Below are 71,030 nucleotides of genomic sequence, written 5' to 3'. Positions count from 1 at the left end.
CAGGTGGAAATCCTTCGCTTCGTCCACGAGGTCCCTGTGAAAGAGGTCGACTGGACTGTTTATGTTTCCTCTATGAAATTCATTCTAACCCCTTAACTCCCGCCTGAACCCAGCACATTTTCTCCAGTTTGGCTTTACCCCAATCCAAAAGCTTCTGGAAAAAAGCTGAGATGAAAACAATGATGGAAATGGGGCAAAAAAGTGACGAAAAATGGATGAAAAAGTGGCAAAAATGTGACAAAAAAGTGACAAAAAACTGACAAAAATGACAAAAAAAGACAAAAAAAACTGACAAAAAAAGACAAAAAAATTTGACCAAAAAGTGACAAAAAAGTGACAAAAATGACAAAAAAAGACAAAAAAAATTGACCAAAAAAGTGACAAAAATGTGACAAAAAATGTGACAAAAACCAACAAAAACATGAGAAAAAAAACCAACAACAAAAAAGAGACAGAAACAAAGCATCAAAGCAATGAAAGGAGCAACAAAAAAGTGATAAAACACAATGACAAAGCCACAAAAGTAATGAAAAAACAACAAAATCATCACAAAAAGTTGCAATCACTCTTGTAGGTCTTAGCTTTCAAATGAGCAACGAGGAAACGGAACTCTGTAAAGCATGAGAAAATGTTCTTTCATTGAAGTGTCGTATCTGCTGCCTGGACCACATGGTTAAAGTCAGATTCCTGGTGAACGTTTTGAAGACCTCGCCTCACGTTCTGACACACTCGTCCTAAAGACTCGTCCTGAACCTTTTGTCTCCGAGGCCCAAATGAAAAAGTGCCTGTGAGTCTCAGGCCAAACACGGCGATGTCAAGCATGAAAAACACATATAACTGCAAATAATACTAGTTACTTTATTTTATTTACTTTTAATGTTTTCGATAGCCTGCATTTCCATTTGTTTCTATCTATGCAAATAACCTGCTGTATTAAGTCGAGACACTTCAGGTGAAAGTATTGTTGGTGGTGGAAGTGGAGATTTGTATCTGTTTTCCTCCCTTTACATCTTAGTTTTCATGTCAGATATAAAAATGATGATGTTTATTTGATGATGTTTTGTCTGCGAGGTGGGGGCGACCCGGAAGTAGCTGCTGCGCTGTCATTTTTTGTCAATTTTTTGTCAATTTTTTGTCATTTTTTGTCATTTTTTTTGTCATTTTTTGTCATTTTTTTGTCTTTTTTTTTTTACATTTTTGTCTTTTTTTTTTTTTTACATTTTTGTCACATTTTTGTCACTTTTTTGTCATTTTTTTGTCTTTTTTTTGTCACATTTTTGTCACATTTTTGTCTTTTTTTTTTTTTTACTTTTTTGTCACTTTTTTGTCTTTTTTTTTGTCATTTTTTGTCAATTTTTTGTCAATTTTTTGTCACATTTTTGTCTTTTTTTTGTTTTACTTTTTTGTCACATTTTTGTCATTTTTTTGTCGGCGTAGAAAGGCCGTCTTTCCCGCGGGTTTTCATTCATAAATATTGACAGATTTGACATCCACGTGTCCTGCTAAGGGGCCCCGTGATGACGCTTTCACCCAAATATGGTGTTTTTCCTCCTACGAGACGCTGGAGCGGAAAAGTGGAAGAACGGGCCGAGCATGCGCACTCGCTACAAAACTTCAGGGCTGGTTTTCTCTGAATGAGAGAAGCCGCACTCGGGCAGAGCCTGAGCCCTTATAGAAGCTCCCACAGACTCCACACTTTACAGGCTGAGACACAACAACATTCTGAAGGTTTTTTGTCATTTTTTTGTCACATTTTTGTAATTTTTTTGTAATTTTTTATAATTTTTTTTGTCACATTTTTGTCATTTTTTCGTCGAATTTGTCATTTTTTTTGTCATGTTTTGTCATTTTTTGTCATTTTTTTGTCATTTTTTGTCATTTTTTTGTCAATTTTTTTGTAATTTTTTTGTCAAATTTTTTGTCATTTTTTTAGTCAAATTTTTTGTCATTTTTTTAGTCAAATTTTTGTCATTTTTTGGGTCATTTTTTGTCTTTTTTTTGTCATTTTTTGTCATTTTTTTGTCATTTTTTTGTCATTTTTTTTGTCACATTTTTATAATTTTTTCGTCGAATTTTTGTCGTTTTTTTGTCAAATTTTGTCATTTTTTTGTCAAATTTTTTGTCATTTTTTGTTATTTTTTGACATTTTTTTGTCATTTTTTTAGTCAATTTTTTGTCAAATTTTTGTCATTTTTTGGTTCGTTTTTTGGTCATTTTTTGTCATTTTTTTGTCATTTTTTGTCAATTTTTTTGGTAATTTTTTTGTAATTTTTTTTGTCACATTTTTGTAATTTTTTCGTCGAATTTTTGTCATTTTTTTGTCATTTTTCTGTCCATTTTTTTTGTCATTTTTTGTTATTTTTTGTCATTTTTTGTCATTTTTTGTCATTTTTTTGTCAAATTTTTTGTCATTTTTTTAGTCAAATTTTTGTCACATTTTTGTCATTTTTTGTCATTTTTTTGTCATTTTTTGGGTCATTTTTTGTCATTTTTTAGTCATTTTTTTGTCTTTTTTTTTTTACATTTTTGTCTTTTTTTTTTTTTTACATTTTTGTCACATTTTTGTCACTTTTTTGTCATTTTTTTGTCTTTTTTTTGTCACATTTTTGTCACATTTTTGTCTTTTTTTTTTTTTTACTTTTTTGTCACTTTTTTGTCTTTTTTTTTGTCATTTTTTGTCAATTTTTTGTCAATTTTTTGTCACATTTTTGTCTTTTTTTTGTTTTACTTTTTTGTCACATTTTTGTCATTTTTTTGTCGGCGTAGAAAGGCCGTCTTTCCCGCGGGTTTTCATTCATAAATATTGACAGATTTGACATCCACGTGTCCTGCTAAGGGGCCCCGTGATGACGCTTTCACCCAAATATGGTGTTTTTCCTCCTACGAGACGCTGGAGCGGAAAAGTGGAAGAACGGGCCGAGCATGCGCACTCGCTACAAAACTTCAGGGCTGGTTTTCTCTGAATGAGAGAAGCCGCACTCGGGCAGAGCCTGAGCCCTTATAGAAGCTCCCACAGACTCCAAACTTTACAGGCTGAGACACAACAACATTCTGAAGCTTTTTTGTCATTTTTTTGTCACATTTTTTGTCATATTTTTTGTAATTTTTTTTGTCACATTTTTGTCATTTTTTCGTCGAATTTTGTCATTTTTTGTCATTATTTTGTCATTTTTTGTCATTTTTTTGTCGTTTTTTTGTCATTTTTTGTCATTTTTTTGTCGTTTTTTTGTATTTTTTTGTCATTTTTTGTCATTTTTTGTCATTTTTTACAGGCTGAGACACAACAACATTCTGAAGGTTTTTTGTCATTTTTTTGTCATATTTTTTGTCATATTTTGTCACATTTTTGTCATTTTTTTGTCACATTTTTTGTCGTTTTTTTGTCATTTTTTGTCATTTTTTGTCATTTTTTTGTCATTTTTTTGTCCTTTTTTGTCAATTTTTTGTCGTTTTTTTGTCATTTTTTGTCATTTTTTGTCATTTTTTGTCATTTTTTTGTCATTTTTTTGTCATTTTTTTGTCATTTTTTACACTCTGAGACCTAACAAGGTTTTGAAGGTTTTTTCAGAGGGATTTTTTAATATCTAATTCCTAGCCTGATTTATTCAGCTTTGAAACCAAAAAAACAGGCGGAATTTGAGTTTTTACAGATTTTTTCACTGATGATTAGTTTATTGAAAAACTAAACAAAATATCCAAAATCCCCTCTGAGAAAATCTTAGTCACTAATATGTCAATAAAATAAAACCATAACATTTAATCTGGATCAATTCATTATGTTGATTTTGGCCATTTTAATGCTCAAAATGCCTTATTTTTTTGTGAAAACATAAAATGACAGAAAAAGTGCGACACATTTGTTCCTCATATTTATATCTGTGATGTTCAGCAAAAGCTTCACATTGACGTCTCTACATTTATGTTTTCCCCCTGTTCACCTGCAGAGTCTCGCCTTAAAGTCAGATTCCTGGTGAACGTTTTGAAGACCTCGCCTCACGTTCTTACACACAAGAAAACAGCCGCCCTGAAGGCTCGACAACTGTGTTTTTGAGGAGCAGAGAACAGCGAACAGAACTGCCCTTTGGGATGAATAAAGCGTTACCTCTGATACCCCCTCTGATACCCCCTCTGATACCCCCTCTCGTACCCCCTGTACCCCCCCTGTACCCCCCCGTACCCCCCCTGTCCCCCCCCGTACCTGCACTTGTGGCAGCAGCGCAGCAGCTGGTCCTGCTGCACTCGGTCTGAGAGGAACTGTGGTCGACAGAGCGGGAGGCGGATCTGCTCCAGCAGCTCCGGGAGGACGTCCTGACGAGACGGGTCGTGGTGAACCCAGGACAGGACGGCCTCGAACACCTAAAACATGTACAATATATAACACACAGTCACGAGAGGCTGTGGTCTCAGTGGTTTAGAGTCTGTGGTCTCAGTGGTTTAGGGTCTGTGGTTCTCAACCTTTCGGAGCTGCGACCCCCACCCGGGTCAGACCATGGGAAAAACAGGGACTTTAACCCCTTAACTCCCGCCTGAACTGAGCACAGTTTCTCCAGTTTGGCTTTACCCCAATCCAAAAGCTTCTGGGAAAAAGCTGAGACGAAAACAATGATGGAAATGTGACAAAAAATGACAAAAAAAATGACAAAAAAATTGACAAAAAAATGACCAAAAAAATGACAAAAAATTGACAAAAAAATGACAAAAAATTGACAAAAAAATGACAAAAAAATGACCAAAAAAATGACAAAAAATTGACAAAAAAATGACAAAAAAATGACCAAAAAAATGACAAAAAAATGACAAAAAATGACAAAAAATGGACAAAAAAATGACAAAAAAGTGACAAAAAATGGACAAAAAAATGACAAAAAATGACAAAAAATGGACAAAAAAATGACAAAAAAATGACTAAAAATGACAAAAAAATGACACAAAAAATGACAAAAAATGGACAAAAAAATGACAAAAAATGACAAAAAATGGACAAAAAAATGACAAAAAATGACAAAAAATGGACAAAAAAATGACAAAAAATGACAAAAAATGACACAAAAAATGGACAAAAAAATGACAAAAAATGACAAAAAATGACAAAAAAATGACAAAAAAAATGACAAAAAAAATGACAAAAAATGACAAAAAATGACAAAAAAATGACCAAAAAAAATGACAAAAAAATGACAAAAAATGACAAAAAAATGACAAAAAATGACAAAAAAATGACTAAAAAATGACTAAAAATGACAAAGAAATGACACAAAAATTACAAACAATTGACAAAAAATGATGAAAAAGTTACAAAAATGAGTTGAATACATGACAAAAAAATGATGGAAAAAAAATCTGTTGACGTGAGGAAAAAGATCGTCTCGGTTCAGGCGGGAGTTCAGAGGTTTTAACCTTTACAACTCTTAAAAAACAAAGAAAAAACAACGGCTGAAACAAAAATGAATTAAATTTAGAACAAATAACGGCCCCCTGGTAAAACAGCATGTGCTACGACACCATGATAATAATGTTAAAATATATATTTTATCTACATGCTCTGGCGACGCCCCTAGTGGGTCCCGACCCCCAGGTTTAGAGTCTCAGTGGTTTAGAACCTCAGTGGTTTAAGGTCTCAGTGGTTTAGAGCCTCAGTGGTCGGTGGTCGCGGTGGTTTAAGGTCTCAGTGGTTCAGGGCCTCAGTGGTCAGTGGTCCCGGAGCACTGTGGTCCCGGTGGTACCTGCTCCTCCGCCCGCACGTTGAGCTCGTCGCAGCCCGTCAGCTCCAGCAGCTCCTCCAGGCTCAGGCCCAGGAACTCCTCGGACTCCGACGCCTCCACGAAGTTCTGGTGGAGGAAGCTGTTGGCGGCCTCGTACAGCGCGGTGCACATCATGGTCTCTGCGAAGGAGCGCACGCCCAGCACGTTCTTCGGGTGGAGGCTGAGGAGCAACGAGAAGGTCAGGCCGAGGAGGCGCTGGCGGAGGAGGAGGAGGAGGAGGAGGACTCACCGCTGCTGGAGGAAGGAGCAGCAGGCCTCCTTCACGTTCTGCAGCTGGAGGAAACTGGCCCCGATCAGGAGGCTCTGGACGCTCTGCTGGTCGATGGAGATGTGGCCGCTGTACGCAAAGTTTATCAGGGACTCCAGAGCACTGCGGAGAGCCAGGAGGAGAACGTGAGGAGAACATGGAGGAGAACATGAGGAGGAGAGGAGAACCAGGAGGAGAACGTGAGGAGAGGAGGAGAACGTGAGGAGAAGAGGAGGAGAACATGAGGAGGAGAACGTGAGGAGAAGAGGAGAGCAAGAGGAGGAAGATCAGGTGGAAAGACGGACAAACAAACAAAACGTGGAATGAATCTGAGAAGATTTTGAAAAAATGGGGGGAAAAAAGAGAAATTAATGAATAAAAAAATTAACAAAAAAAACTAAATGTGGAAACTTTGAGAAAAAATGTCCATAAAAAAAAATTAAATAAAAATGGAAAAACATAAAATTGTCAAAGGAACAGGCCGGCGTTTTTCCATACTGAGATATGTTCTTACCTGAGCTGTGACGAGTTCTTTAGGACCTGTCTGATCTTCAGTCACGTAAACACAGCGCAGACGGCGTTAGCATTTAGCCTCTCCCTCTCTCCTCTATAGCTCCAAAACAGGTCAAGATAGAAGCTACCAAGCTCTTCCACGTTTTCCCTATTTAAATATGGTTACGTGAAGTGTTCCACTACAAAGTATAATTACACACAATTAAACTATGTGGATTTTCTAAGCGGATAAAAGGGGGAACTATAATGTAAGGCGTAATAATACCAGGAGTAGTTTGAAATTTCGGTGAAGATCAGACAGGTCCTAAAGAACTCGTCACAGCTCAGGTAAGAACATATCTCAGTGTGGAAAAACACTGCCCTGTAACTTTAATTAAAAAAAACACTTAGTTCCTTAGTGTGGGCGGGGCAGCAGATGTAGGTGGGGCAGATGTGGGCGGGGCAGATGTGGGCGGGGCAGCAGATGTGGGCGGGGCAGCAGATGTGGGCGGGGCAGCAGGTACCTGGGGTCCATGCCCTGCAGGAGGATCTGGTCCTGTTTACTCTCCGCCATGTCCGACGTGAACATGGCGTGGAAATACGGGATGGAGGCGGCGAGGACGATCCGGTGAGCGCTGAACTTATGCTCCCCGACCTGAGGGGGAGACAACGGGGGGGGGGGAGAGGGGGGAGAGCAGGGGGGAGGAGGATAAACATTAAATAACAAAGTAAAAAAGGTCCAGGGGCCTCATTTATAAAGCTCTCGTACAGACGAAAGAGGCCGAACCCTCCGTACGAACTGTTCTGTGTTTATAGAAATCAAAGTGAGCCTGAAACACGACCACACGAGGTCTGGACCCGTCGTACACAGACACGAGCAGCGAGGGGGGGTCAGGCTGAGGAGCACATTTTCACAGCTCAATCCTTTATTTTCTATAGAAATGATTAAGATCAACTGTGGCTCTAAACTGGAAACTGCCGAACAGAGGCTCCAGGCCTGGACCAGCGCCTGGCAGCACAAATGAAGCAGCTGCTGAGGGATGGGAATCACCCTGAATGTTTAACCGAAGGGCGCACAATCCTGATCCTGAAGGATCCCTCAAAGGGTACAGTCCCATCCAACTATCGGCCAATAACCTGCCTCTCTCATGTCCGGCACCAGAGCGGCTCAGATAAGTAAGCACATGGATCAATACATGAGCACAGCTCAGAAGGGAATCGGTAAAGATACCAGAGGTGCCAAACACCAGCTCCTGGTCGACAGAACAGTCGCTCGAGACTGCAGAACCCGACACACTAACCTGAGCACTGCCTGGATTGATTACAAGAAAGCCTACGACTCAATGCCACAGACTTGGATCATTGAATGCCTGGAGCTACAACATCAACAGGACTCTAAGAGCCTTCATTGCAAACTCCATGAGGTTGTGGAAAACCACCCTTGAAGCCAACGGCCACAAGGAGACGCCCCGTCCCCACTGCTGTTCTGCATAGGTCTGAACCCCCTCAGCCAAATAATCAACAAGACTGGCTATGGATACGACTCAGGAACGGGGCCACCATCAGTCACCTCCTCTACATGGATGACATCAAGCTGTAGCTAAGCATGAGCGAGACATCGACTCACTGATCCATACCACCCGGATATACAGTGCAGACATTGGGATGTCATTCGGACTAGAGAAGTGTGGTCGGATGGTGACTCAGAGAGGGAAGGTCGTCCACACAGAAGGTCTCACTCCCAGAAGGAACAATAGCAGACATTGAGGACAGTTACAAGTACCTCGGAATCCCACAAGCAAATGGCAACCTCGAACCTCGGCCAAATACCTCCAACGAGTAAGGCAGGTCCTAAGAAGCAGCTCAATGGCAAGAACAAGTCCCTCCGCCCTGCCAGTAATCAGATGCCCTGCAGGAATAATAATCTGCCAAAGGATGAGATACAGACCACAGATGTTAAGACGCGAAAGCTCCTAACCATGCACGGAGGGTTCACCCCAAATCCAGCACCCTGAGACTGTACGCTCGCCGTAAGGAAGGAGGGTCCACCCCAAATCCAGCACCCTGAGACTGTACGCTCGCCGTAAGGAAGGAGGGTCCACCCCAAATCCAGCACTCTGAGACTGTACGCTCGCCGTAAGGAAGGAGGGTCCACCCCAAATCCAGCACCCTGAGACTGTACGCTCGCCCTAAGGAAGGAGGGTTCACCCCAAATCCAGCACTCTGAGACTGTACGCTCGCCGTAAGGAAGGAGGGTCCACCCCAAATCCAGCACTCTGAGACTGTACGCTCGCCGTAAGGAAGGAGGGTTCACCCCAAATCCAGCACTGAGACTGTACGCTCGCCGTAAGGAAGGAGGGTTCACCCCAAATCCAGCACTCTGAGACTGTACGCTCGCCGTAAGGAAGGAGGGTTCACCCCAAATCCAGCACCCTGAGACTGTACGCTCGCCGTAAGGAAGGAGGGTTCACCCCAAATCCAGCACCCTGAGACTGTACGCTCGCCGTAAGGAAGGAGGGTTCACCCCAAATCCAGCACCCTGAGACTGTACGCTCGCCGTAAGGAAGGAGGGTCCACCCCAAATCCAGCACTCTGAGACTGTACGCTCGCCGTAAGGAAGGAGGGTCCACCCCAAATCCAGCACCCTGAGACTGTACGCTCGCCGTAAGGAAGGAGGGTCCACCCCAAATCCAGCACCCTGAGACTGTACGCTCGCCGTAAGGAAGGAGGGTCCACCCCAAATCCAGCACCCTGAGGCTGTAAACTCGCCGTAAGGAAGGAGGGTCCACCCCAAATCCAGCACCCTGAGGCTGTACGCTCGCCGTAAGGAAGGAGGGTCCACCCCAAATCCAGCACCCTGAGACTGTACGCTCGCCGTAAGGAAGGAGGGTTCACCCCAAATCCAGCACCCTGAGACTGTACGCTCGCCGTAAGGAAGGAGGGTCCACCCCAAATCCAGCACCCTGAGACTGTACGCTCGCCGTAAGGAAGGAGGGTTCACCCCAAATCCAGCACCCTGAGACTGTACGCTCGCCGTAAGGAAGGAGGGTCCACCCCAAATCCAGCACCCTGAGACTGTACGCTCGCCGTAAGGAAGGAGGCCGAGGACTAGTGAGTGTGAGAGCCACTATCCAGGATGAAACATCCAAGATCCATAAGTACATCAAGGACAAGGCTCCGACAGATGACGTGCTCAGTGAATGTCTCAGACAATGGGGAACAGAAGATGAGGTGCTGGAGGTCCCGTCATGGGAGGTGTAAGAACATAACTGCAGGTGTAAGAACATAACTGCAGGTGTAAGAACATAACTGCAGGTGTAAGAACATAACTGCAGGTGTGAGAACATAACTGCAGGTGTAAGAACATAACTGCAGGTGTAAGAACATAACTGCAGGTGTAAGAACATAACTGCAGGTGTAAGAACATAACTGCAGGTGTAAGAACATAACTGCAGGTGTAAGAACATAACTGCAGGTGTAAGAACATAACTGCAGGTGTAAGAACATAACTGCAGGTGTAAGATGCTGCAGGTAAAGCTTACATGGAGCTCCATAACCAAGTGGCTGGTATAGTGTACAGGAACATCTGTGCAGAGTCTGGGCTGGAAACCCCAAGGTCAAAGTGGGAAACACCTCCAAAGGTGGTGGAGAACGACCGAGCCAAGATCCTGTGGGACGTCCAGATCCAGACGGACAGAAGGTGATGAACCAACCGGACATGGTGGTGGTGACAAAGAGCAGAGGAAACATCACCACGACTTCAACATCAGGACAAAGGAACAGGAGAAACTAGAGAAACACCAGGGGCTCAGAGAAGAGCTGGAGAAAACCTGGAGGTGAAGCATCAGTGGAGCCACTCGGGGCAGTGACCCCCAAACTGGAGGAGCAGCTCCAGCAGATCCCAGGAAACACATCAGACATCTCAGTCCAGAAAAGCGGAGATATATGTATATATTTATATATATATATATATATACATATATATACATATATGTATATATATGTATATATATGTATATATATTCCTGTTCAGAGTCAGAGGCTGTGGGTTTGTGAAAGAAAAGGAGCTGTTCCTGATGGATGAACGAGAGTCAGCTGATCATGATAATCCATTTAATCTGATCAGGACCTGCTCCGTCTGCACTTTACCCAGACCAGGACTAAACCAGGTCTAAACCAGGACTAAACCAGGTCTAAACCAGGACTAAACCAGGTCTAAACCAGGACTAAACCAGGTCTAAACCAGGACTAAACCAGGACTAAACCAGGACTAAACCAGGACTAAACCAGGACTAAACCAGGTCTAAACCAGGTCTAAACCAGGACTAAACCAGGACTAAACCAGGACTAAACCAGGACTAAACCAGGACTAAACCAGGACTAAACCAGGACTAAACCAGGACTAAACCAGGACTAAACCAGGTCTAAACCAGGACTAAACCAGGTCTAAACCAGGACTAAACCAGGACTAAACCAGGACTAAACCAGGACTAAACCAGGACTAAACCAGGACTAAACCAGGACTAAACCAGGTCTGATCCTGATGGGTGTATTGATCCAGGTCTATTTCTTGCGATGCCGGTTCTTTAACACTTCGACACCGAGACATGTTTGTGGTTTAGAACCAGGAAGCAGAACCAGGAAACAGAACCAGGAAACAGAACCAGGAAACAGAACCAGGAAACAGAACCAGGAAACAGAACCAGGAAGCAGAACCAGGAAGCAGAACCAGGAAACAGAACCAGGAAACAGAACCAGGAAGCAGAACAATAACAGACTCTGCGTCTGCGCGAGGGGGTCCTCAAACTACGGCCCGGATGATTTAACTGCCCCCCCCACTCATTCCAGCCACTAGGGGGCATCTGAATAAATAAACATAATCCCACAGGTGTCCAGCAGAGGGCGCTGACATAAGAGATCAGAATATAAACACATTACAGCCACGTGGTAAATGAAGCTTCACCACAGAGTGAGGAGAGAATCATGACCACAGTTTGAGAAGCTTGTGAACAGGTTTGTAAAGCACAAGTGTAAGAAGTTATTACTTTGGTCACATGACAGAATGATGTTTTATTAGAAAATATAAACTATAATGTGGCCCCCGACCCGGCCCCCCCTCACAGTCAGGAACCATAATGTGGCCCCCAGAGAGAGAAGTCTGAGGACCCTGATCTACAACAAGGAGCTCACTGGAGTTCGGCTCAGTCCATGTGGGGATTTTGATTTTATTTAGATTTTTTCCCACATTTACCGTAAAGTAGCATAAAACTAAACCACCGCCTAAACTGATCGATATTATTATTATTATTATATTTATTATTATTATTATGATGATTATTGCCCCAGACTCGCGGGCAGGGTCTGAGGGCTCAGCAGGTGCCCGCGAGGTCACAGGTCAGCCGCGTTAGCATTAGCTCCGGGGTTAGCCGTTAGCTTTAGCATTAGCCGCGGCTCGGTACCGGCGCCGGTGCTCGCGCGCGGGCTCGTGTCTCACCTTGAGCGTGACGTCACAGAGTTTGCCCTGACGTCGGATCTCCTCCATGACGCCGTAGCCGCGCGAGGGCAGCTCGTGCGCAGAGAAATGCACCAGGTCCTCGAGCTCCGACTCCGAACCGTCTCCCATCACTTCCGCTCTACTTCCGCATGCACTTCCGCCTCTGAGACGACACTTCCGGTGCGTCACAGCGGCAAGAGGAGGTTTCAGAATAAGAGTCTGATCAATATGTTAAAATATGTTAAAATACTGACCCCAAACTGAACCTTTTGTACAAGTTAATGTTTTATAAAACTTAATATTGACTGTGATTCTTGTTCAAATATGAACATGCTAGGTTTGGTTTTCATGAAAATAAATAAATAAATAAATAAATAATGTCAATTCTCATCTCTGTGTCTTAAAAGCCATGAGCTCATGTTTTCTCTGATTATGTTTAAAATAAGTGCAGCTTATTTAGACTTTAGTCTAACTTCTTCCCACTCCCTTTGAGCAGCACTAATACCTCCTGTAGTGTGGAAAAGTCTGTACGTTATATGTTATATGTATATGTTATATGTTTACTATAGAGTTCGGGAATGTCCACAGTTACCATGGAGATCCGCCATCTTTGCAGCTGTTAGCGTACATTTCCATAGACTAACATTAGCTAAAAACAGTATAAAAAGTGGAGAAAAAAAGCTGTGGAACGACTCGTTAGCTGCTGAGTTACTGCTGGTAAAAACACCTAACTCACTGTGGTCTCCAAGTGTTTTAATGTGAACAATAACTCCAGTATTTTAACTTTTAAAATCTCCATTAGTTTACAATTGCTGCTAATCCCATAATGCTTAGTGATATGACGTCACATTCCTGAACTCTATACCTGTGTGCATCTGTTGCTTAAAAAAACTAAACTAAACTAAACTAAGTAAGGCTTTAGTTAGACCTAAATCTGACAGATAAACTGCGTGTGCATTTAGACACTTCTTTTCTCATGTGAGGTGGTCTGTGAGGTGGTCCGTGAGGTGGTCTGTGAGGAGGTCTGTGATGGTCTGTGAGGTGGTCTGTGAGGTGGTCTGTGAGGTGGTCTGTGAGGTGGTCTGTGATGTGGTCTGTGAGGTGGTCTGTGAGGTGGTCTGTGAGGTGGTCTGTGAGGTGGTCTGTGAGGTGGTCTGTGAGGAGGTCTGTGAGGTGGTCTGTGAGGTGGTCTGTGAGGTGGTGGTCTGTGAGGTGGTCTGTGGTCTGTGAGGTGGTCTGTGAGGTGGTCTGTGAGGTGGTCTGTGAGGAGCAGCTCCTTCTGTTTCTTGTTTGTCTTAAATGTTTTTCTTGCTGATGTTTAAAGATCAAACATCTGTGATTAAACTCATGTTCCTCGTCCTGCAGACCTGACGTAAAGGAGGAAACATCTGAAGACTTTGTTTAAAACTCTTTTATTCACTTTCATTCAAACTCAGTCACATGACTCTGAAGAACCAATCACAGCACAGGCCTGGTCTCCACGGCGACGACAGCAGAGCCTGACCCGGGTTCAGGAGGCGTCGGGGGCCGAGGCGTCAGGGGCGGCTCCTCCGGGCTCCGCGTGGACTCTGAACAAACACAAGAACATCATCACAGAGATCGGCCACAAGATCGACAACAAGATCGGCAAAAAGATCGGCTTCGAAACAGAATCGAAAACCAAGTATGGTCAAAATATCACCGAATCATTTAGAGGATAACGTCTGACTGTCGTACAGACTTACTGCTGCTGCGGCGCCTCTCTGGTCTCCGCCTCCTGGCTCCGCCCCTCGCCAGGCCCCTCCCCCTGCAGGCGGTCGCCGTAGCGAGCCTCCTCCCCCTGCAGCAGGGCGTGGTACAGCGCCACCTCGTGCTCCAGTCTCTGTTTGTTACTGACGAGCGTGTCCAGGTCGCGGCGCTGAGTCTCCGCCTCCCCGCGCACCTGGTTTAGCTCCGCCTCCAGCCGCGACACGACCGAGCCCAGGTTCTGCAGCTCCACGTCCTGCCAGTGCCGAGCGTCGGAGAGCGAGGCCTCCAGACCACGCTTCTGTGGGAGGAGGACAGGTAGGAAAAGGTTTGGAAAGTTTGGAAATAAAATGTTGGAAAGTTTGGATAAAATGTGAAAAAGTTTTGGAAAAATGTTGGAAAGTTGTGAAAACATTTTTGGGAAAGTTTAGAAAGTTTGGAGAAAAATGTGAAAAAGTTTGGAAAATTTAAAAAAAAAATGTTGGAAAGTTTTCACAACATTTTTGGAAAAGTTCGGATTGTTTGGAAAAAATTTTGGAAAGTTTGAAAAAAAGTTTTGGGAAAGGTTTGGGATGTTTTGTAACTAATATGTCCCACAATAAAAGCACACATTTAAACCCGTCTCATTATTTAGATTTTCGTGACTAAAACGCCTTATTTTGAAATGACAGAAAAGTTTTATTTCATGTTTTCTCATATTTTCATCAATAATCTCTGATTCTGGATGAATCTCCGGCTCAAAGCGACAAAACGTCATAAATAAACCTTGTGTTTTTTCCTGAGTTAAACTAGACACAAACCTGTGTTATCCTTTTCTATCAGGCTCACTCGGATCTAAAGTCACGTCTCCAAAGGTCTGGACTCTCATGGAGGATTTAGACCCTGAATGTGTAAACATGTGTAAACATCTGTAAACATCTGTAAACATCTGTAAACATGTGTAAACATGTGTAAACATGTGTAAACATGTGTAAACATCTGTAAACATGTGTAAACATGTGTAAACATGTGTAAACATGTGTAAACATGTGTAAACATGTGTAAACATCTGTAAACATCTGTAAACATGTGTAAACATGTGTAAACATCTGTAAACATCTGTAAACATGTGTAAACATGTGTAAACATGTGTAAACATGTGTAAACATGTGTAAACATCTGTAAACATCTGTAAACATGTGTAAACATGTGTAAACATCTGTAAACATCTGTAAACATCTGTAAACATCTGTAAACATGTGTAAACATGTGTAAACATGTGTAAACATCTGTAAACATCTGTAAACATGTGTAAACATGTGTAAACATCTGTAAACATCTGTAAACATGTGTAAACATGTGTAAACATGTGTAAACATCTGTAAACATCTGTAAACATCTGTAAACATCTGTAAACATGTGTAACCGTGTCTCAGAGTGTGTGGTCCTCACCAGGGCGCGCAGAGACTCCGTCTGCGCCTGCAGACTCTGGAGTTTGTTGGAGGCGTCTTGGACTTCAGTCTTTAGGCCCTCGATCTTCTCCTGGTCAGGACTCAGGGACACCGGCTCCTGGAACAGCAGAACCAGCAGAGATACAGATCAGAACCTGCAGAGAACCGGGTCACCTGTTTCTCCCTCTGGCTCTCACCTGTTTCTCCCTCTGGTTCTCACCTGTTTCTCCCTCTGTTTCTCCCTCTGTTTCTCACCTGTTTCTCCCTCTGGGCCTCACCTGTTTCTCCCTCTGCCTCTCTCTTCTTACTCCTCACCTGTTTCTCCTCTGGTTCTCCCTCTGGTTCTCCCTCAGGCTCTCACCTCCTCCTCACCTGTTTCTCCCTCAGGCTCTCCCTCTGGTTCTCACCTGTTTCTCCCTCTGCCTCTCTCTTCTTACTCCTCACCTGTTTCTCCTCTGGTTCTCCCTCTGGTTCTCCCTCTGGTTCTCCCTCTGGTTCTCCCTCTGGTTCTCCCTCTGGTTCTCCCTCTGGTTCTCCCTCTGGTTCTCACCTGTTTCTCCCTCTGGTTCTCCCTCTGGTTCTCACCTGTTTCTCCCTCTGGTTCTCCCTCTGGTTCTCCCTCTGGTTCTCCCTCTGGTTCTCCCTCTGGTTCTCCCTCAGGCTCTCACCTCCTCCTCACCTGTTTCTCCCTCAGGCTCTCCCTCTGGTTCTCCCTCAGGTTCTCCCTCTGGTTCTCCCTCTGGTTCTCCCTCTGGTTCTCACCTGTTTCTCCCTCTGGTTCTCCCTCTGGTTCTCCCTCTGGTTCTCTCCTCCTCCTCCTCACCTGTTTCTCCCTCTGGCTCTCACTTGTTTCTCCCTCTGGTTCTCCCTCAGGCTCTCTCCTCCTCCTCACCTGGTTCTCCCTCTGTCTCTCCCTCAGGCTCTCTCCTCCTCACCTGTTTCTCCTCTGGTTCTCCCTCAGGCTCTCTCCTCCTCCTCCTCCTCACCTGTCTCTCCTCCTCCTCCTCACCTGTCTCTCCTCGTTGCTCCGCAGACGGTTCTCCTCACAGACTCTCTCCCAGTGAGTCCGGATGTGGTCCAGGACCTGGTCCAGGCCGGTCTGGGTGAGGTCAGGCTCGTCCAGGTCCTGAGCGCTCATCTGAGTGTAGAGTCCACGCACGTCCTGCAGGGGGCGCTCACAGTCAGACTCAGGAGAACCACAGACAAAGACGTGAAGTTCCAACAAACGGAACCTCCGTCCACAAACTCAGAAAAAGAAGGAAACACTTTTCTGGAGCGAAGAACAAAAGGAAAAACCTGAGTCTGGTTTATCTGCGGCGACGCCAGAACTCTGAACTCGTGTCGCTTTAACCCCTTAACTCCCGCCTGAACCGAGCACTTTTCCTCCAGTTTGGCTTTACCCCAATCCAAAAGCTTCTGGAAAAAAGGTGAGAAAAAAGCAACAAAACTGGGACGAAAACAATGATGGAAATGTGACAAAAATGTGACAAAAAATGACAAAAAATGACAAAAATGTGACAAAAAATGACAAAAATGTGACAAAAAAATGACAAAAATGTGACAAAAAATGACAAAAATGTGACAAAAAATGAAAAAAATGTGACAAAAAAATGACAAAAATGTGACAAAAAAATGACAAAAATGTGACAAAAAATGACAAAAATGTGACAAAAAAATGACAAAAATGTGACAAAAATGTGACAAAAATGTGACAAAAATGTGACAAAAAATGACAAAAAATGACAAAAATGTGACAAAAATGTGACAAAAATGTGACAAAAAATGACAAAAAATGTGACAAAAAATGACAAAAATGTGACAAAAAAATGACAAAAATGTGACAAAAATGTGACAAAAATGTGACAAAAAATGACAAAAAATGTGACAAAAAATGACAAAAATGTGACAAAAAAATGACAAAAATGTGACAAAAAATGAAAAAAATGTGACAAAAAATGACAAAAATGTGACAAAAAAATGACAAAAAAATGACAAAAATGTGACAAAAAAGTGACAAAAAAATGACAAAAATGTGACAAAAAAATGACAAAAATGTGACAAAAATGTGACAAAAATGTGACAAAAAATGACAAAAAATGTGACAAAAAATGACAAAAATGTGACAAAAAAATGACAAAAATGTGACAAAAAATGAAAAAAATGTGACAAAAAAAATGACAAAAATGTGACAAAAAAATGACAAAAATGTGACAAAAAAATGACAAAAAAATGACGAAAATGTGACAAAAAAAATGAAAAAAAATGACAAAAATGTGACAAAAAATGACAAAAATGTGACAAAAAAATGACAAAAATGTGACAAAAAAATGACAAAAATGTGACAAAAAATGACAAAAATGTGACAAAAAATGAAAAAAATGTGACAAAAAAATGACAAAAATGTGACAAAAAAATGACAAAAATGTGACAAAAAATGACAAAAATGTGACAAAAAAATGACAAAAATGTGACAAAAATGTGACAAAAATGTGACAAAAATGTGACAAAAAATGACAAAAAATGACAAAAATGTGACAAAAATGTGACAAAAATGTGACAAAAAATGACAAAAAATGTGACAAAAAATGACAAAAATGTGACAAAAAAATGACAAAAATGTGACAAAAATGTGACAAAAATGTGACAAAAAATGACAAAAAATGTGACAAAAAATGACAAAAATGTGACAAAAAAATGACAAAAATGTGACAAAAAATGAAAAAAATGTGACAAAAAAAATGACAAAAATGTGACAAAAAATGACAAAAATGTGACAAAAAAATGACAAAAAAATGACAAAAATGTGACAAAAAAGTGACAAAAAAATGACAAAAATGTGACAAAAAAATGACAAAAATGTGACAAAAATGTGACAAAAATGTGACAAAAAATGACAAAAAATGTGACAAAAAATGACAAAAATGTGACAAAAAAATGACAAAAATGTGACAAAAAATGAAAAAAATGTGACAAAAAAAATGACAAAAATGTGACAAAAAAATGACAAAAATGTGACAAAAAAATGACAAAAAAATGACGAAAATGTGACAAAAAATGACAAAAATGTGACAAAAAATGACAAAAATGTGACAAAAAATGACAAAAAAATGTGACAAAAAATGACAAAAATGTGACAAAAAAATGACAAAAATGTGACAAAAAATGACAAAAAAATGTGACAAAAAATGACAAAAATGTGACAAAAAATGACAAAAAAATGTGACAAAAAATGACAAAAATGTGACAAAAAAATGACAAAAAAATGACAAAAAATGACAAAAAAATGTGACAAAAAATGACAAAAATGTGACAAAAAATGACAAAAAAATTTGACAAAAAATGACAAAAATGTGACAAAAAATGACAAAAAAAAATGACAAAAAATGACAAAAATTTGACGAAAATGTGATAAAAAATAGAAGAAAAAAAATTACAAAAAATGACAAAAAATTTAGAACACATGGCAAAAAAATGACAAAAAAGTAAAAAAAAAACGAGTTGAATACCAACAAAACAATGATGGAAAAACGATCTGCTGACGTGAGGAGAAACACCCTCTCGGTTCAGGCGGGGGTTAAGAGGTTAAACACTTTGACGTCACGGATAAATCTCAGTTTTAACACAAAGCCCTGGAGAATCTTTTAACCACACGCTGTTAATCACAGAAACTGGTCTTTTTACACTGGTTCTGTGGCCCCGCCCCTCACCTGTGGCCCCGCCCCTCACCTGTGGCCCCGCCCCTCACCTGTGGCCCCGCCCCTCACCTGTGGCCCCGCCCCTCACCTGCTGGTGCTCGAGCTGCAGCTGCTGTAGCTCCGCCCACAGGTCGTCGCTGCGCTGATGCAGGTCGACTCGAGTCTGAGACGCTTCGTCCACGACTTTGTGCAGCGCCTCGATCTCCTCCTCCAGATCCTGCCGCCAGGGCCTCTGGGAGTCCACCCTGTGACATCACAAAGGGAAACATGGGAGTCCACCCTGTGACATCACAAAGGGAAACAGTTCACCCTGTGACATCACAAAGGGAAACATGGGAGGCCTGCGGGGGCGCTGTGTGTGCTGTGTGTAGTGTCAGACTGAGGCCTGAGGGGGCGCTGTGTGTGCTGTGTGTAATGTCAGACTGAGGCCTGAGGGGGCGCTGTGTGTGCTGTGTGTAATGTCAGACTGAGGCCTGAGGGGGCGCTGTGTGTGCTGTGTGTAATGTCAGACTGAGGCCTGAGGGGGCGCTGTGTGTGCTGTGTGTAATGTCAGACTGAGGCCTGAGGGGGCGCTGTGTGTGCTGTGTGTAATGTCAGACTGAGGTCTGCGGGGGCGCTGTGTGTAATGTGTGTAATGTCAGACTGAGGCCTGAGGGGGCGCTGTGTGTGCTGTGTGTAATGTCAGACTGAGGCCTGAGGGGGCGCTGTGTGTGCTGTGTGTAATGTCAGACTGAGGCCTGCGGGGGCGCTGTGTGTGCTGTGTGTAATGTCAGACTGAGGCCTGCGGGGGCGCTGTGTGTAATGTGTGTACTGTCAGACTGAGGCCTGAGGGGGCGCTGTGTGTAATGTGTGTAATGTCAGACTGAGGCCTGAGGGGGCGCTGTGTGTAATGTGTGTAATGTCAGACTGAGGCCTGAGGGGGCGCTGTGTGTAATGTGTGTAATGTCAGACTGAGGCCTGAGGGGGCGCTGTGTGTACTGTGTGTAATGTCAGACTGAGGCCTGAGGGGGCGCTGTGTGTAATGTGTGTAATGTCAGACTGAGGCCTGAGGGGGCGCTGTGTGTAATGTGTGTAATGTCAGACTGAGGCCTGCGGGGGCGCTGTGTGTGCTGTGTGTAGTGTCAGACTGAGGCCTGGGGGGGCGCTGTGTGTGCTGTGTGTAATGTCAGACTGAGGCCTGAGGGGGCGCTGTGTGTGCTGTGTGTAATGTCAGACTGAGGCCTGAGGGGGCGCTGTGTGTGCTGTGTGTACTGTCAGACTGAGGCCTGAGGGGGCGCTGTGTGTACTGTGTGTAATGTCAGACTGAGGCCTGCGGGGGCGCTGTGTGTGCTGTGTGTAATGTCAGACTGAGGCCTGAGGGGGCGCTGTGTGTGCTGTGTGTACTGTCAGACTGAGGCCTAAGGGGGCGCTGTGTGTAATGTGTGTAGTGTCAGACTGAGGCCTGGGGGGGCGCTGTGTGTACTGTGTGTAATGTCAGACTGAGGCCTGCGGGGGCGCTGTGTGTGCTGTGTGTAATGTCAGACTGAGGCCTGCGGGGGCGCTGTGTGTGCTGTGTGTAATGTCAGACTGAGGCCTGAGGGGGCGCTGTGTGTACTGTGTGTAATGTGTGTAATGTCAGACTGAGGCCTGAGGGGGCGCTGTGTGTACTGTGTGTAATGTCAGACTGAGGCCTGAGGGGGCGCTGTGTGTACTGTGTGTAATGTGTGTAATGTCAGACTGAGGCCTGAGGGGGCGCTGTGTGTGCTGTGTGTAATGTGTGTAGTGTCAGACTGAGGCCTGCGGGGGCGCTGTGTGTACTGTGTGTAATGTGTGTAATGTCAGACTGAGGCCTGAGGGGGCGCTGTGTGTGCTGTGTGTAATGTGTGTAGTGTCAGACTGAGGCCTGAGGGGGCGCTGTGTGTACTGTGTGTAATGTGTGTAGTGTCAGACTGAGGCCTGCGGGGGCGCTGTGTGTACTGTGTGTAATGTGTGTAATGTCAGACTGAGGCCTGAGGGGGCGCTGTGTGTGCTGTGTGTAATGTGTGTAGTGTCAGACTGAGGCCTGCGGGGGCGCTGTGTGTACTGTGTGTAATGTGTGTAATGTCAGACTGAGGCCTGAGGGGGCGCTGTGTGTGCTGTGTGTAATGTGTGTAGTGTCAGACTGAGGCCTGAGGGGGCGCTGTATGTGCTGTGTGTAATGTCAGACTGAGGCCTGCGGGGGCGCTGTGTGTGCTGTGTGTACTGTCAGACTGAGGCCTGAGGGGGCGCTGTGTGTACTGTGTGTAGTGTCAGACTGAGGCCTGAGGGGGCGCTGTATGTGCTGTGTGTAATGTCAGACTGAGGCCTGAGGGGGCGCTGTGTGTACTGTGTGTAATGTGTGTAGTGTCAGACTGAGGCCTGAGGGGGCGCTGTGTGTACTGTGTGTAATGTGTGTAGTGTCAGACTGAGGCCTGCGGGGGCGCTGTGTGTACTGTGTGTACTGTGTGTAGTGTCAGACTGAGGCCTGCGGGGGCGCTGTGTGTACTGTGTGTAATGTGTGTAATGTCAGACTGAGGCCTGAGGGGGCGCTGTGTGTAATGTGTGTAGTGTCAGACTGAGGCCTGAGGGGGCGCTGTGTGTACTGTGTGTAGTGTCAGACTGAGGCCTGAGGGGGCGCTGTGTGTGCTGTGTGTAATGTCAGACTGAGGCCTGAGGGGGCGCTGTGTGTACTGTGTGTAATGTCAGACTGAGGCCTGAGGGGGCGCTGTGTGTGCTGTGTGTAATGTCAGACTGAGGCCTGAGGGGGCGCTGTGTGTAATGTGTGTAATGTCAGACTGAGGCCTGAGGGGGCGCTGTGTGTACTGTGTGTAGTGTCAGACTGAGGCCTGAGGGGGCGCTGTGTGTACTGTGTGTACTGTGTGTAATGTCAGACTGAGGCCTGAGGGGGCGCTGTGTGTAATGTGTGTAATGTCAGACTGAGGCCTGCGGGGGCGCTGTGTGTAATGTGTGTAATGTCAGACTGAGGCCTGAGGGGGCGCTGTGTGTGATGTGTGTAATGTCAGACTGAGGCCTGAGGGGGCGCTGTGTGTACTGTGTGTAGTGTCAGACTGAGGCCTGAGGGGCGCTGTGTGTAATGTGTGTAATGTGTGTAATGTCAGACTGAAGCCTGAGGGGGCGCTGTGTGTGCTGTGTGTAATGTCAGACTGAGGCCTGAGGGGGCGCTGTGTGTGCTGTGTGTAATGTGTGTAATGTGTGTAATGTCAGACTGAGGCCTGCGGGGGCGCTGTGTGTGCTGTGTGTAGTGTCAGAGTGAGGCCTGAGGGGGCGCTGTGTGTGCTGTGTGTAGTGTCAGACTGAGGCCTGAGGGGGCGCTGTTGCTCACCGGTCTTTGAAGTCGTCCGCGTTGTTCTGGATGTTCTCCGACTCCAACATGAGCCTCGCGTTGGACAGAATCCACTCACTCACCTGAAACACAGTCAGATGCCCTTCCTCAGATTCAAACATGTTCCTCAGGTCTGGGCTCAGACAAACACAAGAAAATCCTCCCAGACGATTCTCCCGTCACGTTTCACAGGCTTTTCTCTGACCGTCAAACATTTTTTACGCAGATTTCAGAAAGAAATTGGAAACTGTCATATTTTGTCATTTCCCAGTGAGCTGCTCCTCGTTCCTGTTCCTGACACAGAGCTGCACACAGGCCTCAAGTATACACTTTAAAATAATATAACATCATAAACCTGTGGAGCGAGTCTCTTCTGTTTAAAGGGACTATACAGAGTTTAAAAATGTTAAAATTAAGTATTTTCCTCCCCCTACATGTTCCAGCCATGTCCTAATGTGTAGAATGAGCTCAGACCTGTTCACCACAACTGCCTCTAAAATCCTGTACGGTCACTCAAAAATGTGTCACTTCGGCCCGAATTGCCGTCATGCACGAGCTTAATATAGAAGGTGCAGTTACACATGTGGCCTGAGGTGGCAGTAGTGAGTATAAAATGGCAAACTTGCTTCCAGCCCCTTTAAATCACTGTCCTCTTATCCCTCGTGTGGCCTTCGTGGGTCATTTTGAACCGCTGTTATGTTCCAGGCATTTGGATGCAGGTGACACCAGGGGGCGCTCTTCAACCCTCTCAGTGTAAATGTGACTTTCTTCAGAGAGACTTTAGGTCAGACATGAGTGACAGTAACATGAGGCTAAACACACTGAGCTCTTTGTTTCCAGTAAAAAGGCTGAGGCCTCATTGCTCTTCAGGCACAGACTGAGAAGTGAAGAAGGAAGTCATGGAGCTTCTGCTTTAGACAGAACTTCAGACTCTGCTGCAGGTAAGAGTCATATCATATTCTGGAACTCAAATATGTAGAAAAAACATAATGTTTGAGTTTCATAACATGACATAGTGTAACTCTTATATCCAGCAGAAGTCTGAAGTTCTGTCTGAAGCAGAAGCTCCATGACTTCCTTCTTCACTTCTCACTCTGTGACTGAAGAGCAATGAGGCCTCAGCCTTTTTACTGGAAACAAAGAGCTCACTGTGTTTAGCCTCATGTTACTGTCACTCATGTCTGACCTAAAGTCTCACTGAAGAAAGTCACATTTACACTGAGGAGGTTGGAGGGCGCCCCCTGGTGTCACCTGGTGTCACCTGCATCCAAATGCCTGGAACGTAACAGTGGGTCTAAATGACACGAAGGCCACAGACTAAAGTGTGTCATTATCAAACCAGATGTTTCTGCTCCACTTTATATCTGTCTGTGAAGAAGCTCCTTCAGGTGAAGGTTCTTGAGTCCTCGTCTGTACTCTGTAGTTGCAGACACTTCAACTACAGAGTACAGACGAGGACTTAAGAACCTGCATTGAAGATGGAAAACTCCTGAAAGACTGAGAGCCTACACAGACGCTGAGCAGCTGCAGTAACTGATGAGGATGAAGAGTTTGGTCTCATCTAAGTCACAGAAACATGACGTCAGAGTGCGTCAGATGCCCCACCTGCCGGTACAGCTGCTCCCACTGCGCCCTGAGCGGCTCCCAGGAGGTGGCGCTGTCGGCTCGCTGCTGCAGGACGTTTCGGATCTGAGACTCCAGCTCCAGGTTCAGCTGCTCCAAGGCCTGGACTTTATCTCTGTAGTCCACCAGAGACCAGCCCAGTCCAGACGCCGCAGGGCCTGGAGACAAAAACCTTTAACACCAGAGACCAGCCCAGTCCAGACGCCGCAGGGCCTGGAGACAAAAACCTTTAACACCAGAGACCAGAGACCAGCCCAGTCCAGACGCCGCAGGGCCTGAGACAAAAACCTTTAACACCAGAGACCAGCCCAGTCCAGACGCCGCAGGGCCTGGAGACAAAAACCTTTAACACCAGAGACCAGCCCAGTCCAGACGCCGCAGGGCCTGGAGACAAAAACCTTTAACACCAGAGACCAGCCCAGTCCAGACGCCGCAGGGCCTGGAGACAAAAACCTTTAACACCAGAGACCAGCCCAGTCCAGACGCCGCAGGGCCTGAGACAAAAACCTTTAACACCAGAGACCAGCCCAGTCCAGACGCCGCAGGGCCTGAGACAAAAACCTTTAACACCAGAGACCAGCCCAGTCCAGACCAGACCACCTCATGTCTCACCTCATGTCTCACCTCATGTCTCACCTGTCTTGGGGACCACCTCATACCTCACCTGTCTTGGGGACCACCTCATGTCTCACCTGTCTTGGGGACCACCTCATGTCTCACCTCATGTCTCACCTCATGTCTCACCTGTCTTGGGGACCACCTCATACCTCACCTGTCTTGGGGACCACCTCATGTCTCACCTGTCTTAGGGACCACCTCATGTCTCACCTCATGTCTCACCTGTCTTGGGGACCACCTCATGCCTCACCTGTCTTGGGGACCACCTCATGTCTCACCTGTCTTGGGGACCACCTCATGTCTCACATGTCTCACCTCATGCCTCACCTGTCTTGGGGACCACCTCATGCCTCACCTGTCTTGGGGACCACCTCATGCCTCACCTGTCTTGGGGACTACCTCATGTCTCACCTCATGTCTCACCTCATGTCTCACCTCATGTCTCACCTGTCTTGGGGACCACCTCATGTCTCACCTCATGTCTCACCTCATGTCTCACCTCATGCCTCACCTGTCTTGGGGACCACCTCATGTCTCACCTGTCTTGGGGACCACCTCATACCTCACCTGTCTTGGGGACCACCTCATGTCTCACCTCATACCTCACCTGTCTTGGGGACCACCTCATGTCTCACCTCATGCCTCACCTGTCTTGGGGACCACCTCATACCTCACCTGTCTTGGGGACCACCTCATGTCTCACCTCATGCCTCACCTGTCTTGGGGACCACCTCATGTCTCACCTCATGTCTCACCTGTCTTGGGGACCACCTCATGCCTCACCTGTCTCACCTCATGTCTCACCTCATGCCTCACCTCATGTCTCACCTCATGTCTCACCTCATGTCTCACCTCATGTCTCACCTCATGTCTCACCTGTCTTGGGGACCACCTCATGTCTCACCTGTCTTAGGGACCACCTCATGTCTCACCTGTCTTGGGGACCACCTCATGCCTCACCTGTCTTGGGGACCACCTCATGCCTCACCTGTCTTGGGGACCACCTCATGCCTCACCTGTCTTGGGGACCACCTCATGCCTCACCTGTCTTGGGGACCACCTCATGTCTCACCTGTCTTGGGGACCACCTCATGCCTCACCTGTCTTGGGGACCACCTCATGTCTCACCTGTCTTGGGGACCACCTCATGCCTCACCTGTCTTGGGGACCACCTCATGTCTCACCTGTCTTAGGGACCACCTCATGTCTCACCTCATGTCTCACCTCATGTCTCACCTCATGTCTCACCTCATGTCTCACCTGTCTTGGGGACCACCTCATGTCTCACCTGTCTTGGGGACCACCTCATGTCTCACCTGTCTTAGGGACCACCTCATGTCTCACCTCATGTCTCACCTCATGTCTCACCTCATGTCTCACCTCATGTCTCACCTCATGTCTCACCTCATGTCTCACCTCATGTCTCACCTCATGTCTCACCTGTCTTGGGGACCACCTCATGTCTCACCTCATGTCTCACCTCATGTCTCACCTCATGCCTCACCTCATGTCTCACCTCATGTCTCACCTCATGCCTCACCTCATGTCTCACCTCATGTCTCACCTCATGTCTCACCTCATGTCTCACCTCATGCCTCACCTCATGTCTCACCTCATGTCTCACCTGTCTTAGGGACCACCTCATGTCTCACCTGTCTTGGGGACCACCTCATGCCTCACCTGTCTTGGGGACCACCTCATGTCTCACCTCATGTCTCACCTGTCTTGGGGACCACCTCATGTCTCACCTGTCTTGGGGACCACCTCATGTCTCACCTCATGTCTCACCTCATGTCTCACCTCATGTCTCACCTCATGTCTCACCTCATGTCTCACCTCATGTCTCACCTCATGTCTCACCTCATGTCTCACCTCATGTCTCACCTCATGTCTCACCTCATGTCTCACCTCATGTCTCACCTCATGTCTCACCTCATGTCTCACCTCATGTCTCACCTCATGTCTCACCTCATGTCTCACCTGTCTTGGGGACCACCTCATGTCTCACCTGTCTTGGGGACCACCTCATGTCTCACCTGTCTTAGGGACCACCTCATGTCTCACCTCATGTCTCACCTCATGTCTCACCTCATGTCTCACCTCATGTCTCACCTCATGTCTCACCTCATGTCTCACCTCATGTCTCACCTGTCTTGGGGACCACCTCATGTCTCACCTCATGTCTCACCTCATGTCTCACCTCATGTCTCACCTCATGTCTCACCTCATGCCTCACCTCATGTCTCACCTCATGTCTCACCTCATGTCTCACCTCATGTCTCACCTCATGCCTCACCTCATGCCTCACCTCATGTCTCACCTCATGTCTCACCTCATGTCTCACCTCATGCCTCACCTGTCTTGGGGACCACCTCATGTCTCACCTCATGTCTCACCTCATGTCTCACCTCATGTCTCACCTGTCTTAGGGACCACCTCATGTCTCACCTGTCTTGGGGACCACCTCATGCCTCACCTGTCTTGGGGACCACCTCATGCCTCACCTGTCTTGGGGACCACCTCATGTCTCACCTGTCTTGGGGACCACCTCATGTCTCACCTGTCTTGGGGACCACCTCATGCCTCACCTGTCTTAGGGACCACCTCATGTCTCACCTGTCTTGGGGACCACCTCATGTCTCACCTGTCTTGGGGACCACCTCATGTCTCACCTGTCTTGGGGACCACCTCATGTCTCACCTCATGTCTCACCTCATGTCTCACCTGTCTTAGGGACCACCTCATGTCTCACCTGTCTCACCTCATGTCTCACCTGTCTTGGGGACCACCTCATGTCTCACCTCATGTCTCACCTGTCTTGGGGACCACCTCATGTCTCACCTGTCTTGGGGACCACCTCATGTCTCACCTCATGTCTCACCTCATGTCTCACCTCATGTCTCACCTCATGTCTCACCTCATGTCTCACCTCATGTCTCACCTCATGTCTCACCTCATGTCTCACCTCATGTCTCACCTCATGTCTCACCTCATGTCTCACCTCATGTCTCACCTGTCTTGGGGACCACCTCATGTCTCACCTCATGTCTCACCTCATGTCTCACCTCATGTCTCACCTCATGTCTCACCTCATGTCTCACCTCATGTCTCACCTCATGTCTCACCTCATGTCTCACCTGTCTTGGGGACCACCTCATGTCTCACCTGTCTTGGGGACCACCTCATGTCTCACCTGTCTTAGGGACCACCTCATGTCTCACCTCATGTCTCACCTCATGTCTCACCTCATGTCTCACCTCATGTCTCACCTCATGTCTCACCTCATGTCTCACCTGTCTTGGGGACCACCTCATGTCTCACCTCATGTCTCACCTCATGTCTCACCTCATGTCTCACCTCATGTCTCACCTCATGCCTCACCTCATGTCTCACCTCATGTCTCACCTCATGTCTCACCTCATGTCTCACCTCATGTCTCACCTCATGTCTCACCTGTCTTGGGGACCACCTCATGTCTCACCTCATGTCTCACCTCATGTCTCACCTCATGTCTCACCTCATGTCTCACCTCATGCCTCACCTCATGCCTCACCTCATGTCTCACCTCATGCCTCACCTCATGCCTCACCTCATGTCTCACCTCATGTCTCACCTCATGTCTCACCTCATGTCTCACCTGTCTTGGGGACCACCTCATGTCTCACCTCATGTCTCACCTCATGTCTCACCTCATGTCTCACCTCATGTCTCACCTCATGCCTCACCTCATGCCTCACCTCATGTCTCACCTCATGTCTCACCTCATGTCTCACCTCATGTCTCACCTGTCTTGGGGACCACCTCATGTCTCACCTGTCTTGGGGACCACCTCATGTCTCACCTGTCTTGGGGACCACCTCATGTCTCACCTGTCTCACCTCATGCCTCACCTGTCTTGGGGACCACCTCATGTCTCACCTCATGTCTCACCTCATGTCTCACCTCATGTCTCACCTGTCTTAGGGACCACCTCATGTCTCACCTGTCTTGGGGACCACCTCATGCCTCACCTGTCTTGGGGACCACCTCATGCCTCACCTGTCTTGGGGACCACCTCATGTCTCACCTGTCTTGGGGACCACCTCATGTCTCACCTGTCTTGGGGACCACCTCATGCCTCACCTGTCTTAGGGACCACCTCATGTCTCACCTGTCTTGGGGACCACCTCATGTCTCACCTGTCTTGGGGACCACCTCATGCCTCACCTGTCTTAGGGACCACCTCATGCCTCACCTCATGTCTCACCTGTCTTGGGGACCACCTCATGCCTCACCTGTCTTGGGGACCACCTCATGTCTCACCTGTCTTGGGGACCACCTCATGTCTCACCTCATGTCTCACCTCATGTCTCACCTCATGTCTCACCTCATGTCTCACCTCATGTCTCACCTGTCTCACCTCATGTCTCACCTGTCTCACCTCATGTCTCACCTGTCTTGGGGACCACCTCATGCCTCACCTGTCTTGGGGACCACCTCATGCCTCACCTGTCTCACCTCATGCCTCACCTGTCTTGGGGACCACCTCATGTCTCACCTCATGTCTCACCTCATGTCTCACCTCATGTCTCACCTGTCTTGGGGACCACCTCATGCCTCACCTGTCTCACCTCATGTCTCACCTGTCTTGGGGACCACCTCATGTCTCACCTCATGTCTCACCTCATGTCTCACCTCATGTCTCACCTCATGTCTCACCTGTCTTGGGGACCACCTCATGCCTCACCTGTCTCACCTCATGCCTCACCTGTCTTGGGGACCACCTCATGTCTCACCTCATGTCTCACCTCATGTCTCACCTCATGTCTCACCTGTCTTGGGGACCACCTCATGCCTCACCTGTCTTGGGGACCACCTCATGTCTCACCTGTCTCACCTCATGCCTCACCTGTCTTGGGGACCACCTCATGTCTCACCTCATGTCTCACCTCATGTCTCACCTCATGTCTCACCTGTCTTGGGGACCACCTCATGCCTCACCTGTCTTGGGGACCACCTCATGTCTCACCTGTCTCACCTCATGCCTCACCTGTCTTGGGGACCACCTCATGTCTCACCTCATGTCTCACCTCATGTCTCACCTCATGCCTCACCTGTCTTGGGGACCACCTCATGCCTCACCTGTCTTGGGGACCACCTCATGCCTCACCTGTCTTGGGGACCACCTCATGTCTCACCTGTCTTGGGGACCACCTCATGTCTCACCTGTCTTGGGGACCACCTCATGCCTCACCTGTCTTAGGGACCACCTCATGTCTCACCTGTCTTGGGGACCACCTCATGTCTCACCTGTCTTGGGGACCACCTCATGCCTCACCTGTCTTAGGGACCACCTCATGCCTCACCTCATGTCTCACCTGTCTTGGGGACCACCTCATGCCTCACCTGTCTTGGGGACCACCTCATGTCTCACCTGTCTTGGGGACCACCTCATGTCTCACCTCATGTCTCACCTGTCTTGGGGACCACCTCATGCCTCACCTGTCTCACCTCATGTCTCACCTCATGTCTCACCTCATGTCTCACCTCATGTCTCACCTGTCTTAGGGACCACCTCATGCCTCACCTGTCTCACCTCATGTCTCACCTCATGTCTCACCTCATGTCTCACCTCATGTCTCACCTCATGTCTCACCTCATGTCTCACCTGTCTCACCTCATGCCTCACCTGTCTTGGGGACCACCTCATGCCTCACCTGTCTTGGGGACCACCTCATGTCTCACCTGTCTTGGGGACCACCTCATGTCTCACCTGTCTTGGGGACCACCTCATGCCTCACCTGTCTTAGGGACCACCTCATGTCTCACCTGTCTTGGGGACCACCTCATGTCTCACCTGTCTTAGGGACCACCTCATGTCTCACCTGTCTTGGGGACCACCTCATGCCTCACCTGTCTTAGGGACCACCTCATGTCTCACCTGTCTTAGGGACCACCTCATGTCTCACCTGTCTTGGGGACCACCTCATGTCTCACCTGTCTTGGGGACCACCTCATGCCTCACCTGTCTTAGGGACCACCTCATGCCTCACCTCATGTCTCACCTGTCTTGGGGACCACCTCATGCCTCACCTGTCTTGGGGACCACCTCATGTCTCACCTGTCTTGGGGACCACCTCATGTCTCACCTCATGTCTCACCTGTCTTGGGGACCACCTCATGCCTCACCTGTCTCACCTCATGTCTCACCTCATGTCTCACCTCATGTCTCACCTCATGTCTCACCTGTCTTAGGGACCACCTCATGCCTCACCTGTCTCACCTCATGTCTCACCTCATGTCTCACCTCATGTCTCACCTCATGTCTCACCTCATGTCTCACCTCATGTCTCACCTGTCTCACCTCATGCCTCACCTGTCTTGGGGACCACCTCATGTCTCACCTCATGTCTCACCTGTCTTGGGGACCACCTCATGTCTCACCTGTCTTGGGGACCACCTCATGTCTCACCTGTCTTGGGGACCACCTCATGCCTCACCTGTCTTGGGGACCACCTCATACCTCACCTGTCTTGGGGACCACCTCATGCCTCACCTGTCTTGGGGACCACCTCATGCCTCACCTGTCTTGGGGACCACGGGGGCGGAGCTGCTGCGGGTGCCCTGGAGGAACACGCTGCTGATGCCCAGGGCGCGGCGGGTCACGCGTGTGCCCGTGCTCGGGGCCCGGGGCCCGCACATGCCTGAGGACACGGTCACACGGCTCCCACACGCAGCAGCGGCCCGGGGGCGCTCTGAGGGCCGCTCGGGGCCGTGTCCGAGGACGGAGGCTCTGCGGCGAGAAACGGGCATCGTCTGAAACCAGAACCACAAACTTTAGACCTTCAGACAGAACAGCATGAAGTACACGAGTCAAAGTACTACAAGAGTACTCTGAAGAGTACACAGAGCACAGCATGAAGTACACGAGTCAAAGTACTACAAGTATCACAGTACTCTGAAGAGTACACAGAGCACAGCATGAAGTACATGAGTCAAAGTACTACAAGTATCACAGCACTCTGAAGAGTACACAGAGCACAGCATGAAGTACACGAGTCAAAGTACTACAAGTATCACAGCACTCTGAAGAGTACACAGCTACATCAGTATTCAGTAACTATTAAAGTATTCTTTTACTGCACTAAAACTTTGAACAAAACTTCAGTGAGTCACATGAAAAACAATCAATTATTGTTCACTAAATTAATCTGAACGACTACGTTAGAGAAACAGAACGAGCCCAGTCAGGTTGTGTATAAGTAGTATTATAGTAGTATTATAGCAGTAGTGTTTTACTGAGTACTTTTTACTTTATACCTTCATACAAGAGAAGAGAAAGAAGAGAGTGAGAGAAGCATTTAAGAATATAAAGTTACTCTAACCAGTGATCTGAGGAGGTCCTCACTGTGTGGAGGTCTGTGGAGGTCTGGGAGGTCCTCACTGTGTGGAGGTCTGGGAGGTCTGGGAGGTCCTCACTGTGTGGAGGTCTGGGAGGTCTGGGAGGTCCTCACTGTGTGGAGGTCCAGGAGCGAAACCCGTGGCTCTGTGTGTGGATTGTTTATATAAAGGTCGTGTCTCTTCTGGAAGCTCAGGCTTTGTTCCTGCGGCTCAGAACAAACACTCGAGTCAGCAGCGTCTGGACCGTTCACCACACGCCCCCGAAACTACACACAAACACACACAATACACACACACACACGCCCCCTAAACTATACACAAACAAGCACACACAATACACACACACGCCCCCTAAACTATACACAAACAAGCACACACAATACACACACACACGCCCCCTAAACTATACACAAACAAACACACACAATACACACACACACGCCCCCTAAACTAACACAAACAAACACACACACACATGGCTCTGAGCTGCTGCTTCAGGAGGAAACTCATCTCTGAAATATGAACCTGCAGACTCCAGGTTTCCCTTAATAATGATGATGATCGTGGTGCACTGTGGGGGGGGGCTCCGGGAGTATGGGGTCCAGGGCCCATTTTGGATCTTATTTTTTAGAACTTTTTATACCATTTATACCATTCTTATGAGAAAGTTGTAGAGATGGACATTATGAGGACCCGTTAATCCTGGTTTGTGCATCACGATGTAGTCAAGCCACCATTTTGTAAAATGAGACAGTTTAGAGATGGACATTATGAGGACCCGTTAATCCTTGTTTGTGTATCACGATGTAGTCAAGCCACCATTTTGTATTGTTATGACACAGTTTAGAGATGGACATTATGAGGACCCGTTAATCCTGGTTTGTGTATCACGATGTAGTCAAGCCACCATTTTGTATTGTTATGACACAGTTTAGAGATGGACATTATGAGGACCCGTTAATCCTGGTTTGTGTATCATGATGTAGTCAAGCCACCATTTTGTAAAATGAGACAGTTTAGAGATGGACATTATGAGTACCTGTTAACCCAGGTTTGTGTATCACGATGTAGTCAAGCCACCATTTTGTATGAGACAGTTTAGAGATGGACATTATGAGGACCCGTTAATCCTGGTTTGTGTATCACGATGTAGTCAAGCCACCATTTTGTAAAATGAGACAGTTTAGAGATGGACATCATGAGGACCCGTTAATCCTGGTTTGTGTATCACGATGTAGTTAAGCCACCATTTTGTATAATGAGACAGTTTAGAGATGGACATCATGAGGACCTGTTAATCCTGGTTTGTGTATCACGATGTAGTCAAGCCACCATTTTGTATTGTTATGACACAGTTTAGAGATGGACATTATGAGGACCCGTTAATCCTGGTTTGTGTATCATGATGTAGTCAAGCCACCATTTTGTAAAATGAGACAGTTTAGAGATGGACATCATGAGGACCTGTTAATCCTGGTTTGTGTATCATGATGTAGTCAAGCCACCATTTTGTATAACGAGACAGTTTAGAGATGGACATTATGAGGACCCGTTAATCCTGGTTTGTGTATCATGATGTAGTCAAGCCACCATTTTGTATTAATACGAGGCAGTTTAGAGATGACATTATGAGGACCTGATAATCCTGGTTTGTGTATCACGATGTAGTCAAGCCACCATTTTGTATAATGAGACAGTTTAGAGATGGACATTATGAGGACCCGTTAATCCTGGTTTGTGTATCACGATGTAGTCAAGCCACCATTTTGTATAATGAGACAGTTTAGAGATGGACATTATGAGGACCTGTTAATCCTGGTTTGTGTATCATGATGTAGTCAAGCCACCATTTTGTATAACGAGACAGTTTAGAGATGGATATTATGAGGACCCGTTAATCCTGGTTTGTGTATCACGATGTAGTCAAGCCACCATTTTGTATTGTTATGACACAGTTTAGAGATGGACATTGTGAGGACCTGTTAATCCTGGTTTGTGTATCACGATGTAGTCAAGCCACCATTTTGTATTGTTATGACACAGTTTAGAGATGGACATTATGAGTACCTGTTAACCCAGGTTTGTGTATCACGATGTAGTCAAGCCACCATTTTGTATAACGAGACAGTTTAGAGATGGACATTATAAGTACCTGTTAACCCAGGTTTGTGTATCACGATGTAGTCAAGCCACCATTTTGTATAACGAGACAGTTTAGAGATGGACATTATGAGGACCCGTTAACCCAGGTTTGTGTATCACGATGTAGTCAAGCCACCATTTTGTATAATGAGACAGTTTAGAGATGGACATTATGAGGACCCGTTAATCCAGGTTTGTGTATCACGATGTAGTCAAGCCACCATTTTGTATGAGACAGTTTAGAGATGGACATTATGAGGACCCGTTAATCCTGGTTTGTGTATCACGATGTAGTCAAGCCACCATTTTGTACAATGAGACAGTTTAGAGATGGACATTATGAGGACCTGTTAATCCTGGTTTGTGTATCATGATATAGTCAAGCCACCATTTTGTATAACGAGACAGTTTAGAAATGGACATTATGAGGACCCGTTAATCCAGGTTTTTGTATCATGATGTAGTCAAGCCACCATTTTGTATAATGAGACAGTTTAGAGATGGACATTATGAGGACCTGTTAATCCTGGTTTGTGTATCACGATGTTGTCAAGCCACCATTTTGTATAACGAGACAGTTTAGAGATGAACATTATGAGGACCCGTTAATCCTGGTTTGTGTATCATGATGTAGTCAAGCCACCATTTTGTATAATGAGACAGTTTAGAGATGGACATTATGAGGACCCGTTAATCCTGGTTTGTGTATCATGATGTAGTCAAGCCACCATTTTGTATAATGAGACAGTTTAGAGATGGACATTATGAGGACCCGTTAATCCTGGTTTGTGTATCACGATGTAGTCAAGCCACCATTTTGTATAACGAGACAGTTTAGAGATGGACATTATGAGGACCCGTTAATCCTTGTTTGTGTATCATGATATAGTCAAGCCACCATTTTGTATTAATACGAGACAGTTTAGAGATGGACATTATGAGGACCCGTTAATCCTGGTTTGTGTATCACGATGTAGTCAAGCCACCATTTTGTATGAGACAGTTTAGAGATGGACATTATGAGGACCTGGTAATCCTGGTTTGTGTATCACGATATAGTCAAGCCACCATTTTGTATGAGACAGTTTAGAGATGGACATTATGAGGACCCGTTAATCCTGGTTTGTGTATCATGATGTAGTTAAGCCACCATTTTGTATAATGAGACAGTTTAGAAATGGACATTATGAGGACCCGCCCATGGCCCCGGTCCAGACGACAAACACTCAGAGTCACAAAAAAACATTTATTTACAAAAGTCACAAACAGCAGCAAAAAATACAATCAGTCACAGCGACGGTAACCACGACGACGGTGACCACGACGACGGTGACCACGACCAGGAACGACTCGAGTTTTTCCGTTTCCATGGTTTCTGTTCTAAAAGCATCGGACACATGAGACACAGTTTTCTAGAAAACATATTAAACTTAATTATATTTAAGGTTTTGCCGAAGACTAAACATTCAAATCTTTTCTGCCCGACATTTCTTCACTAAAATTGACTGAATAAAATGATATTTATTCCTTAAAACAAACGTTTTGCATAAATCACAGCGTTTCAGAACATTCAAAACCGGCTTTTTTCACTCACCACGATATTTGTAAATATTCAATGCAATGAAATTAAGTTTAAATCCTCCCCGTTTCAGCCGAGAAGAAGTAAAAATTCATACGTTTAATTAGGGAGGCACCGATACTTTTTCTAAAACCGATACGAGTACTTTGATCTAAGTACTCGCCGATACCGAATACTGATACGAGTACAAGGCATTTTCTTCAACATTCTTACTTTTTTCACAGCAGATTGGTTTGTAATGAGTTCATTAACTCATGTACATTTCCTTAAGTAAAGTCGGCGACACATTTAAGAGCAGTTATATTAGAATTGTGATGATGCCATTTATTATTTATTTTATTTTCATTCAATATAATTTTTAATGTTTATGTCTCTGTCCATCACAGACAGAAAAGCCCATGTCCTAAAGCTCCCAGTGCCTGAGCTTTATTCATTTATGTGTTTTTATTTAACAATAGTATTTCCGTCTTTTCTTCAGCTCCTGTAGATTTTCTCGTGTGTTTGTAGTAACTTAGCGAGTAGCTACAGCGTTTTCATTGTTCTGCTGCAGCTCATTTTCCCTCAATATAAACATGCTGTATGTCTTTAATCTGGATTTTCTGAGGACTTTTTAGTCGCCGGGTTAGTTTTTCAGATGAATAAACCCCTGGGCTAAAAACAGCGTCAGAATGGCCAAAACTGTTAGCCGCGAGTTAGCATTGTTAGCCTGTATGTTGTAAACACTGCAGCGAGTTAGCATCGTTAGCCTGTATGTTGTAAACACTGCAGACGCTGCAGCGAGTTAGCATCGTTAGCCTGTATGTTGTAAACACTGCAGACGCTGCAGCGAGTTAGCATCGTTAGCCTGTATGTTGTAAACACCGCAGGTCTAACGGTATTGGTTTCTGGTATCGGGACCTCATGAATGAGCACGAGTACGAGTACAAGCATGTGGTATCGGCCCGATACCCGATACTGGTATCGGTGCATCCCTAAGTTTAAGTTAACGATAATAAGTTAGAAAAGATTCAGAATCATCAGCAGCAGCAGCAGCACATTTAAACCCAGAGACACAGAATCAAAACGATTCAGAGTAAAAAAGTCCCGACGCCGTTTCTGTTCCATGAAAAAGGAAACGGATTCAGGCTCCGAGCCCTGGATCAGACGCATCACAGTCGCCACGGTAACGCCGGGTAACGCCCCCCACAGTCGCCACGGTAACGCCGGGTAACGCCCCCCACAGTCGCCATGGTAACACCGGGTAACGCCCCCCACAGTCGCCATGGTAACACCGGGTAACGCCCCCCACAGTCGCCATGGTAACACCGGGTAACGCCCCCTACAGTTGCCACGGTAACGTCGGGTAACGCCCCCTACAGGCTCAGTCCCTGCGACGTCTCGCTGTCCGACAGAGTCCGGCTCTTGGTCCCGGTCCCGGACCCGGTCCAAGTCCGGACGCGGACCGGGGGCGGGGTCTTAGACAGGAAGTCCTTCTTCTTCTGAGAGCCGAGCCAAGGCAGCAGCGACGTCACTTCCTGTCTGAAGCGGTGTCCAATCAGAGCGTAGAGGAACGGGTTGAGGGCGGGGTGACAGTAGGCCAGCGCTTTGAGCACGAGACCGGCCCGGTCCAAGGTCTGACGAGGACCACAGGACAGAGACATGTGGTCCACGTCCCACATCTGAGGAGACCAGAGGGAGACCGGGGTTAGACCAGAGACCAGAGACCAGAGAGAGACCAGAGACCAGAGACCAGAGACCAGAGGGAGACCAGAGACCAGAGAGAGACCGGGTTAGACCAGAGAGAGACCAGAGAGAGACCAGAGAGAGACCAGAGAGAGACCAGAGAGAGACCAGAGACCAGAGAGAGACCAGAGAGAGACCAGAGAGAGACCAGAGAGAGACCAGAGAGAGACCAGAGACCAGAGGGAGACCAGGTCAGAACCACTAACACCAAAACAAGACCAGATGAATAAATGTAAATGAATAATAAAACTTTGTACAAAATGCTCCTGAAATGGAAAAAAGTATCTTCAACATGGGCCGTCCTCACGTCTGATGTTTGGCTTCATGTGATCATGTAAATAATATATATATATTGTATATAATGTACATAATGTACATAATGTATATAATGTATATAATATAACTATTGTAAATAATATAAATATTTGCTCAAATACGTCACAAACCAGATGTTCCGCCACATTTAGGTCGGAGGCTGGTTTTAGGTGACTGTTACCACGGTTACCACGGTTACCACGGTTACTGCGGTGACGGTTACCTCGGCGATGAGGACGCAGGTGTGAGGAAGCTGAGTGACGACGAAGACCACCATGATCACCACGACGACCAGCAGGGCGCGGTGCTTGTGGAAGGTGCGGGTCGTCAGCAGCCGCCGGCCAATCACCACGTAGCAGGTCGCCATGACGACCAGCGGCACGAAGAAGCCCACGGCGACCTGCAGGGGGCAGCAGAGTGACTGTTATGATGGAGTCAGGACAGCAGGGGGCAGCAGAGTGACTGTTATGATGGAGACAGGACAGCAGAGTGACTGTTATGATGGAGTCAGGACAGCAGAGTGACTGTTATGATGGAGACAGGACAGCAGAGTGACTGTTATGATGGGGTCAGGACAGCAGAGTGACTGTTATGATGGGGTCAGGACAGCAGGGGGCAGCAGAGTGACTGTTATGATGGAGTCAGGACAGCAGAGTGACTGTTATGATGGGGTCAGGACAGCAGAGTGACTGTTATGATGGAGTCAGGACAGCAGAGTGACTGTTATGATGGAGTCAGGACAGCAGAGTGACTGTTATGATGGAGACAGGACAGCAGAGTGACTGTTATGATGGAGTCAGGACAGCAGAGTGACTGTTATGATGGAGTCAGGACAGCAGAGTGACTGTTATGATGGAGTCAGGACAGCAGAGTGACTGTTATGATGGAGACAGGACAGCAGAGTGACTGTTATGATGGGGTCAGGACAGCAGAGTGACTGTTATGATGGGGTCAGGACAGCAGAGTGACTGTTATGATGGAGTCAGGACAGCAGAGTGACTGTTATGATGGGGTCAGGACAGCAGAGTGACTGTTATGATGGGGTCAGGACAGCAGGGGGCAGCAGAGTGACTGTTATGATGGAGTCAGGACAGCAGAGTGACTGTTATGATGGGGTCAGGACAGCAGAGTGACTGTTATGATGGAGTCAGGACAGCAGAGTGACTGTTATGATGGAGTCAGGACAGCAGAGTGACTGTTATGATGGAGACAGGACAGCAGAGTGACTGTTATGATGGAGTCAGGACAGCAGGGGGCAGCAGAGTGACTGTTATGATGGAGACAGGACAGCAGAGTGACTGTTATGATGGAGTCAGGACAGCAGAGTGACTGTTATGATGGAGACAGGACAGCAGAGTGACTGTTATGATGGAGACAGGACAGCAGGGGGCGGCAGAGTGACTGTTATGATGGAGTCAGGACAGCAGAGTGACTGTTATGATGGAGACAGGACAGCAGAGTGACTGTTATGATGGAGTCAGGACAGCAGGGGGCAGCAGAGTGACTGTTATGATGGAGTCAGGACAGCAGGGGGCAGCAGAGTGACTGTTATGATGGAGTCAGGACAGCAGAGTGACTGTTATGATGGAGTCAGGACAGCAGAGTGACTGTTATGATGGAGTCAGGACAGCAGAGTGACTGTTATGATGGAGTCAGGACAGCAGAGTGACTGTTATGATGGAGACAGGACAGCAGAGTGACTGTTATGATGGAGACAGGACAGCAGAGTGACTGTTATGATGGAGACAGGACAGCAGAGTGACTGTTATGATGGAGTCAGGACAGCAGAGTGACTGTTATGATGGGGTCAGGACAGCAGAGTGACTGTTATGATGGAGTCAGGACAGCAGAGTGACTGTTATGATGGAGTCAGGACAGCAGAGTGACTGTTATGATGGAGACAGGACAGCAGAGTGACTGTTATGATGGAGTCAGGACAGCAGGGGGCAGCAGAGTGACTGTTATGATGGAGACAGGACAGCAGAGTGACTGTTATGATGGAGTCAGGACAGCAGAGTGACTGTTATGATGGAGACAGGACAGCAGAGTGACTGTTATGATGGAGACAGGACAGCAGGGGGCGGCAGAGTGACTGTTATGATGGAGTCAGGACAGCAGAGTGACTGTTATGATGGAGACAGGACAGCAGAGTGACTGTTATGATGGAGACAGGACAGCAGGGGGCGGCAGAGTGACTGTTATGATGGAGTCAGGACAGCAGAGTGACTGTTATGATGGAGACAGGACAGCAGAGTGACTGTTATGATGGAGTCAGGACAGCAGGGGGCAGCAGAGTGACTGTTATGATGGAGTCAGGACAGCAGGGGGCAGCAGAGTGACTGTTATGATGGAGTCAGGACAGCAGAGTGACTGTTATGATGGAGTCAGGACAGCAGAGTGACTGTTATGATGGAGTCAGGACAGCAGGGGGCAGCAGAGTGACTGTTATGATGGGGTCAGGACAGCAGGGGGCGGCAGAGTGACTGTTATGATGGAGTCAGGACAGCAGGGGGCGGCAGAGTGACTGTTATGATGGGGTCAGGACAGCAGAGTGACTGTTATGATGGAGTCAGGACAGCAGAGTGACTGTTATGATGGAGTCAGGACAGCAGAGTGACTGTTATGATGGAGACAGGACAGCAGGGGGCAGCAGAGTGACTGTTATGATGGAGTCAGGACAGCAGGGGGCAGCAGAGTGACTGTTATGATGGAGTCAGGACAGCAGGGGGCAGCAGAGTGACTGTTATGATGGAGTCAGGACAGCAGGGGGCAGCAGAGTGACTGTTATGATGGAGTCAGGACAGCAGGGGGCAGCAGAGTGACTGTTATGATGGAGTCAGGACAGCAGGGGGCAGCAGAGTGACTGTTATGATGGGGTCAGGACAGCAGGGGGCAGCAGAGTGACTGTTATGATGGAGTCAGGACAGCAGGGGGCAGCAGAGTGACTGTTATGATGGGGTCAGGACAGCAGGGGGCAGCAGAGTGACTGTTATGATGGAGACAGGACAGCAGGGGGCAGCAGAGTGACTGTTATGATGGAGACAGGACAGCAGAGTGACTGTTATGATGGAGACAGGACAGCAGGGGGCAGCAGAGTGACTGTTATGATGGAGACAGGACAGCAGAGTGACTGTTATGATGGAGTCAGGACAGCAGAGTGACTGTTATGATGGAGACAGGACAGCAGGGGGCAGCAGAGTGACTGTTATGATGGAGTCAGGACAGCAGGGGGCAGCAGAGTGACTGTTATGATGGAGACAGGACAGCAGGGGGCAGCAGAGTGACTGTTATGATGGAGTCAGGACAGCAGGGGGCAGCAGAGTGACTGTTATGATGGAGTCAGGACAGCAGAGTGACTGTTATGATGGAGTCAGGACAGCAGGGGGCAGCAGAGTGACTGTTATGATGGAGTCAGGACAGCAGAGTGACTGTTATGATGGAGTCAGGACAGCAGAGTGACTGTTATGATGGAGACAGGACAGCAGAGTGACTGTTATGATGGAGTCAGGACAGCAGGGGGCAGCAGAGTGACTGTTATGATGGAGTCAGGACAGCAGAGTGACTGTTATGATGGAGTCAGGACAGCAGGGGGCAGCAGAGTGACTGTTATGATGGAGTCAGGACAGCAGAGTGACTGTTATGATGGAGTCAGGACAGCAGAGTGACTGTTATGATGGAGTCAGGACAGCAGAGTGACTGTTATGATGGAGTCAGGACAGCAGAGTGACTGTTATGATGGAGACAGGACAGCAGAGTGACTGTTATGATGGAGTCAGGACAGCAGAGTGACTGTTATGATGGAGTCAGGACAGCAGAGTGACTGTTATGATGGAGACAGGACAGCAGAGTCACTGTTATGATGGAGACAGGACAGCAGGGGACAGCAGAGTGACTGTTATGATGGGGTCAGGACAGCAGAGTGACTGTTATGATGGAGTCAGGACAGCAGAGTGACTGTTATGATGGAGACAGGACAGCAGAGTGACTGTTATGATGGAGTCAGGACAGCAGAGTCACTGTTATGATGGAGACAGGACAGCAGGGGACAGCAGAGTGACTGTTATGATGGAGTCAGGACAGCAGAGTGACTGTTATGATGGAGACAGGACAGCAGGGGACAGCAGAGTGACTGTTATGATGGAGTCAGGACAGCAGAGTGACTGTTATGATGGAGACAGGACAGCAGGGGACAGCAGAGTGACTGTTATGATGGAGTCAGGACAGCAGAGTGACTGTTATGATGGAGACAGGACAGCAGGGGGCAGCAGAGTGACTGTTATGATGGAGTCAGGACAGCAGGGGGCAGCAGAGTCACTGTTATGATGGAGACAGGACAGCAGGGGGCAGCAGAGTGACTGTTATGATGGGGTCAGGACAGCAGAGTGACTGTTATGATGGAGTCAGGACAGCAGAGTGACTGTTATGATGGAGACAGGACAGCAGAGTGACTGTTATGATGGGGTCAGGACAGCAGGGGGCAGCAGAGTGACTGTTATGATGGAGTCAGGACAGCAGAGTGACTGTTATGATGGAGACAGGACAGCAGAGTGACTGTTATGATGGAGTCAGGACAGCAGAGTGACTGTTATGATGGGGTCAGGACAGCAGAGTGACTGTTATGATGGGGTCAGGACAGCAGAGTGACTGTTATGATGGAGTCAGGACAGCAGAGTGACTGTTATGATGGAGACAGGACAGCAGAGTGACTGTTATGATGGGGTCAGGACAGCAGGGGGCAGCAGAGTGACTGTTATGATGGAGTCAGGACAGCAGAGTGACTGTTATGATGGAGACAGGACAGCAGAGTGACTGTTATGATGGAGACAGGACAGCAGAGTGACTGTTATGATGGGGTCAGGACAGCAGGGGGCAGCAGAGTGACTGTTATGATGGAGTCAGGACAGCAGAGTGACTGTTATGATGGAGACAGGACAGCAGAGTGACTGTTATGATGGAGTCAGGACAGCAGAGTGACTGTTATGATGGAGTCAGGACAGCAGAGTGACTGTTATGATGGGGTCAGGACAGCAGGGGGCAGCAGAGTGACTGTTATGATGGAGACAGGACAGCAGGGGGCAGCAGAGTGACTGTTATGATGGAGACAGGACAGCAGGGGGCAGCAGAGTGACTGTTATGATGGGGTCAGGACAGCAGGGGGCAGCAGAGTGACTGTTATGATGGAGACAGGACAGCAGGGGGCAGCAGAGTGACTGTTATGATGGAGTCAGGACAGCAGGGGGCAGCAGAGTGACTGTTATGATGGGGTCAGGACAGCAGGGGGCAGCAGAGTGACTGTTATGATGGAGTCAGGACAGCAGGGGGCAGCAGAGTGACTGTTATGATGGAGACAGGACAGCAGAGTGACTGTTATGATGGAGACAGGACAGCAGGGGGCAGCAGAGTGACTGTTATGATGGGGTCAGGACAGCAGGGGGCAGCAGACTCACCTGGAGGCCGAAGGTGGTCGTCTTGGCGACGCGGCCCCAGTCCGCGGGGAACACCATGCGGCAGGTCATGTGACCCCCGGTGTCAGTCGCCTTGGAGAAAATGAGCTCCGGAACAGCTAACAGCATCGCTAACAGCCACATGCCCACGCTAACGCCGCAGGCCACGCCCCTCCTCCGGCTCTGACCGTTTAAAGCCGCCGTCGGGTGAACGATCACCACGTAACGATCCAGCGCGATGCAGGCGAGGAAGAGGCTGACGGAGAACAGGTTCACCTGGAGGAGAGGTCAGAGGTCAGAGGGAGAACAGGTTCACCTGGAGGAGAGGTCAGAGGTCAGAGGGAGAACAGGTTCACCTGGAGGAGAGGTCAGAGGTCAGAGGTCAGAGGGAGAACAGGTTCACCTGGAGGAGAGGTCAGAGGGAGAACAGGTTCACCTGGAGGAGAGGTCAGAGGTCAGAGGGAGAACAGGTTCACCTGGAGGAGAGGTGAGAGGTCAGAGGTCAGAGGGAGAACAGGTTCACCTGGAGGAGAGGTCAGAGGGAGAACAGGTTCACCTGGAGGAGAGGTCAGAGGTCAGAGGGAGAACAGGTTCACCTGGAGGAGAGGTCAGAGGTCAGAGGGAGAACAGGTTCACCTGGAGGAGAGGTCAGAGGTCAGAGGGAGAACAGGTTCACCTGGAGGAGAGGTCAGAGGTCAGAGGGAGAACAGGTTCATCTGAACCAAGAGAATCTTATTCCTCACGTCAGATTTTTTTTGTCATTTTTTTGTTAATTTTTTGTCACATTTTTGTCCATTTTGTGTCAATTTTTTTGTTATTTTTTTTTGTTAATTTTGTGTCATTTTTTTGTCATTTTTTGTCATTTTTTTGTCAATTTTTTGTCATTTTTTTGTCATTTTTTTGTCATTTTTTTGGTCATTTTTTCGTCACTTTTTTCGTCACTTTTTTCGTCACTTTTTTGTCACTTTTTTGTCACTTTTTTGTCATTTTTTTGTCATTTTTTTGTCATTTTTTTTGTCCATTTTGTGTCAATTTTTTTGTTATTTTTTTGTTAATTTTTTGTAATTTTTTTGTCAATTTTTTGTCAATTTTTTGTCAATTTTTTGTCATTTTTTTGTCATTTTTTTGTCATTTTTTGGTCATTTTTTTTGTCACTTTTTTTGTCATTTTTTGTCATTTTTTGTCATTTTTTGGTCACTTTTTTGTCACTTTGTCACTTTTTTGTCAATTTTTTGTCATTTTTTTGTCATTTTTTTTGTCATTTTTTGTCACATTTTTGTCATTTTTTTGTCATTTTTTTGTCATTTTTTTGTTATTTTTTTGTCATTTTTTTGTCATTTTTTGTCATTTTTTGTCATTTTTTTGTCATTTTTTTGTCATTTTTTTGTCATTTTTTTGTCATTTTTTTGTCATTTTTTTTGTCATTTTTTAGTCATTTTTTAGTCATTTTTTGTCATTTTTTGTCATTTTTTGGTCATTTTTTTGTCATTTTTTTGTCATTTTTTGTCATTTTTTTTGTCCATTTTGTGTCAATTTTTTTGTTATTTTTTTGTTAATTTTGTGTCATATTTTTTAATTTTTTTGTCAATTTTTTGTCAATTTTTTGTCATTTTTTTGTCATTTTTTGGTCATTTTTTGGTCATTTTTTTTGTCAATTTTTTGTCATTTTTTTGTCATTTTTTTGTCACTTTTTTCGTCACTTTTTTGTCATTTTTTGTCATTTTTTGTCATTTTTTTGTCACTTTTTTGTCACTTTTTGTCATTTTTTTTGTCACTTTTTTGTCAATTTTTTGTCATTTTTTCGTCATTTTTTTGTCATTTTTTGTCACATTTTTGTCATTTTTTTGTCATTTTTTGTCATTTTTTTTGTCATTTTTTTGTCACTTTTTTGTCACTTTTTTGTCAATTTTTTGTCATTTTTTTTGTCATTTTTTGTCACATTTTTTGTCATTTTTTGTCATTTTTTGTCATTTTTTTGTCAATTTTTTGTCATTTTTTTTGTCATTTTTTGTCATTTTTTTGTCATTTTTTTGTCATTTTTTTGTCATTTTTTTGTCATTTTTTGTCATTTTTTTGTCATTTTTTCGTCACTTTTTTCGTCACTTTTTTCGTCACTTTTTTCGTCACTTTTTTGTCATTTTTTTGTCATTTTTTTGTCATTTTTTGTCATTTTTTTTGTCCATTTTGTGTCAATTTTTTTGTTATTTTTTTGTTAATTTTGTGTCATTTTTTTAATTTTTTTGTCAATTTTTTGTCACTTTTTTGTCATTTTTTTGTCATTTTTTTGTCATTTTTTGTCACTTTTTTGTCACATTTTTGTCATTTTTTGTCATTTTTTTGTCACTTTTTTGTCATTTTTTTGTCATTTTTTTGTCATTTTTTGGTCATTTTTTTGTCACATTTTTGTCACATTTTTGTCATTTTTTGTCACTTTTTTGTCATTTTTTTTGTCAATTTTTTGTCACTTTTTTGTCAATTTTTGTCATTTTTTGGTCACATTTTTTGGTCACATTTTTTGGTCACTTTTTCCTCAACTTTTCATCAAATTTTCAGGTCAGAGGTCAGAGGGAGAACAGGTTCACCTGGAGCAGAGGTCAGAGGTCAGAGGGAGAACAGGTTCACCTGGAGCAGAGGTCAGAGGTCAGTACCTTGTAGATCCAGGCGGTGACCTTGCAGAGCGCGTCCCCGTGGCTCCAGCCCGCAGTGCTCTCCTGGGCCCACAGGGGGAGCGTGAGCAGGAAGAGCAGGTCGGCGCCGCACAGGTGTAACAGGAACAGGTGAGTGAGCGCCTTCAGGCCCCGCCCTCCGCACAGGCCCCGCCCCCCGCGCAGGTAAACCCACAGCACCAGCACGTTCCCCATGAGGCCCAGCACCGCCGTGGTCCAGAGCAGGGGCGGCTCCAGGCGCCGCCGCAGCAGCCACGCCCCCGAGCGGTCACACATCAGGTCGTCATAGTCCTGGTACTCCTGGTACTCTGAGGGGTACTCTGAGGAGTAGTCCGGGGGGTACTCTGAGGTGTACGCCTCTGTGGGCCAGGACAGCAGGGACACTGAGGGGTCCGGCTGGAAAACAGGAACGACAGGTCCATGAGAAAACTGTCGAGCTTAAAGGGGGGTGTTCTGTAAAATGTACTTTTTCCAGCTTTCCATCCTGTTATTCTGTCCCTCCCTCATTAAAAACATGGCTGAAGTGTTGCCTTGGCACATTCACGTATTTCTGAGTAATCTGTAAAAACTCTGATGGCGGCCATTTTAGGTATAGGTTTGCCTGAGTCCTCCTAGGAACGCCCCCACCTCCTGGAGACGCCTCCGAGCTTTGGTCACCAGCCGAGTAACCAACCACTGCTCCTCAGCAGAACCCCCTCCCCACTGATGCCACAGACAGCGTGTGGAGGGGGCGTGTCTAAAGGCTCAGAGGTTCTTAAAGAGACAGAGGCCTATTTCAAGACATTCACTACAGCCATTTTGAGAGAGACATTTTATACAAGGCAGTTATTCTAATTTACTGCATTTACAGACCAACAGAAGGTTTGTCATCATTGTAGTGAGATATAGACTGGTGCTGTGGGACTGACAAAAGCAGAACACCCCCTCTTTAAAGCAGAACACCCCCTCTTTAAAGCAGAACACGCCCTCTTTAAAGCAGAACACCCCCTCTTTAAAGCAGAACACCCCCTCTTTAAAGCAGAACACCCCCTCTTTAAAGCAGAACACCCCCTCTTTAAAGCAGAACACGCCCTCTTTAAAGCAGAACACCCCCTCTTTAAAGCAGAACACGCCCTCTTTAAAGCAGAACACCCCCTCTTTAAAGCAGAACACCCCCTCTTTAAAGCAGAACACGCCCCCTTTAAAGCAGAACACCCCCTCTTTAAAGCAGAACACGCCCTCTTTAAAGCAGAACACGCCCTCTTTAAAGCAGAACACGCCCTCTTTAAAGCAGAACACGCCCTCTTTAAAGCAGAACACGCCCTCTTTACACTGCAAAAAGTGCCCTACGAAAAACAAGGATTTTTTTTTAAATAAGACAGTTTGTCTTGTTTGAAGGAAAAAATTCTGCCAATGGGCTCAGCATTTTTTTCTTGCTAAGAATTCTTATTTCTACAATATTTTTCTCATCATAAAACAAGAAAGAAACACTAAATTTAAGCAAATAAAGCTAGAATTAAGCAAAATGTCCTCTGAAAATGGAATAATTTAAGGAAAACATTCTTATTTAGTGAAAAATTGTGGATATTTTACTTAAATGTTGCTTGATTTAAGTAAAATGTTCTAAATGACTCACATTTTTGAGCAAAATGTTGTTAATAAATACTAATATTTAAGGAAAGTATTGCCCGGAGACCCGCCTCCATGATGTGGAGCCAGGCTGATGGTCAGAATCACCTGCAGGAGGATTCACCTATTGTACATGTTTTTAGTGGCAGACACGGGGAGAACATGCTCCACACAGAAAGGCCTCGTCCTGGTGGGAATCGAACCCGGGACCTTCGAGCTGTGAAGCTGAGGCTCTAACCGCTGTGCCACCGAGCCGCCCACTTTAAAGAATGGAATGTTTTATCTCTCTGTGAGAAGCAGTTCTTACATTAAGAGCTGTTGATCTGAGTTTTTCTTAAAATAAGAAAAATATTCTTTGTCTAAAACTGAAGAAGATTCAAAAGGGTTTTTTTAAGAAAAAATGATCATGTTTTTAGCAAATTTATCTGAACAAGAAATGGCCAGATTTTATTTCCTAAAATAAGAATTTTTTTCTCAAGAAAACTTTGCTCCACAAAACATTATGACTTTTTAGGGAAAAAATAGAACTTATTTCTTAAAGTAAGACATTTTTTACTTGCTTAGAATCCACTTGCAGTTTAACCTCTTAACCCCCGCCTGAACCCAGAGGATCTGCTTCCTCACGTCATCACGTTGTTTTTCTATCATTTATTTGTTGGGTTTTCAACTCTTTTTGTCCCAGGTTTTTGTGGAGTAAATGCTCTGGGTTCATGTGGGAGTTCAGGGGTTAAAGTGTGTGACGTGTGTCAGATGCCCTACCTGTGTGTGCTCCATGTTCAGGGCAGGTCAGATCTGAAACACACAAGTTTCACTTTGAGGAAACGGTTAAAACTGAAGAGTCTGACCCACAAACCACAGACCAACGGCTGCAACGACCGGGGGGAGGAGTCACAGCCGGAGTATTCGTAGTAATAATAGTAGTAGTAGTTTCACAGAATCCGTTAGGGGGAAGCCACATCCGTCTGTTGCCACGGCGACGGCGGTTCAGCCACGTAAACAGAGAGAAAAGAGCGGCAGCTTCAATCACAGGGAGCGAAATCACAGCTGGGTTTACTGAGAGCCCGGAAAGTCCCAACTTTATTATCATCTAAACAATACTCTGAAGGCTCTTTCACCTGAACACAGCACTTTGTATGCAGCTTTACCCCAATCCAAAAGCTTCTGGAAAAAAGGTGTGAAAAAAGCAACAAAACTGACGAAAACAAGGATGAAAATGTGAAAAAAGTGAGAAAAAAGTGAGAAAAAAGTGAGAAAAAAGTGAGAGAAAAGTGAGAGAAAAGTGAGAAAAAATTGACAAAAAAACTACAAAAATTGACAAAAAATTGACAAAAAAAATTGATGAAAAATTGAGAAAAAAGTGATGAGAATTTGACATAAAAAAAATCGGAAAATTTGACGAAAAAGTGGGAAAAAAAGTCACGAAAATTTGACAAAAATGAGAAGACTGCCCAAGAAAAAAAGTGATGAAAAAAAATCAAAAGATCAATTTAGTTTTGTAGGTCTCAGCTTTCAAATGAGGCGTTACACTGGCCTACAGGATTTGGGTAAAGCTGAACTGGAGAAAAGGCTCTGGGTTCAGGCGGGAGTTAAGAGGTTAATAACCCTGATTTACTGAGTTTTAAATCTGAAAAAACAAGGCAAAATGTACATTCTTTTTTTGGAGGATCGACCTATTGTATATGTTTTTAGTGGTGGGGGGAACCTACGCAGACACGAGGAGAACATGCACACGCGCCACACCTTCTCATGCAGCACGAGCACTAACCACTGAGCCACCGCGACGCCACAGTAAAGACCGGAGGCAGAAACAAACACGACCAAAGCACAGGATCCAAGCCTGAAACTAAACAAACAACAACTAAACAAAACAACAACTAAACAACTAAACAACTAAACAACAACTAAACAACATTTAACAAACACCGGCTGCACATTTACTTCATCAGAGGAACGAGACCTAAACAGGAAACTTCTGAGCAAAACAAAGCTGTGCATTTCTTCCTGATCTGCATCGAACGTTTCAGTCATTGTGATGGAATGAAACAGAAAAAGTAAATGTAGATCTAATGTGTTTTTAATGCCGTTTAACCTCTTACCTCCCACCTGAGCAGAGCACGGCCTCTCCAGTCTGGTTTGACCCAAATGTAAAGGCTTATTGGAGAAAGGGTAAGAAAATCTAATAAAAAATGTGACAAAAAATAAATAAAAATGTGACAAAAAATAAATAAAAATGTGACAAAAAATAAATAAAAATGTGACAAAAAAATAAATAAAAATGTGACAAAAAATAAATAAAAATGTGACAAAAAAATAATAAAAATGTGACAAAAAATAAATAAAAATGTGAGAAAAAAATAATAAAAATGTGAGAAAAAAATAATAAAAATGTGAGAAAAAAATAATAAAAATGTGACAAAAAAATAATAAAAATGTGACAAAAAATAATAAAAATGTGACAAAAAAATAATAAAAATGTGACAAAAAAATAAATAAAAATGTGACAAAAAAACGACAAAAATGTGACAAACTCTGGCAAATCTGAGGTGAAAAAGAATGTGAAAAAGTGACACACTGAGGCATTAGTGCGAGGAAAAGGATCTGTTTGTGTGTCTTGGCTTTGAGGCGTTTGTCCGGCCGATATGCTGCAAGCGCCAGGTGAGAAGTTGTTAGATTTGGGTAAAGCCGAACTGGAGAAACTGCTGGGTTAAGGCGGAGGGTCAGAGGTTCAGGCCTTTGGTTTGAGACACAGTTCACGCTCAGATAAAGACTGACTTTCCTGCACAAACAGAAGCGTCTTACCGTGAGCTCGTCGGCCTGGATCTGGGTCTGGGTCTGGTCTGGGTCTGGTCTGGGTCTGGTCTGGGTCTGGTCTGCTGCAGTCTGGTCTAACCTCAGTCTGAGTGAGTCTGAGTGAGTCGGGTCTAACGATCGTTAAACCGCAGTTACGTCAGGAGGAAGTGGCTGTGACACTTTCAGAGAGAACATCTGCCCTCGTGTCTGAGCACGTGCACTCAGGGCACGCTCCTCAAAACAAGCCTCAGATCCACACGTGGGGTACTCTCTTCAAGCCTCAGATCCACACGTGGGGGTACTCTCTTCAAGCCTCAGATCCACACGTGGGGTACTCTCTTCAAGCCTCAGATCCACACGTGGGGTACTCTCTTCAAGCCTCAGATCCACACGTGGGGTACTCTCTTCAAGCCTCAGATCCACGCGTGGGGTACTCTCTTCAAGCCTCAGATCCACACGTGGGGTACTCTCTTCTGTCCATGGAGCATGTTCACTCAAAACTACATGAAAACTGTTAAAGAGGGGGTTTCTATTGTCTATAGCACAAGCCGGTTTGGCTTTACCCCAATCCAAAAGCTTCTGGAGAAAGCTGTGAAAATAGCAACAAAACTGAGACCAAAACAATGATGGAAATGTGACAAAAAATGTGAGAAAACATTGAAAAAAAAGTGAAAAAGAAATTGACAAAAATATTACAAAAATGTGACAAAATTTGACAAAAAACTTACAAAAATTTGATAAAAAATTACAAAAAATTACAAAAAAGTTAGGCATCTGACACACGCCACAGTCTCTAACCCCTTAACTCCCACCTGAACCCAGAGCATTTTCTCCAGTTTGGCTTTACCCCAATCCAAAAGCTTCTGGAAAAAAGGTGAGAAAAAACTGAGATGAAAACAATGATGGAAATGTGACAAAAAAAATATGAAAAATGACAAAAATGTGACAAAATGTGACCAAAAAATTACACAAATTTGATGAAAAATGGACAAAAAAATGAAAAAAAGGTGACACAAAAAAATACACATTTTTGACAAGAAAGTCACAAAAATGAGTTGAACCCAACAAAAAAATGATGGAAAAAAAATGTGATGACGTGAGGAAAAAGATCCTCTCGGTTCAGGCGGGAGTTAAGAGGTTAAAGAGGGGGTGTTCTGCTTTAAAGAGGGGGTGTTCTGCTTTAAAGAGGGGGTGTTCTGCTTTAAAGAGGGGGTGTTCTGCTTTAAAGAGGGGGTGTTCTGCTTTAAAGAGGGGGTGTTCTGCTTTAAAGAGGGCGTGTTCTGCTTTAAAGAGGGGGTGTTCTGCTTTAAAGAGGGCGTGTTCTGCTTTAGAGAGGGGGTGTTCTGCTTTAAAGAGGGGGTGTTCTGCTTTAAAGAGGGGGTGTTCTGCTTTAAAGAGGGGGTGTTCTGCTTTAAAGAGGGGGTGTTCTGCTTTAAAGAGGGGGTGTTCTGCTTTAAAGAGGGGGTGTTCTGCTTTAAAGAGGGGGTGTTCTGCTTTAAAGAGGGGGTGTTCTGCTTTAAAGAGGGGGTGTTCTGCTTTTGTCAGTCCCATAGCACCAGTCTATATCTCACTACAATGATGACAAACCTTCTGTTGGTCTGTAAATGCAGTAAATTAGAATAACTGCCTTGTATAAAATGTCTCTCTCAAAATGGCTGTAGTGAATGTCTTGAAATAGGCCTCTGTCTCTTTAAGAACCTCTGAGCCTTTAGACACGCCCCCTCCACACGCTGTCTGTGGCATCAGTGGGGAGGGGGTTCTGCTGAGGAGCAGTGGTTGGTTACTCGGCTGGTGACCAAAGCTCGGAGGCGTCTCCAGGAGGTGGGGGCGTTCCTAGGAGGACTCAGGCAAACCTATCCCTAAAATGGCCGCCATCAGAGTTTTTACAGATTACTCAGAAATACGTGAATGTGCCAAGGCAACACTTCAGCCATGTTTTTAATGAGGGAGTGACAGAAGAACAGGATGGAAAGCTTGAAAAAGTCTATTTGGACAGGGGAGAGGAGTGAGGAGCTAGGAGATAGGAGATAGGAGTGAGGAGTGAGGAGTCAGAGAGTGTGAAGAGTGGTTTCCTGTTGACGCTCACAGCTGAACTACAGCACAGAAACAAACACATGTTTCTCTGGAGCAAAAGCGTCTCAGACCAAAGAGTGTGAACTTCCTGAAGCTGAGGAACCTCATGACGTGAGGAAGAGGAAGAAGGTCCTGCAGACTCTGTCACTTCAGCTTCACATGAGAAAGCAGACACTTTCAGGTGGCGCAGTAACTATGGCAACGGTGAAACTGTGAAATCACCGTCGTTCCTGATCCACATGACACGGAAACTGGCAAAAAGTTCAGCGTCTTTTCTGAGGCACAAATGAGTGCATAAGTATCATACAGCATTTTCTGAGTGCATTAAATTGCCTTTAAAACATTCCTAATGACTCCAGAATGTTCACACCTTGGCCTAACGGTTAAACAGAGGCACCTGTGTGTGATCTACTCTCAGTATAATTACAGCTGTTCTTTTAGGCCCTCAGAGCTGTGGTCACTAAACAACATCATGAAGGTCCAGGAGCACCAGAGAGGTCAGGGATAAAGCTGTGGAGAAGTTTAAAGCAGCATTAAGTTATACAAAGATTTCCCCAGATTTAAACATCTCCCGGAGCAACTGTTCAATCCATCGTTCGGAAATGGAAAGAGTAAAGCACCACTGCAGACTTACCAAGACACGGCTGTTCACCTAAACTAACAAACTGAACAAGGAGACACTGGTCAGAAATACAACCAAGTGCCCCAAGATAACTCTGGAGGAGCTGTGAAGTCCTGCCGCTGAGCTGGAGGAATTTGGACATGGGACAACTATAAGTCGTATCTACACAAATCTGGCCTTCATGGACGAGTGGAAGAAGAAAGCCATTATTGAAAGGAGGCCATAAGAAATCCTGTTTGAAGTTTGTAGAAGTCATATGGAGGACACAGCTCCATGTGGAAGAAGGAGCTTTGGTCAGATGAGACAAACGTTATGGAGCAAACCTAACACTGCTCATGGTCCTGAGTGCACCATCCCCAGTGTCAGATATACGGGGGGGAGCATCATGCTGTGGGGCTGCTTTTCCTCAGCGGGGACTGGGGAGACTGTGAGAATAGTTGTGAAGATGGATGGAGCCAAATACAGGGACATTTTGGAGGAAAACCTGCTGGAGTCACAAGAGAACTGAGGCTGGGGCGGAGCTTCACCTTCAGCAGGACAATGACCCTAAACACAAAGATAAATCTACAATGGAATGATTCAATAAAAACATATTAATGTGTTAGAATGGCCCAGTCAAAGTCCTGACCTAAATCCTATTGAAAATCTGTGGAAAGATCTGAAAACTGCTGTTCACAAACGCTCTCCTTCTAATGTGACAGAGCTGGAGTTGTTTTGTAAAGAGGAATGGGCTAAAATGTCAGTCTCTACATGTGCTAATCTTGTAGAGTCAAACCCCAAAAGACTTTCTGCTGTTATTGCAGTAAAAGGAGGTTCCACAAAGTATTCATTCATGCTGTATGATACTTATGCAAGTCCCACTTTTCACTTTTCTATTTTTTGAAAAATAACAGAATCATGTATCATTTTGCTTTCACTTCACAGTTGTCGGTTACTTATGTGTGAACGTTCAGTAAAAAAATCTAAATAAAATCTTTATGTTTAGGGCTGTAAACATGACAAAATGTGCAAAGGTTCAGGGTGTATGAATACTCACGAGAGGCACTGTATGAGCTAATGCTGCAGGTTCAACACACGACCATCTTCATCACCAGATTCAAATGTGTTAAAGGCAGATTTAGAGGTTTTAGATGATCCTCCAACAAGAGCAGGAGGCTCAGAAACAACAGGATGAAAGCGTGTGTTGTTTTCACTGATGAAGCTGTGGCGTGTTTGTGGCGTGTTGTTGCCGTGTTCGCGTGTTGGCGTGTGGTAAAGTGCGGTCAGTGTTACCACACACTCACTTCCTGTTCCTCTGTGATGTCACACGGAGCGCGACCAATCACACGTGTCCCCTTTCACAACAGAGACCAAAACAACAGGAGAGACTGGAGAGACCCAGACCCAGACCCAGACCCAGACCCAGACCCAGACCCAGACCCAGACCAGACCCAGACCCAGACCCAGACCCAGACCCAGACCCAGACCAGACCCAGACTGTCCCTCAGGAGAGACTGGGCACCGTCTGGTTTGGGGACAAAGGTTCTCCTGGTGTAAAAGTATCACAGGAGGTTCTGATGCTGTGATTTTTTTTTTTTACACATTATTTTCGCACTTTTAATGACTTATATTTTCCCAATTTAAGCCCAATTTTTCCCCCAAAATTCTTCCACATTTCTTGACATCATGAAGCTGACGTTGTAAATCTGCAGATCTTCCACACGTTGCTGTTCGACAAATATATTTGTTTTGTTCAGGTGTCGGTGTCGAAAACAAAGCATCGTTTAACCTCTTAACTCCCGCCTGAACCGAGAGCTCTGTCTCCTCACGGCATCACATTTTTGTAACTTTTTTGTCATTTTTTCTGTCATTTTTTGTTCATTTTTTGGTTCATATTTTTGGTTCATTTTTTGGTCACATTTTTGTCGTTTTTTGTCACATTTTTTCACATTTTTGTCACTTTTTTGGGGTATTCAACTCACCTTTTTTCATCAAATTTTTGTAATTTTCTTGTCAACTTTTTATCACATTTTTGTCATTTTTTGTCATTTTTTTTGTCACATTTTGTCACATTTTTGTAATATTTTTGTCAATTTCTTGTGACATTTTTACCACTTTTTTCCCAATGTTTTCGTCACTTTTTTGTCACATTTCCATCATTGTTTTCGTCTCAGTTTTGTTGCTATTCTCTCACCTTTGTTCCAGAAGCTTTTGGATTGGGGTAAAGCCAAACTGGAGAGAATGTGCTCGGTTCAGGCGGGAGTTAAGGGGTTGAGAAAGTGTAACAGCGGCCCCCCCCAAGGTCTGAAAACACGGCGGCCATTTTACAATCAAACAAATGTAATGAACATCCTGTGAGGACAGTTTCTGCTCGGTGGAAGTGTGGTACCTGCACAGGGCCGCTCTCAGGGGGGCGCTCTCTCCCAGGGGGGGCGCTCTCTCCCAGGGGGGGCTGCTCTCTCTCAGGGGGGCCGCTCTCAGGGGGGGCTGGAAGGGGCCGGTCTGTGGTGCCGCTGCAGGTGCAGGTCCAGACTCTTCTTCTGAATACTGCCACACAGAACAAATGAAAGTTCTCAGTCCAGATGCAGATGTTTGTGGCCGGTTTGTGCAGATGTGGTTTATTTCCTGGGTCGACACAAAACAAAATGTGGCACAAAGTTCAAGGTGTCAGAAAACAGGAACCTCGGTCTGACTAATGTCTCACAGTGATGTTGACAGTGTGAACATCACGCACATGTCTCTGCAGACTCTGTTCCTCCAGCCGGTCACAGGCTGGAGACCACGCTCAGCACAACGCATTTTTGTAACTTTTTTGTCATTTTTTTGGGTCATTTTTTGGTTCATTTTTTTGTCATTTTTTTGTCACATTTTTGTCATTTTTTTGTCACATTTTTGTCATTTTTTGTCACATTTTTGTCATTTTTTTTGTCACATTTTTGTCATTTTTTGTCATTTTTGTTTTAATTTTTTGGTCATTTTTTTTGTCATTTTTTGTCAATTTTTTGTCACATTTTTGTCATTTTTTGTCACATTTTTGTCGTTTTTTGTCATTTTTTTGTCACATTTTTGTCATTTTTTGTCACATTTTTGTCATTTTTTTTGTCATTTTTTGTCAATTTTTTATCACATTTTTGTCGTTTTTTGTCATTTTTTTGTCACATTTTTGTAATTTTTTTGTCACATTTTTGTAATTTTTTTGTCACATTTTTGTAATTTTTTGTCACATTTTTGTAATTTTTTTGTCATTTTTTTGTCACATTTTTGTCACATTTTTGTCATTTTTTGTCACATTTTTGTAAATTTTTTGTCACATTTTTGTCAAATTATCACATTTTTGTCATTTTTTGTCAAATTTTTGTCGTTTTTTGTCATTTTTTTGTCACATTTTTGTCATTTTTTGTCACGTTTGTCATTTTTTTGTCATTTTTTTGTCAATTTTTTGTCACATTTTTGTCAATTTTTTATCACATTTTTTTTTTTTTTTTTTGTCAAATTTTTATTACATTTTTGTCATTTTTTGTCATTTTTTGTCAATTTTTTATCACATTTTTTTTGTTTTTTGTCATTTTTTTGTAATTTTCTTGTCAAGAGTGTCTCAGACCAATGTAGGGGAGAACAAACACACACACACAAACATGACCTTGTTCACGCGTGTGGACTCGGCTTTTCAGCGTCTGGAACGACTGAACGCGATGACATCACAGGAAGTAGTTCATGAACCCGGAGCTGAGCTTTAACCAAATGAAATCACCTCATATGAAATGAAAAGGGTGTTCTGTAAGGGGGATTATTAGCATTTAGCCACTTTAGCTTGTGCTAGCATAACATTAGCATGTAGCTCACCGTCAAAGCGGCTTCTTTACATAACTTATGATTCCATAACTCCCCACCAGGAGAAGGTAGGGAGAGTATCGGGGAGTACCTGCTGTAGGGGGAGTATCGGGGAGTACCTGCTGTAGGGGGAGTACCTGCTGTAGGGGGAGTATCGGGGAGTACCTGCTGTAGGGGGAGTACCTGCTGTAGGGGGAGTACCTGCTGTAGGGGGAGTACCTGCTGTAGGGAGAGTATCGGGGAGTACCTGCTGTAGGGGCAGCGGGGGCACTGGTGCGGGTGCTCCTCGTTGTGCCTGCGCTGGTGTCTGAGCAGAGAGCTGCGGTCGATGGAGGCGTACGGACAAACGGGACACTGGAACGGCCTCTCCCCTGAAACAAAGAGACACCACCTCAGCCACGCCCACTGACCTCGGCCACGCCCACTGACCACAGCCACTGACCACAGCCACGCCCACTGACCACGGCCACGCCCACTGACCACAGCCACGCCCACTGACCACAGCCACGCCCACTGACCTCAGCCACGCCCACTGACCACAGCCACGCCCACTCACCTCAGCCACGCCCACTGACCTCAGCCACGCCCACTGACCACGGCCACTGACCACAGCCACGCCCACTGACCACGGCCACAGCCACGCCCACTGACCACAGCCACGCCCACTGACCTCAGCCACGCCCACTGACCACGGCCACGCCCACGGCCACTGACCTCAGCCACGCCCACTGACCTCAGCCACGCCCACTGACCTCAGCCACGCCCACTGACCTCAGCCACGCCCACTGACCTCAGCCACGCCCACTGACCTCAGCCACGCCCACTGACCTCAGCCACGCCCACTGACCTAACCCTGTGAGAGTATAACAGAGATAATGGTGAGTGTAGGGAGAGTATATGGAGAGTGTAGGGGGAGTATATGGAGAGTGTAGGGGGAGTATATGGAGAGCGTAGGGGGAGTATATGGAGAGTGTAGGGGGAGTATATGGAGAGCGTAGGGGGAGTATATGGAGAGTGTAGGGGGAGTATATGGAGAGTGTAGGGAGAGTATATGGAGAGTGTAGGGGGAGTATATGGAGAGTGTAGGGGGAGTATATGGAGAGTGTAGGGGGAGTATATGGAGAGCGTAGGGGGAGTATATGGAGAGTGTAGGGGGAGTATATGGAGAGTGTAGGGAGAGTATATGGAGAGTGTAGGGGGAGTATATGGAGAGTGTAGGGGGAGTATATGGAGAGTGTAGGGGGAGTATAGGGAGAGTGTAGGGGGAGTGTATGGAGAGTGTAGGGGGAGTATATGGAGAGTGTAGGGGGAGTATATGGAGAGTGTAGGGAGAGGATATGGAGAGTGTAGGGGGAGTATATGGAGAGTGTAGGGGGAGTATATGGAGAGTGTAGGGGGAGTATATGGAGAGTGTAGGGGGAGTGTAGGGGGAGTATATGAGAGTGTAGGGGGAGTATATGGAGAGTGTAGGGGGAGTATATGGAGAGTGTAGGGGGAGTATATGGAGAGTGTAGGGGGAGTGTAGGGGGAGTATATGAGAGTGTAGGGAGAGTATATGGAGAGTGTAGGGGAGTATATGGAGAGTGTAGGGGGAGTATATGGAGAGTGTAGGGGGAGTATATGGAGAGTGTAGGGGGAGTGTAGGGGGAGTATATGAGAGTGTAGGGGGAGTATATGGAGAGTGTAGGGGGAGTGTAGGGGGAGTATATGGAGAGTGTAGGGGGAGTATATGGAGAGTGTAGGGAGAGTATATGGAGAGTGTAGGGAGAGTATATGGAGAGTGTAGGGGGAGTATATGGAGAGTGTAGGGGGAGTATATGGAGAGTGTAGGGGGAGTATATGGAGAGTGTAGGGAGAGTATATGGAGAGTGTAGGGGGAGTATATGGAGAGTGTAGGGGGAGTATATGGAGAGTGTAGGGAGAGTATATGGAGAGTGTAGGGGGAGTATATGGAGAGTGTAGGGAGAGTATATGGAGAGTGTAGGGGGAGTATATGGAGAGTGTAGGGGGAGTATATGGAGAGTGTAGGGAGAGTATATGGAGAGTGTAGGGGGAGTATATGGAGAGTGTAGGGGGAGTATAGGGAGAGTGTAGGGGGAGTGTAGGGGGAGTATATGAGAGTGTAGGGGGAGTATATGGAGAGTATATGGGGAGTATAGGGGGAGTATATGGGGAGTATAGGGGGAGTATAGGGGGAGTATAGGGGGAGTATATGGAGAGTGTAGGGGGAGTATATGGAGAGTATAGGGGGAGTATAGGGGGAGTATATGGGGAGTATAGGGGGAGTATAGGGGGAGTATAGGGGGAGTATAGGGGGAGTATAGGGGGAGTATAGGGGGAGTATAGGGGGAGTATAGGGGGAGTATAGGGGGAGTATATGGAGAGTGTAGGGGGAGTATATGGAGAGCGTAGGGGGAGTATATGGAGAGTGTAGGGGGAGTATATGGAGAGTGTAGGGGGAGTATAGGGAGAGCGTAGGGGGAGTATATGGAGAGTGTAGGGGGAGTATATGGAGAGTGTAGGGAGAGTATATGGAGAGTGTAGGGGGAGTATATGGAGAGTGTAGGGGGAGTACATGGAGAGTGTAGGGGGAGTATAGGGAGAGTGTAGGGGGAGTGTAGGGGGAGTATATGGAGAGTGTAGGGGGAGTATATGGAGAGTGTAGGGAGAGTATATGGAGAGTGTAGGGGGAGTATATGGAGAGTGTAGGGGGAGTATATGGAGAGTGTAGGGGGAGTATATGGAGAGTGTAGGGGGAGTGTAGGGGGAGTATATGAGAGTGTAGGGGGAGTATATGGAGAGTGTAGGGGGAGTATATGGAGAGTGTAGGGGGAGTATATGGAGAGTGTAGGGAGAGTATATGGAGAGTGTAGGGGGAGTATATGGAGAGTGTAGGGGGAGTGTAGGGGGAGTATATGAGAGTGTAGGGGGAGTATATGGAGAGTATATGGGGAGTATAGGGGGAGTATATGGAGAGTGTAGGGGGAGTATAGGGGGAGTATATGGAGAGTGTAGGGGGAGTATAGGGAGAGTGTAGGGGGAGTGTAGGGGGAGTATATGAGAGTGTAGGGGGAGTATATGGAGAGTATATGGAGAGTGTAGGGGGAGTATAGGGAGAGTGTAGGGGGAGTGTAGGGGGAGTATATGAGAGTGTAGGGGGAGTATATGGAGAGTATATGGGGAGTATAGGGGGAGTATATGGAGAGTGTAGGGGGAGTATAGGGGGAGTATAGGGGGAGTATAGGGGGAGTATAGGGGGAGTATAGGGGGAGTATAGGGGGAGTATAGGGAGAGTGTAGGGGGAGTATATGGAGAGTGTAGGGGGAGTATATGGAGAGTGTAGGGGGAGTATATGGAGAGTATAGGGGGAGTATAGGGGGAGTATAGGGGGAGTATATGGGGAGTATAGGGGGAGTATAGGGGGAGTATAGGGGGAGTATAGGGGGAGTATAGGGGGAGTATAGGGGGAGTATAGGGAGAGTGTAGGGGGAGTATATGGAGAGTGTAGGGGGAGTATATGGAGAGTGTAGGGGGAGTGTAGGGGGAGTATATGGAGAGTGTAGGGGGAGTATATGGAGAGTGTAGGGGGAGTATAGGGAGAGTGTAGGGGGAGTATATGGAGAGTGTAGGGGGAGTATATGGAGAGTGTAGGGGGAGTATATGGAGAGTGTAGGGGGAGTATAGGGGGAGTATAGGGAGAGTGTAGGGGGAGTATATGGAGAGTGTAGGGGGAGTATAGGGAGAGTGTAGGGGGAGTATATGGAGAGTGTAGGGGGAGTATATGGAGAGTGTAGGGGGAGTATAGGGAGAGTGTAGGGGGAGTATAGGGGGAGTATAGGGAGAGTGTAGGGGGAGTATATGGAGAGTGTAGGGGGAGTATAGGGGGAGTATAGGGAGAGTGTAGGGGGAGTATATGGAGAGTGTAGGGGGAGTATAGGGAGAGTGTAGGGGGAGTATATGGAGAGTGTAGGGGGAGTATATGGAGAGTGTAGGGGGAGTATAGGGAGAGTGTAGGGGGAGTATAGGGAGAGTGTAGGGGGAGTATAGGGAGAGTGTAGGGGGAGTATAGGGAGAGTGTAGGGGGAGTATAGGGAGAGTGTAGGGGGAGTATAGGGAGAGTGTAGGGGGAGTATAGGGAGAGTGTAGGGGGAGTATAGGGAGAGTGTAGGGGGAGTATATGGAGAGTGTAGGGGGAGTATATGGAGAGTGTAGGGGGAGTATATGGAGAGTGTAGGGGGAGTATAGGGAGAGTGTAGGGGGAGTATAGGGGGAGTGTAGGGGGAGTATAGGGAGAGTGTAGGGGGAGTATAGGGAGAGTGTAGGGGGAGTATATGGAGAGTGTAGGGGGAGTATATGGAGAGTGTAGGGGGAGTATAGGGAGAGTGTAGGGGGAGTATAGGGGGAGTGTAGGGGGAGTATAGGGAGAGTGTAGCACAGACCTGAGTGTGTGCGCTGGTGCTGCAGCAGTGAGGCCTTGAGGCGGCTGGAGTACGGACAGAGGGAACAGCTGAAGGGTCTGAGGTCAGAGTGAACGCCAGCGTGTCTCCTCAGGGTCAGCGCCGAACTGAAGCTCCTACAACAACAACACGGGGGGTCATGTTAGAACAGGGGGGGGGTCATGTTAGAACGGGGGGGGGTCATGTCAGAACGGGGGGGGGGGGTCATGTGGTACCTGTGACACTCTGAGCAGCTGAAGCTCGTCTGTTTCTGAGGATTCTTCTTCTTCTTCTTCTTGTGTTTTCCTTCATGGACGTCTGCAACAGAGACACGGCTCAGACCCAGAGGAGGAGCTACAGTAAAACCTGGACTAAAGCCGAGCAACAGATCAGGTCCAAAAGTGAGGGGGGAGTAAAATAACAAAAGGAGAATGTTCAGGAATGGGGAGAGAAGATGGCGTGTGCAGTGTTTTTCCTGATCATATTTGTGACGTGGACACTCGTACCTGGAGCTGCTTCAGTGTCTGGGCGGGGCTGGGGGGCGGGGCCAGGAGCAGGTCTGGAGGAGTCTCTGGGCGGTCTGGTCTTGGTGGACCCTGTGCGGGCTCTCGGGGCTCTCCCTCGTCCAGGCGTTCTCCCGGCAGAGTGTGTGGGTTTGGTTTGGGCCGTCGCTCTGAAACACACAGGATTATTAGTCTGACCAGCCTTTCCTGCTACACGTGGATACCAAACATGTCAGTGTTTGTGAGGGGAGACATGCTGGAGCACATTTACAAATCCATAACTTTCCAAAGACTTTAAAAACATTAAACATTAATACTGTATATTAAATTCCAAAGGTCTGACTCGTAAAGTCTCTGTGGATTTGGTTTGAGAGGCTGTGCTGGACAGTGTACCTCTGGGGGCTCCTCTGGGGGGGGCTCCTGGGGGGGCTCCTGTTGGGGCTCCTCTGGGGGGGGCTCCGGGGCGCGCTGATGCGGCACAGCCCTAAGGTTCTGAGGTGAGCGCTTTGGTCCGTCTCCTCTTTGAACAGAGAGCAGTGATCCTCGAACAGCGAGCTCACCTGCAACAACATCAGGACCTGTTAGCTCAAATAAACCCCCCCCGGTGGACCAGATGTTATTCATTTATTTTTTACACTTTTCTCGTTTTCCGAATTTATTTCCCTGATTTTTGCTCATTTTTGTTGCCCTTATTTCTCACATTGCAGATGAACCCGATTGTAAACGTGCAGATCCACATTCTCCTGAAGCGGGTCAGACACTTTACACTCTGACAACTCTCTTCTGTAGCCACACCCCCTCTGAAGCCCCTCCCTCTGTGTAACTCCTCCCCCTCTTTACCTGGCAGGTGTGCTCCACCTGTAGCTCCTCCCCCTGAGTGCTGATGTCGAACATGTCGTACAGAAACAGATCCTCGTCGTCGTCTTTGGCGCTGAACTCCTCCGGGGCGGGGCTCATCATGGCGGCGGGGGCGGGGCTCATCATGGCGGCGGGGGCGGGGCTCATCATGGCGGCGGGGGCGGGGCTCATCATGGCGGCGGGGGCGGGGCTCAGGTGCGTGCGCAGGTGCGAGGTCATGTGACCCTCGTCTGCGCAGACGAACGCGCAGCTGCAGCAGCGGAAAACCTGCACCAGGAAACTCTCCACGGCGCCGCGAGCGAATCCGGACGGAGCCTCGCACCGAAACCCCGCCCTCAACGACACCCCGCCCACCTGCAGCGTCACCGCGGCAACCACCCGGAAACCAGGAGGGGACGCCATCGGAGGTCACGGAGGTCACGGAGCGAGGATCTGTAGAACACAGAGACAAACTCAGAGTCAGAGCGTCGGCCAATAGGAAGGACTTTCTAAACAGGGGTTTAACCGGGGCTAAACAGGGGCTAAACCGGGGCTAAACAGGGGCTAAACAGGGGCTAAACCGGGGCTAAACAGGGGCTAAACAGGGGCTAAACCGGGGCTAAACAGGGGCTAAACCGGGGCTAAACAGGGGCTAAACCGGGGCTAAACAGGGGCTAAACAGGGGCTAAACCGGGGCTAAACCGGGGCTAAACCGGGGCTAAACAGGGGCTAAACCGGGGCTAAACCGGGGCTAAACCGGGGCTAAACAGGGGCTAAACAGGGGCTAAACAGGGGCTAAACCGGGGCTAAACAGGGGCTAAACAGGGGCTAAACAGGGGCTAAACCGGGGCTAAACCGGGGCTAAACCGGGGCTAAACCGGGGATAAACCGGGGCTAAACCGGGACTAAACCGGGGCTAAACAGGGGCTAAACAGGGGCTAAACAGGGGCTAAACCGGGGCTAAACAGGGGCTAAACAGGGGCTAAACAGGGGCTAAACCGGGGCTAAACCGGGGCTAAACCGGGGCTAAACAGGGGCTAAACAGGGGCTAAACCGGGGCTAAACCGGGGCTAAACAGGGGCTAAACAGGGGCTAAACCGGGGCTAAACCGGGGCTAAACAGGGGATAAACCGGGGCTAAACCGGGGCTAAACCGGGGCTAAACCGGGGCTAAACAGGGGCTAAACAGGGGCTAAACCGGGGCTAAACAGGGGCTAAACAGGGGCTAAACAGGGGCTAAACCGGGGCTAAACAGGGGCTAAACAGGGGCTAAACAGGGGCTAAACCGGGGCTAAACAGGGGCTAAACCGGGGCTAAACCGGGGCTAAACAGGGGCTAAACCGGGGCTAAACCGGGGCTAAACCGGGGCTAAACAGGGGCTAAACCGGGGCTAAACAGGGGCTAAACAGGGGCTAAACAGGGGCTAAACAGGGGCTAAACAGGGGCTAAACAGGGGCTAAACAGGGGCTAAACAGGGGCTAAACCGGGGCTAAACCGGGGCTAAACCGGGGCTAAACCGGGGCTAAACCGGGGCTAAACAGGGGCTAAACCGGGGCTAAACCGGGGCTAAACCGGGGCTAAACCGGGGCTAAACCGGGGCTAAACCGGGGCTAAACAGGGGCTAAACCGGGGCTAAACAGGGGCTAAACCGGGGCTAAACCGGGGCTAAACAGGGGCTAAACCGGGGCTAAACAGGGGCTAAACAGGGGCTAAACAGGGGCTAAACAGGGGCTAAACAGGGGCTAAACAGGGGCTAAACAGGGGCTAAACAGGGGCTAAACCGGGGCTAAACCGGGGCTAAACCGGGGCTAAACAGGGGCTAAACCGGGGCTAAACCGGGGCTAAACCGGGGCTAAACCGGGGCTAAACCGGGGCTAAACCGGGGCTAAACAGGGGCTAAACCGGGGCTAAACAGGGGCTAAACAGGGGCTAAACCGGGGCTAAACCGGGGCTAAACCGGGGCTAAACAGGGGCTAAACAGGGGCTAAACAGGGGCTAAACAGGGGCTAAACCGGGGCTAAACCGGGGCTAAACCGGGGCTAAACCGGGGCTAAACCGGGGCTAAACCGGGGCTAAACAGGGGCTAAACCGGGGCTAAACCGGGGCTAAACCGGGGCTAAACAGGGGCTAAACCGGGGCTAAACAGGGGCTAAACAGGGGCTAAACCGGGGCTAAACCGGGGCTAAACCGGGGCTAAACCGGGGCTAAACCGGGGCTAAACCGGGGCTAAACAGGGGCTAAACCGGGGCTAAACAGGGGCTAAACAGGGGCTAAACCGGGGCTAAACCGGGGCTAAACCGGGGCTAAACCGGGGCTAAACCGGGGCTAAACCGGGGCTAAACAGGGGCTAAACAGGGGCTAAACAGGGGCTAAACCGGGACTAAACCGGGACTAAACCGGGGCTAAACCGGGGCTAAACAGGGGCTAAACAGGGGCAAAACAGGGGCTAAACAGGGGATAAACCGGGGCTAAACAGGGGCTAAACAGGGGCAAAACAGGGGCTAAACAGGGGCTAAAAAGGGGCTAAACCGGGGCTAAACAGGGGCTAAACAGGGGCTAAACCGGGGCTAAACCGGGGCCAAACCGGGGCCAAACAGGGGCCAAACAGGGGCCAAACAGGGGCCAAACCGGGGCTAAACAGGGGCTAAACAGGGGCTAAACCTGGGCTAAACAGGGGCTAAACAGGGGCTAAACAGGGGCTAAACAGGGGCTAAACCTGGGCTAAACCGGGGCTAAACCGGGGCAGGCCGTGAGTCTCTCTTCAGTGTGTCCCTCTTTTTTCTCAGATGTTCAGAAACTTCTAAAAGACTTCGTTCAGTGCAGTAACTAAAGCGGAGGCTAAAGCTAAAGCTAACGCGGTTAAACTGGTTAAAACTGTGTAAATGTGTTTAAGTGAGTCTGAGGAAGTGACGGATTAAACACTTTATATTTACAACAGTCTGAGGGAGAAAAGACGAGTTTAAAAGAGTCTAAACGAGTTAAAAGATGAAATATTAATGTAGATTTATGTTAAAACTCACCGCTGTGTTTACTTCCGCATGCGCTTCTTCTTCTGCGGCTGCGCGGAGTGTGTGTGTGGCGGAGTGTGGCGCCCCCTGCAGGCTTCAACCGGAGACATAATCCTTTCATTCAGCTCTATATTCTGGAGACCTCTTAACCCCCGCCTTCTCCAGCTTTACCCAAATCTAAAAGCTGGACTGGAGTTCACAGCCTAAAGGTCAGACAAATAACTCATTTGAAAGAATCAGAATCTGTTTTATTGCCATGGTTTCTGTCGATTGTGCAACATAAACAAAACATAAACAAAACATAAACATAACAGAAAATCCACGCAGTAATCTTCACTTTACTGCGCGGACGCCAAACTACTCCTGGTATTATTACGCCTTACAATATAGTTCCCCCTTTTATCCGCTTAGAAAATCCACATTGTTTAATTGTGTGTAATTATACTTTGTAGTGGAACACTTCACGTAACCATATTTAAATAGGGGAAACGTGGAAGAGCTTGGTAGCTTCTATCTTGACCTGTTTTGGAGCTATAGAGGAGAGAGGGAGAGGCTAAATGCTAACGCCGTCTGCGCTGTGTTTACGTGACTGAAGATCAGACAGGTCCTAAAGAACTCGTCACAGCTCAGGTAAGAACATATCTCAGTGTGGAAAAACACTGGCCTGGTCCTTTAAGGTGTGAGAAAAGTCCTGACAGGGTTCAGCCTGCTGCCCCCTGCTGCCCCCTGCTGGTCCTGCTGGTCCTGCTGCCCCCTGCTGGTCCTGCTGGTCCTGCTGGTCCTGCTGGTCCTGCTGGTCCTGCTGCCCCCTGCTGCCCCCTGCTGGTCCTGCTGCCCCCTGCTGGCCCGGCCCCTCCCCTCTGACAGTAATCTGATTACAGTAATCTGATTACAGCGAGGGCGTGAAGAGTGGGCGGGGCAGACTCTCAGAAACAGGTCAGTGGGGTATGAGAGTGAGGTCATTAAATCATGACACTGTGGTCCAATGAGAAGAGAGGGGCGGGCCACGTCTCTCTGTGATTGGTCCAAACATACGGCTGTAATGTAATGTAATGTCCAGCAGGTGGAGCTGCACTGTGACCTGTGACGGTGGTGCAGAGGTGGAGCGGCCGCCCTGTGACCAGAGGCTCCGCAGGTGCTCAGTGTGTCCCTGGGCAAGACACTTCCCCCCTCAAGAACACACTACATTCACACATTCACAGTGAGGGGGGGGGGGGGGGGGGGGGGTCAGTTACAGGGGGAGGGGGGTCAGTTACAGGGGGAGGGTCGAAAATCTCCGGATTATTTTTAATCTTGTTTGACACTTGTTTCCTTCTCAGTTCCTCTGAGTCTCTGAGAGTGTTTGACTCTGTGTCTGCGGCAGCTTCTCCTCCTGTTTCTCCTCCTGTTTCTCCTCCTGTTTCTCCTCCTGTTTCTCCTCCTGTTTCTCCTGTTTCTCCTCCTGCTTCTCCTCCTGTTTCTCCTGTTTCTCCTCCTGCTTCTCCTCCTGTTTCTCCTCCAGTTTCTCCTCCTCTCTTCATCTCCTCCTCTCTTCATCTCCTTCACCTCCTGTTTCTCCTTCATCTCCTTCATCTCCTTCATCTCCTTCATCTTCTGGCCTCCTGGTCTGGCCTGTTCCTCCCCCGTCCTGCTGATGGCGCTGTTGTGCGTGCAGGAGGTGCACACGGAGCTGCTCTCGTCTGACGCTCAGGTCAGTGATGTTTAAACTTCTCAAACTCCGGGTCCGTCTCACATTTAAGTCGTTTTAACCCTTTCAAAGTAAAATCGATTTATCCAGGAGGAGACTCAACCTGGCTTACTCACATTTAAGGCTTTTATTTTGAAAACTTTACAAATTTAAGGCTTTTATTTTGAAAACAATTAATTTAAGGCTTTTATTTTGAAAACTTCACAAATTTAAGGCTTTTATTTTGAAAACTTCACAAATTTAAGACTTTTATTTTGAAAACTTCACAAATTTAAGACTTTTATTTTGAAAACATAATTAATTTAAGGCTTTTATTTTGAAAACTTCACAAATTTAAGGCTTTTATTTTGAAACTTTACAAATTTAAGGCTTTTATTTTGAAACTTTACAAATTTAAGGCTTTTATTTTGAAACTTTACAAATTTAAGGCTTTTATTTTGAAACTTTACAAATTTAAGGCTTTTATTTTGAAACTTCACAAATTTAAGGCTTTTATTTTGAAACTTTACAAATTTAAGGCTTTTATTTTGAAACTTTACAAATTTAAGGCTTTTATTTTGAAACTTCACAAATTTAAGCTTTTATTTTGAAAACTTCACTAATTTAAAGCTTTTATTTTTAAAACTTCACTAATTTAAGGCTTTTATTTTGAAAACTTCACAAATTTAAGCTTTTATTTTGAAAACTTCACAAATTTAAGGCTTTTATTTTGAAAACACTGGCTCCGTCCTTCATCCAGATTTCGTTGATAGCCCCGCCCCCTCTGCAGGTGAGGGCGGGGCTGTCGGATGGGCGTGTCCAGGTGCTGAGTCGCACTGATGAAGACCTGGCCTGGATGATGAAGAGGCTCGTGGACTGTTTCCCCGACGACCGCGACACTCTGTCCAATCAGCTGCTGAGCTGTGAGTCTCTCCCATTGGTCCGTTTGAAATAAGACAATAGCATTAGCCTAGCATTAGCCTAGCATTAGCCTAGCATTAGCCTAGCACTAGCCTAGTACCACTTAACTCTTCAAATATAAGAACTGCATGAATTAAAAAGTATAAATATCTCCAGAAATCAGCAACACTCTGGATAACGAGGAAATGAGGCCCTGAAGTGTCCCTTTCAGTGGGGTGGGTTGGGTCGGTTCAGGCGGCGCAGACACCATGTTGTGTTTCAGTGGGGTGGGTTGGGTCGGGTCAGACACCATGTTGTGTTTCAGTGGGGTGGGTTGGGTCAGATGCCATGTTGTGTTTCAGTGGGGTTGGTTGGGTCGGGTCAGACACCATGTTGTGTTTCAGTGGGGTGGGTTGGGTCAGATGCCATGTTGTGTTTCAGTGGGGTTGGTTGGGTCGGGTCAGACACCATGTTGTGTTTCAGTGGGGTTGGTTGGGTCGGTTCAGACACCATGTTGTGTTTCAGTGGGGTTGGTTGGGTCGGGTCAGACACCATGTTGTGTTTCAGTGGGGTGGGTTGGGTCGGGTCAGACACCATGTTGTGTTTCAGTGGGGTTGGTTGGGTCGGTTCAGACACCATGTTGTGTTTCAGTGGGGTGGGTTGGGTCGGGTCAGACACCATGTTGTGTTTCAGTGGGGTTGGTTGGGTCGGGTCAGACACCATGTTGTGTTTCAGTGGGGTTGGTCGGGTCAGGCGGCAGACACCATGTTGTGTTTCAGTGGGGTTGGTCGGGTCAGGCGGCAGACACCATGTTGTGTTTCAGTGGGGTGGGTTGGGTCGGGTCAGACACCATGTTGTGTTTCAGTGGGGTGGGTTGGGTCGGGTCAGACACCATGTTGTGTTTCAGTGGGGTTGGGTCGGGTCAGACACCATGTTGTGTTGGGAGTGTAACCTGTGACTCTGCTGCAGGTTTGCTGAGAGTCCGAGCGGCCGAGCAGAGCCCAGACCCCGAGTTTAAAGTCCAGGAAATCAACAAACTCCTGACGACCATCGTCCACCTGCCCCTCAAGGTACCGCCCACCCCATAAAGGTCCCGCCCACTCCCTGGAGGTCCCGCCCACTCCCTGGAGGTCCCGCCCACTCCCTAGAGGTCCCGCCCACTCCCTGGAGGTCCCGCCCACTCCATAAAGGTCCCGCCCAATCCATAAAGGTCCCACCCACTCCCTGAAGGTACCGCCCACTCCCTGAAGGTCCCGCCCACTCCCTAAGGGTCCCACCCACTCCCTAAAGGTCCCGCCCACATCTTTAAAGGGCCTATACCTGATCTTTTTAAATATTAATTATTATACCAGCAACTTACTACAATAGGAGGTCAGAGGTGAAGTTTAGGAGGTCAGAGGTTAAGTTTAGGAGGTCAGAGGTTAAGTTTAGGTCAGAGGTTAAGTTTAGGAGGTCAGAGGTTAAGTTTAGGAGGTCAGAGGTTAAGTTTAGGAGGTCAGAGGTTAAGTTTAGGTCAGAGGTTAAGTTTAGGAGGTCAGAGGTTAAGTTTAGGAGGTCAGAGGTTAAGTTTAGGTCAGAGGTTAAGTTTAGGAGGTCAGAGGTTAAGTTTAGGAGGTCAGAGGTTAAGTTTAGGTCAGAGGTTAAGTTTAGGAGGTCAGAGGTGAAGTTCAGGAGGTCAGAGGTTAAGTTTAGGGGGTCAGAGGTTAAGTTTAGGAGGTCAGAGGTGAAGTTCAGGAGGTCAGAGGTTAAGTTCAGGAGGTCAGAGGTTAAGTTTAGGGGGTCAGAGGTTAAGTTCAGGAGGTTAGAGGTTAAGTTCAGGAGGTCAGAGGTGAAGTTCAGGAGGTCAGAGGTGAAGTTCAGGAGGTCAGAGGTTAAGTTTAGGTCAGAGGTTGAGTTCAGGAGGTCAGAGGTTAAGTTTAGGTCAGAGGTTAAGTTCAGGAGGTCAGAGGTCAGAGGTTAACTTCTTCTACACGTGTCAGTTTTCTCAGTCCGAGCCCGTGAGGACGTTTTTCGGGTTGGACCAGGACCCGAGTCCAGACCTGGATCTTCAAACCGGACTGAGTGAGGACTCAGCGGAGGACTCCCCCCTGACCCCCGCAGGGGTGCCCCCCCTGGCCCCCCCAGAGGACTCCCCCCTGACCCCCGCAGAGGTGCCTCCCCTGGCCCCCCCAGAGGACTCCCCCCTGACCCCCCCGGAGGAGCCGAGGGGCCCCGGGCCAGAGCCGCTCTCTCTCAGAGGTCAGTCTCAGACACTGGGTCAGTTCTGATGAGGTCCCCCTGACCTCTGACCTCTGACCCCCGGCTGACCCTGGTCTCAGTGCGTCATAGAAATAAAAAGGAGAAATGTCCTTGTGTCAGGCATATCGGGGACAGGAAGAGAATCGGAGCTAGCGAACGCTGGAGAATCGGGGCTACGGTGTCTCGCGCAGGCCTCGCATGTTTACGGCAGCTCTTTGATACTTTATTGATCTCACAGATGGAGAAAGTGTTAATTAGGCAATGTGTAAATTATGTCGGCCATATTTATGTAAAATACATTGAAATAAATAATTGTAATGATGATGATAGAAATGATAATAACGATTATGAAAGATTTGACAAAGCAACAGAACAACAAGTTGTAAATTGTGTATATTTATAGAAAATACAAATAAACAAAATGATGATGTTGATGATGATATAAATTCTAATAACAATTATAAACGATCAGATTTGACTAAACAAAAACACAACAATTGACTATTAACAAATTTTCAATCTATGATAATATGTATAGGCCTATATATATACACACAAGGCAGCCAAATATAAGATTTAAATAGGTTAGGTCCTCATAAAGCTGCTTTGCTTTGTCAAATCTTTCATAATTGTTATCATTTCTATCATCATCATTACAATTATTTATTTCAATGTATTTTACATAAATATCGCCGACATAATTTACACATTGCCTAATTAACACTTTCTCCATCTGTGAGATCAATAAAGTATCAAAGAGCTGCCGTAAACAAGCGAGGCTTGCGCATGCGCTAAACACCGTAGCCCCGATTCTCCAGCGTTCGCTAGCTCCGATTCTCTTCCTGTCCCCGATATGCCTGACACAG

At 46.7% G+C, this 71,030-nt stretch overlaps 4 protein-coding genes across 4 annotated transcripts in view; all 4 read right to left on the bottom strand.

The window, feature by feature from the left end:
- Positions 1–12,145, bottom strand: part of klhl18 (kelch-like family member 18) — a 23,741-nt gene extending 11,596 nt beyond the window's left edge. Inside the window, exons 1-6 of the mRNA XM_079583089.1 lie at positions 11,996–12,145; positions 7,026–7,156; positions 5,992–6,132; positions 5,724–5,922; positions 4,199–4,356; positions 1–34 (exon numbers count right to left, since the gene is read on the bottom strand). The exon at positions 1–34 is cut by the window's left edge and continues 323 nt beyond it. Coding sequence (XP_079439215.1) covers positions 1–34; positions 4,199–4,356; positions 5,724–5,922; positions 5,992–6,132; positions 7,026–7,156; positions 11,996–12,124 — 792 coding nt within the window. The 5' untranslated portion in view covers positions 12,125–12,145. The remainder of the gene's footprint in view (positions 35–4,198; positions 4,357–5,723; positions 5,923–5,991; positions 6,133–7,025; positions 7,157–11,995) is intronic.
- Positions 12,146–13,505: 1,360 nt separating this feature from the next.
- On the bottom strand, positions 13,506–31,218 carry bfsp2 (beaded filament structural protein 2, phakinin; the record flags this gene model as incomplete). Its single annotated transcript, XM_079583096.1, has 9 exons — positions 13,506–13,563; positions 13,720–14,021; positions 15,152–15,268; positions 16,160–16,312; positions 18,934–19,090; positions 22,186–22,268; positions 23,791–23,966; positions 30,652–30,667; positions 31,006–31,218. 9 exons carry the CDS (start codon positions 31,216–31,218, stop codon positions 13,506–13,508), a joined length of 1,275 nt encoding a protein of 424 aa, XP_079439222.1.
- Positions 31,219–36,872: 5,654 nt separating this feature from the next.
- Positions 36,873–48,056, bottom strand: ccr9a (chemokine (C-C motif) receptor 9a; the record flags this gene model as incomplete). The annotated part of the gene is made up of 5 exons (XM_079583095.1): positions 36,873–37,185; positions 37,788–37,964; positions 43,012–43,284; positions 45,657–46,103; positions 48,042–48,056. 5 exons carry the CDS (start codon positions 48,054–48,056, stop codon positions 36,880–36,882), a joined length of 1,218 nt encoding a protein of 405 aa, XP_079439221.1. The 3' UTR covers positions 36,873–36,879.
- A 7,135-nt stretch (positions 48,057–55,191) lies between these two features.
- LOC306982624 (uncharacterized protein) lies at positions 55,192–62,490 on the bottom strand. The gene is made up of 7 exons (XM_079583092.1): positions 62,357–62,490; positions 61,910–62,076; positions 61,520–61,686; positions 61,250–61,331; positions 61,017–61,150; positions 56,825–56,948; positions 55,192–55,293 (listed from the first exon to the last, which is right to left on the bottom strand). The coding sequence occupies exons 1-7, from the start codon at positions 62,474–62,476 to the stop codon at positions 55,224–55,226; spliced, it is 864 nt and encodes a 287-aa protein (XP_079439218.1). The 5' UTR covers positions 62,477–62,490; the 3' UTR covers positions 55,192–55,223.
- Between the last annotated feature and the right edge of the window lie 8,540 nt (positions 62,491–71,030).

This window comes from Gobius niger, assembly GCF_951799975.1.
Source record: "Gobius niger genome assembly, contig: SCAFFOLD_46, whole genome shotgun sequence".
Taxonomy (NCBI): Eukaryota; Metazoa; Chordata; class Actinopteri; order Gobiiformes; family Gobiidae; genus Gobius; species Gobius niger.
Note: the sequence above shows the minus strand (reverse complement) of the source record. Positions and strands in the feature narration are given on the sequence as shown.

Coding starts and splice junctions, on each gene's coding strand:
- LOC306982624 (XM_079583092.1), bottom strand. CDS start 62,476: ATGATGAGCCCCGCCCCGGAGGAGTTCAGCGCCAAAGACGACGACGAG. Junction 61,332..61,519: donor AGACACTGAAGCAGCTCCAG/GTACGAGTGTCC, acceptor TCTCTGTTGCAG/ACGTCCATGAAGGAAAACAC. Junction 56,949..61,016: donor GCACCAGCGCACACACTCAG/GTCTGTGCTACA, acceptor TCTTTGTTTCAG/GGGAGAGGCCGTTCCAGTGT.